At 43.1% G+C, this 68682-nt stretch overlaps 8 protein-coding genes across 8 annotated transcripts; 2 read left to right on the top strand and 6 right to left on the bottom strand.

Annotated features, from left to right (window-relative positions):
• The first annotated feature begins 7674 nt into the window (after positions 1-7674).
• foxd7 (forkhead box D7) lies at positions 7675-9247 on the top strand. Its single transcript, XM_084926727.1, has one exon. It carries the CDS (start codon positions 7983-7985, stop codon positions 8952-8954), a length of 972 nt encoding a protein of 323 aa, XP_084782853.1. The 5' UTR covers positions 7675-7982; the 3' UTR covers positions 8955-9247.
• A 19453-nt stretch (positions 9248-28700) lies between these two features.
• On the bottom strand, positions 28701-35527 carry LOC146389073 (GTPase IMAP family member 7). The gene is made up of 3 exons (XM_084926725.1): positions 35355-35527; positions 34827-34975; positions 28701-30867 (listed from the first exon to the last, which is right to left on the bottom strand). Exons 1-3 carry the CDS (start codon positions 35377-35379, stop codon positions 30010-30012), a joined length of 1032 nt encoding a protein of 343 aa, XP_084782851.1. The 5' UTR covers positions 35380-35527; the 3' UTR covers positions 28701-30009.
• Positions 35528-35894: 367 nt separating this feature from the next.
• Positions 35895-42862, bottom strand: hmgxb4a (HMG box domain containing 4a). The gene is made up of 13 exons (XM_084926724.1): positions 42767-42862; positions 42055-42141; positions 41740-41876; positions 41582-41657; positions 40885-41481; positions 40509-40712; positions 37728-37903; positions 37557-37638; positions 37388-37452; positions 37204-37300; positions 36952-37115; positions 36707-36829; positions 35895-36568 (listed from the first exon to the last, which is right to left on the bottom strand). The coding sequence occupies exons 2-13, from the start codon at positions 42089-42091 to the stop codon at positions 36524-36526; spliced, it is 1803 nt and encodes a 600-aa protein (XP_084782850.1). The 5' UTR covers positions 42092-42141; positions 42767-42862; the 3' UTR covers positions 35895-36523.
• A 119-nt stretch (positions 42863-42981) lies between these two features.
• On the bottom strand, positions 42982-47945 carry ankrd54 (ankyrin repeat domain 54). The gene is made up of 8 exons (XM_084926726.1): positions 47230-47945; positions 46682-46729; positions 45913-46011; positions 45683-45754; positions 45527-45574; positions 44238-44362; positions 44007-44114; positions 42982-43862 (listed from the first exon to the last, which is right to left on the bottom strand). The coding sequence occupies exons 1-8, from the start codon at positions 47615-47617 to the stop codon at positions 43788-43790; spliced, it is 963 nt and encodes a 320-aa protein (XP_084782852.1). The 5' UTR covers positions 47618-47945; the 3' UTR covers positions 42982-43787.
• Positions 47946-48138: 193 nt separating this feature from the next.
• On the bottom strand, positions 48139-54023 carry foxred2 (FAD-dependent oxidoreductase domain containing 2). The gene is made up of 10 exons (XM_084926722.1): positions 53832-54023; positions 52561-52778; positions 52157-52462; positions 51821-52072; positions 51436-51744; positions 51178-51344; positions 50835-51000; positions 49573-49799; positions 49313-49483; positions 48139-48949 (listed from the first exon to the last, which is right to left on the bottom strand). Exons 2-10 carry the CDS (start codon positions 52773-52775, stop codon positions 48717-48719), a joined length of 2046 nt encoding a protein of 681 aa, XP_084782848.1. The 5' UTR covers positions 52776-52778; positions 53832-54023; the 3' UTR covers positions 48139-48716.
• A 989-nt stretch (positions 54024-55012) lies between these two features.
• Positions 55013-57847, bottom strand: LOC146389069 (piggyBac transposable element-derived protein 4). The gene is made up of 2 exons (XM_084926721.1): positions 57532-57847; positions 55013-56817 (listed from the first exon to the last, which is right to left on the bottom strand). The coding sequence occupies exons 1-2, from the start codon at positions 57663-57665 to the stop codon at positions 55137-55139; spliced, it is 1815 nt and encodes a 604-aa protein (XP_084782847.1). The 5' UTR covers positions 57666-57847; the 3' UTR covers positions 55013-55136.
• A 1344-nt stretch (positions 57848-59191) lies between these two features.
• Positions 59192-61409, top strand: hmox1a (heme oxygenase 1a). The gene is made up of 6 exons (XM_084926720.1): positions 59192-59321; positions 59398-59447; positions 59561-59672; positions 59767-59982; positions 60071-60343; positions 60518-61409. Exons 2-6 carry the CDS (start codon positions 59398-59400, stop codon positions 60680-60682), a joined length of 816 nt encoding a protein of 271 aa, XP_084782846.1. The 5' UTR covers positions 59192-59321; the 3' UTR covers positions 60683-61409.
• Positions 61408-66304, bottom strand: mcm5 (minichromosome maintenance complex component 5). Its single transcript, XM_084926719.1, has 16 exons — positions 65961-66304; positions 65096-65222; positions 64879-65007; positions 64616-64788; positions 64378-64533; positions 64125-64294; positions 63865-64036; positions 63663-63774; positions 63429-63572; positions 63243-63308; positions 62984-63160; positions 62784-62896; positions 62556-62684; positions 62303-62445; positions 62015-62142; positions 61408-61764 (listed from the first exon to the last, which is right to left on the bottom strand). Exons 1-16 carry the CDS (start codon positions 66131-66133, stop codon positions 61663-61665), a joined length of 2214 nt encoding a protein of 737 aa, XP_084782845.1. The 5' UTR covers positions 66134-66304; the 3' UTR covers positions 61408-61662.
• Between the last annotated feature and the right edge of the window lie 2378 nt (positions 66305-68682).

Raw genomic sequence — 68682 nt, 5'->3', positions numbered from 1 at the left:
TCAGAAATCATTTGGTCTATTTTTGTCTGCAGCTGCCTGAAATGTAGGACTTGTTATGGTAAATCCAACCGTTGTCACACACTCCACACACTTGCACGTTTGCTTGTATGAAGCTTGTGAGGCCACTGCTATAAAATCAGAGCAAGGTGATCTTCCATTAGCCTTTTCTGCCAAATGCTGGTAAACTCAACAAAAGACTTGTGTCTTACATCATCCGTGCAATGTGTAGTGTTGTACTGCGCATCTAGATCGGCATTATTCAACAGACAGCTGAATGAAAACTAGAGCCAAATGTCGTTTGTCATCCCATGTCTCCTACGTGTTTCCAAAGCAAATGGTCCCGTTCCAACAAAAATAACATGCTCAACACATTAGGTTTGAAAAACCTGTGGGCAAAACTTGGAACAGAGGCCCTGTATCTCAATCCATCCACACCTGTGTTTTAGTGGCAGCGCTGTTGCTATCCAAGGATGTCATAAAGGTCACGGGCTTGAAAAGAGAGCCCAGCTGGGTTTGCTGATGTGACTCCGATGGAAGAATGTGTCTGTCAGCGTTGAACTTGTCCAGTGGAACTCACCCCTGGAATGTGTTTAGTGTCACGGCTGAAGGTTTTAGGTTTTGGCTTTGGTGCCTGTCTAAAACCACTCCTGCAACGTGTGTATCAGTCTCTGGACATGTAGCTGGAGAAGTTATGAAAATGTGATGGCTGATTTCAGAAATGGTTGATATGAAAAAGTATGCCGTTGTTTTAATCTTTAATGTTCTGTAGGAGTTCATGACAAGAACGCACAAGTGTTCACGGTTTCTCTGTCAGAGGGGTGTTGATGGATTACGAGGAGAGGAGTCTATGTTTGAGGCCCTCAGAGTAGCAGCCTGACTTCTAAATACACATCTGAGCCACCAGGGGTCATGACCCCAGGGTGTCAAGGGACCAGTTGCTGTGCAGGGCCTCTTCATGCACAATGGAGCAAGTGGGGGTGAGTGCATGTTCTTAAACCACTTGCTTCAGATGTCAGAGAATAATTTACACTCATGCTTTCATGTCACACCAAGAGCTCTGACATATGCTACATTTCCTTATTTAGAAAAGTGTTACTGTCGCACATATGTTATTTTAAAGGATAGAAAACCCCAAAATTAGTATGAAGTATATGGGGTTTTAGAGGTCTGATTGGAGAACACTTTTTAAGTTCCCTTTTCCTTTTCTGTTCACCGCAGCTGTTTGGAAAATCTTTGCCCTGTGAGTAAATGGAGAAAACTGGCTGTGCCGAGTTTCAGTGTAAGCAAACCAGCTCACGCTTGTGTTTTTCAAGGATTACCAAAACCAGGTGGTCTGCTCCCACCAACCTCTGAGATTTCTCACATCCCGTCTTCGGAAAACCTCATGAAAGAAAGTGTGCGGCTGCAGCTTGGCCGAGCGTGTTTATACGCTGGATTCTGAAGTATCATTGCCCAGGCTCTCTGCCATCTGCCCGCTTACATCACGCATCCCTCCAGCCAAGATGTTGTCTTTTTGTTTAATTTCTCAGGAAATTTTTATCCAAGCAAACTCTCTTCATACCACATTCATATTTTTTTTTCCAGTGAAATACATCCATGTCCCTTTCAGACAAATACAAACAAGTTGCCAAAGCAGTGCCAGTCCAAATGATGACAGTTAAAGATTAGCATCCCATCTGAGGCTGGCCTCAGATGGGAAGTGAAAGAGTTCAAGCAGAGCAGTAATGTGTTGTATATTTTTTGCATTGCTGCTGTAGGTCTTAAACTGTGCCAGAGTATCTCTCTCCATCATCCACTTGAGACTGTGAAGGCAGCCAAGCAGACAGGCGGGACAAACCCAGCAAAAGCTCTCCTGTGACTTCTCATTACAGTCTAATAGCTTGCTAGCTGCTCCAGCCAGCATCCTGACCTCTGACTATCACTCAACATGGTACCTGCTGAGCCTTAAAGCACTACATCTACATTCTTTCCATCCTTGGGCCTCTCCGCACAGCGGCTCAGGGGCGAACACTACACTTCAGACAAACCGCTACTGTCAGACTCAATAAAAAATAATGTAGGAAATGTCAACCCTGTCTTCCACAGGCATTTGGCCGGGCACAGCAGTTTTCTGAGTCAAAGAATACCAGAAGAACACTTAGTTCACTTAGTTTAGCAGAGCGCTGATGCATTCTGACACTCTCACCGAGGTGCAGCGTGTTACTCCGTCTTACATGGCACACGCTTCACTCGACAGCACGCTGAAAGAATTCCCACACCACTTGTGGCCCTAAATGTAAACAGAGAAATAAATGTAGAATTGAATGAAGGCCTTGTGGCAACCCAGTTTCAGACGCCTGGAACTTGATGTAAAACATTTCTGGTGTAACAGCGTCCTCTGTTGGAAATTTCAAGAAACTCCATCAATCTCTTTCTGGATAGTGTATTCAGTCAATCTGTAATCACACAGTAATCACTGTGAATGTTAATTGGAGTTATATGTGTCCATTCATTTAGTCACTTTTTTAACTGCTTGTCCATTTTAGAGTCTCGGAGCCTGGAGGTTATCCCAGCTGTCACAGAAACAGGATAGGTGAGACAGACAACTGTACACTCTCCCAAACTCACCTGTGGCTAATTTACACTCACCAGTTAAAATAACAAGCATGTCTTCTTAACTCTGAGAGGAAGCTGGAGTACATGCAACATGCAAACTCCACACAGAAAGGCTCTGTTTTTCCAAAATGGTCAGAAAAACTGATGTATATAGAGATCTGTGTGCATAGCTTCCAAACTGTAAAGTTACAGGAGCTGGATGCCATAAAAGCTCAGAAATTCAAAGGAGGTTTTATTGTTACTGAAGCCAGTAAATTGTTTTAATGAGGTGTTGAGCTCGCTACAAATCAGTTTGCTAATGGCAGCGGGTGTTTTTGGCTTTTCATTGTAGTGAGAGACTCTGTTTTAACTGTATGAATCTGACAACACTTTATAATAAGCTAAAAGCTGTAACTCCTCTGTAATTAAATGTATTTTATTTGATATTATAATTTATTATTATTTACATACAAATACTTAAAGATAGGTCCACCAGAATATGGGGTAACAAGTCAGGGTTTTACAGGAAACAAAGAAATTATATTTGCAAATATACTGTAGGTTAATTAAAGTAGTCTTTAAGTAATTTTAAGTACAAAAAGCAAAAACAAGCAATATCTCCCCATTTTAAATACGCTGTACTTTTAGGGGCGCAGCCCTTGTGGAGTGGCTTATCTTATCTAACTTCCATTGTCTATTTCACAGACACTGCTTACCTCTACACTTTTTTGACAGTTATGTTCAAACAGTTTATTGTGAAAGGGAAAAAAACTGTTAGACTTGGCTCCATCATGATAAGGTCACATAGGCCTGCAAATTTTTACATTATTTATTTATTTATTTTCGGAAGTCCTTATCACATTTATATTGATCAAATAAAAGGATAATTGAATAATAAAACATCCATCAAGCAAATCAAGACAATGTATATTAAATAAATCTGCAAAAAGAAAAGAAAAAACGTAAAGAGACAAAATTAATCCACTCCAATAATACATCCTGTGACCCAAAAAGTATATTTGTGATATAAAATAGGGAAATATTGCTTGTTTTTCTGGAAGAAATTACCATAAAATTGCACACTACCTAAAATTATTTATGCAGTACTTTACTTACACTATAATTATTCATTTGTTTTCTGTAAAAACGAATCAGTTACCTCTGTATTCTTTAAGTATTTGTAGCTAAATATAATTAATTTCAAATAAAATACACTGAAATTCCATTTAATTACAGAGGGATTACACTTTTACCTCCTGGCTGTATTATAAAATGTTACCACTAGTTCAGTTAAATTTGTTGATCGCTGTTCTGTCTCAGGGTGTTTTTAGGGAAACTGGGTTCAGAGTGAGAGTTAATGATGACTTAGACCTCTAAAGTAGAAAAAAGGTAAGCCTTTGAAGAGTCTGCTCATACAGCACAGAGACGGGCTGGGTTTGTATTTCATGATCTATTCATACAGTTATAGCTTTATTATATTGTATATATATTTTATAACGATCAAGCACACACCTAAGTGGCTCAAATGAAAAAAAAAAAGGTGTTTTGTTTGTTTTGCGTTTTGATTTTATTGGTGCTTCTGTGGTTAGCCCTGGTTCAATTTCAGGAGGAGACACAAACTCAACCTCAGTGGGGTCACAGACCCAGATAAATGGGGGGGTTGTGTCAACATAAAAGCCATGCCAAATCAAACATGCGGATCCATCTGCCGTGACAACCCCTCGGGCATTAAGGGGACAGTTGAAAGTACCTCTTATATTTATTTATCACCATAAAAGAGTGACATTATTGGTAGAATTCAGTAGTCTGTGTGAAAGGATGAAGGTAGGAGTGCAAGAGATGATCATCTTCCAACAGACACAGAAAACCCCCTGAGGAGCAGAGGGCAACAGGAGAGAACGAGCGAGAGTGAGAACAACAGGTGTGTGTTTATGAGGACACTCGTGCCCATCCATTTTCTTCCACTTATCCAACTCGAGGTCCCTGATGGGGGTCTGGAGCACATCCCAGCTATCACCAATCTATTGTGGCGCTAAAACAGAGACACTGACAATACAGTTCAATTCAATTCTAAGCAATTTTAATTATATAGCACCAAATCACAACCACTTTGCTAATGTTTTAGTAAGGACCCTCCAATATTACAAAGGAACCCCAATAATCAAACGACTTCCCTATGGGCAAGTACTAGGCGACAGCGGGAAGGAAGTATTTTTCATACTTTTAAAACACATTTTCACCAGATTATATCTTCATTAGATTGCTGCCTTTAGCTTTAAGCTATAGCTCCGTGTTTATGGAGGCAGGATCTCCGTGCACATTTAAATGATTGTGTGCCACCCCATTTTTGAGGTCTGCGGGGTCCCTCTTTCTGCTATGTTCCTGTAGGCTGTGTTCTCTAATTATGTCGATGACCTGTAGCTAAAGAGTTTACCCCTTTTGCACCACAAGATGTCAGCACTTAGTCAGAGCACCACTGTCTTGTAACTGATAGCTTGTGCCATTCATTGTAAACGGATCCAGTCTCTGAGCAGAGTGGCTGTAGGGACAAGAGCACGTTGAGATAACGAGATGCAGGGAACAGGTTGCATCACAGCCTGCCTGCTACAGAGCTGTTTGTCAGCCCGTAAATATTGTGTTAATGACCAGTTCAGCTCGTGAAATTTTCACATCTCGCCCTCCCCTAAACGGTGTGTGCGTGCGTATGTGTGTGTATCAGATGTGTGTTTGGCTCAGCACATCTGTTTTTTTCTCTTCTTCTTCTCTCTTTTTCTCTCTTCATCCAGTTATGATTCATGATACCTTAAATTACACGTTATATTATGTTCACTGCCCTGCCAAGATTTTAAGGGAATCAAGATGAGAGAAGGGGGCATTGTGAGAAAAAGAAAACAACCTCAGCTCTTTGAAGCAGTTTCAACCTCTTCCAATGAAAAACACCCTCGGAGGGTTTTTTTTTTGGGGGGGGGGGGTTATTGCTCCCTGAATCATGTGAAGTGCTCGAAGCTTTCACTGAGATAAGAAAACATTTTAACTGAAGGAGCCCGCAACAGTTTCATAACCCAGTTTCTGACCTGCGCGTATTTGCAGTGTTCAAGAAAGATCCAGTGAGATTCCCCCCCACCCCCACCCCCCCACGCCGGCACAGCTCCTGCCAAATGATGTTATTACACCGGCCCTTCGGAGTCTGTTCACTCTCCCACTTTCTCATCTGCGATACAGACAAATAAAATCTGTACAATGGGCGTTTTTGTTAGATAGCAGGGTTGTAATTTATTTTTTTAAAAAGGCCTTGTTGGTTCCCAGATTTTACGCGTTTTATCATAAAGAAAAGAAGAAAGGCTTCATAGAGGGGCCCCGGGTTTAATGTTGCATAGCTTTTTTGGTGACCCTTACAAAACAATTACCAGAAATAATAACATTAATTTATAATAAAGAAAGAAAAGAAAAGCGGAGGCCATATTTGTCAGTGTAACATCGGGACTCATTCATCGCCGCCTGAGTTCATCTGACAGCGTCTCCTCCACCGTCGGTCCCCCAAGAAGGGACTCCAGCGCGTGCAAGCTCGGGAACCGTGCCGCCCTGAGAGTGGCCTACCTTCAGCTTTTGTAGTGATTTGACGCTCCCGCTCTCGCCTTATTGAAACCACACATTGCGCTCGGGCCTGTTTCCAATGTGAAGACATGCGTGATGAATTTGGGAAATCATCTGCAGCTTTGCTGGTACCGTATAGCCCACCCAGTCCGGACCCGGTCTCTCTCTTTCTCCCCCCGCGCCTCCCCTCTGCCCCGGGGTATCAATACGATTAGAGGCAGGAAATGTGGGAATCCCCAACAAAGGGCTCCATCATTAAACACAAACAACCAGAGGCCTCCCAACAATACCGAGAGCGCCCTCCTCTCCACACTTCTCTTTTATGTCTGAGCAAGTGAAAATCTATTACTTTCATCCCAATATTACCAGTCTGCGTTCAGCTGCGCATTATTAAAGAGGATAATCTGGCGAGGTTATGACGGACTTATAGGTGTTCAAATGGAGAGCAGGCGGTGTAGAGTTTCGCCCAGCAGATTACGCAGATGCACATCAAATATTGTTTCTCCCTGCATTTCACACGTGGTCACATCTAGCAATATGTCCCTGAGAGAAACGAAAGAATTCAGAATAAAATTCAGAATTAAATAGATATACGTACATAAATAAATAGAATAAGATATGAGATATAAAGGGCGCATAGTCTCTTCTTATCGGTTTATTCAAGGAAGGCGCTCATGCAAGGCAACAAATTATTATTTTCACAGCTGCCCAAAAGCAGTCATTCCAGTGTTGTACGTCTGAAAACGTGTAATTGTGAGTCAAGTGTGCATAAAGTGCGGCTGCAGGAGACTTCGAGAGGGATTAGGGTTTAAGTCCTCGCCTCGCTTAGAGAAGTGTTTGGGGATTTTCCCTCTCACACTTTAAATTATAATCTGATATCCTCCCTCCAAGGCGTCAGCCGGCAGATTAGGAAATATAAATGTGTCATTTTGGTGTAAACTGACTTTCCATCACCACCGTGCTTTAGATTTGATCGCTTTTCGTGTTTTAATTGGAAAATAAAACGAAGAGTGGAAAAAATTACAAATAAAAAAATATTTTAAATTCTTTGGATTTTCAGACAAATCTCATTAGGTTCCATACAGAGTTTATTAAAGATTGCTTCTAGTGGCAAAGAACATACTCAAACTTTAATATTTTGCGATACAAAATTGTGATTTTAACTTATAGCCGTGAAAAGGTCATGCATCACAATTTTCTCCAATTAACGTCTTCTGGTGTATAAAAACCACTCTTACTTGTTGCATTTTTTTATATAGTTGCCAATGTTTTTACGCAATATTGTGAAATTAATTTTCCGTGGAAACTTTTTTATTCCGCTCCAAACGATCTTTCCTCTGATTTCCTCGATGGATCTCTGATGTGTCCGCGTGGACTTGGCACTGATGTGCTGATGATGAGAGTGCACTGGCTGGATGGCTGGTATAGGCCTCTTTGGTCTTTGCGCCTTTGCGCGGTTTTCATTGGTCAGGAACCTTTCCCTCGTGCCTCGACGTGACATCACAAGCACCCGACCAGCAGGAAAGCAGGAGAGTTTACAGATGGTGCTGGACATCTCCGAGGACGCACGCACTTTTACGCACAGCCAGTCCTGGCCGCTTTTTTGCGCTAAAAGTTGTGAAAATAAAAGCATATCAGCGTAGATGCTTTGCGGTTTGGAGAATCTGAAGTAGGAAATGGACTTCTCTCGGATCGTGTTTTTGTGAATGGAGATGGGCCGTGCGTAAAGATCTTTTCGTCGCCTTTGAAAGAAGAGCTCTCGCTCTCCCACCTGTTGCCAGGTGGTGTTGGCTTTAAAACCGCGGATATCTACTATGACATTAGGTTTGGAAATCATGGAGGATATTGTTATCGACGTGGTGGGGGAAGGACTCAAAGACAGCGCAGAGGAGCAGCTTTTACCTTTGGATGAGTCGCGAAGCGAGCACGAAGACGGCACGGAGACGTCCAGCAGCCAGAGTAAAGACAGGGAGACCTTCAGCCCTGCGCCGGCGTGTCTCCCTGCTCCTAAAACCAAAGGTCCCGCGTCGGTGAAGCCCCCATACTCATACATCGCTCTGATAACCATGGCCATCCTTCAGAGTCCAAAAAAGCGGCTCACCCTCAGCGAGATATGTGACTTTATCAGCCACCGCTTCGTTTATTACCGGGAGAAATTCCCCGCCTGGCAAAACTCTATCAGACACAATCTTTCGCTCAATGACTGTTTTGTAAAGATGCCAAGAGAGCCCGGGAACCCCGGGAAGGGCAACTACTGGACGCTGGATCCCAACTCCTCCGACATGTTTGAGAACGGGAGCTTCCTGCGGCGGAGGAAACGCTTCAAGCGGCAGCATTTTCGCTTCGACCAGCTCAAAGAGCAGCACCTGGAGCCCAGCGCGCTCCACGGCTTTCCACACAGCGCCTACGGGCTCGGCACGGCGGCCCTGCAGCTGCCAAGTCTGGAGATTTACCCCTACCTCCATCACCACGCGCCTTCGCAGTGCGGCCCCGCCGCCATCCCACCTGTGAGCAGTATTCTGCCGGCTCTCTCCAGCTTCTTCTCGCGCAGCGCCCTGTCAGCCAAAGCTTTCCTTCAGTCTCAGCCGGGCATCGACGCTTTCTCCCCGGCACAGTGCACAGCGTATTCCTCTCCTCTGACCTCCAGCGCCGCATACGTCTCCCCCGCGCTCTTCCACCCGGCGGCTTCTCCGCACTTCCTCAGTTTACACCAGGAGTACCAGAAACTACAGACTCAGCGTGGCATCGGCGACCTGGCCAAACACATCCACACCAACGACGAATAATCCCCCCCACTCCCCTCTCCTTAAAGCGGACTTTAATTTGTATTTTCTCAGGTAAACAGAGACATTTGGAGCAGATGCTTGCAGTGGAAATTGGATGGATCTGTTTTTGTTTTTTTACAAGAATGTTGCAGAAATGCTCGAAACTTTTCCTCGATCTCCCCAACTTCATGGCAAAAACAACAGACGCCCTTTAAAAAAAATCTGATCATGAATTATCATCTTTTGTTTAAATATTTAAATGACGAGTTTCCTTTACGTCTTTTTCTGTAAAGAAATAAAGCTGAGTATTTAAACCTTGCGTTAATTTGTATTTTGCACACATGCATGTCAGGAATCATGCTTTTTGAAATCATTTAAATGTGCGTGCACGGTTTTGTTTGCTAACAGCTGTTATACCTGTTTTTTTATTTTTATCTCTGGGTTTAAAGGGTTTTATATTCCTCGGTTTCATTTTTATCTAAATTCAAATTATTCATAGTAATGTTCAGAGGGGCAGAGAAAGTAAGCAGTCAAATTGACCTACATTAAATCAGTGCGCAGTCTTTTTTAGCCTTATGTCTTACGCTCTCATTTTAAACACGTGACTCTCTTCTGCTTTAAATAACTGATCAAATACAAGCGAAGGTAACACTCGTAATTTTGGGATTTTTTTTTCTAATTATGGGTCTCCAAGATCTTTTATTATTTATTTAATAATCTGATGTAATGTTTAAAAGGAACAGTGGCTTGTTAAATAAGAAATGTAATTATTTTTCAAAGTAATGGAGAAAAGCAACATGATGTTAAAATAAATAACAGGCGGGTCGAGGTCAAAGGCACTTTGGATGGCCTCGTTTTTAATGCGCTTTAATAGAGAAATAAGAAAGGTTCTAATCAGACACCGAGCTTTTAAAGTAAGACTAAATGCATAGCTTATATTTATATGTATAAATATGTATAAATAATATTTATACAAGCTATGTGTGTGTGTGTGTGTGTGTGTGTGTGTCGTTTTCATAGCCATAACGCTGAAAACATACATGCCAGTAATAATTGGCTTATTTTGCAGGACCACACACAGAAAATGTGTGCAACACATTTTCATGTCAGATATTCATAAAGGCTTTCTGCTCATTTACTGACCAGAGTTTCCACACAGGAGGTTTTCCCAAACATTCCTCAATTCAGTTTATGTTTTTTCCTTTTTATAATCATGGTTTTGTTGTCTTACTTAGAAACATTAAAGAAAAAAAACTTTTAAAAATCCGATTTGAGTATTAGACAGTTTTAAAGAAGTAACTTTATTTAAATTCTGTATTAAAAATAATAGAACTAAATAAATTCTGCCTGCGTTTTAAGCAATGCCCCTAAAAACAATCCTCCACCTCACAGGTTTCACAATAAGAAAATATATCAATCAGATATCACTCTTTTTTTAATGTTGTGTTTTTTTCCAATTATTTCTTTTCCATTCCCAATTTCTCTTCTGATCTTTAAATCTCAGGTAAACCCAGTCTGATTAAATCAATCTGAGGCTAAAACAAATATATCAGTCATTCTGCTTGAGCAGCCACGCTGTGATTCAATCTGCACGTACACAGAATAAATCTAAAAATATGTATTTCTGCTCATTTTCTGCTATTTCAAATTATCTGATTTATTTTCCCCTTTCCTTTTCATTTAAGTGCACGCGGCGCTGCCTCATAGTGAGAATGACAGTAGTAAAATAATTTGGGGGTTGCAGAGCATGGAAGTATTTATTTAATTCTATTCTGACTCTGCTTTAGATGGATTACCACGCTGAAGCTCTTGGACGGGGCTGATGGATCGCACCACACGCTTAGTCCTTTAGCAGGCTTTGGCACCCAGCGAGGGACTGAAACAAATAAAAAGATTGTTACCTGATGGCGAGCTGTTAAGCTGCCCACTCCTAAAGGAAGAGCACATGCTCGCGCTGCATGTCTTCCTCTTCCTCTGCACTCCATTCAGGAAATGTCTTACCATTTTGGGATGATCAGATTTAATTCAATCTGTACTGAGGTTTTGTTTTTTGCTTTTTCTTTCTGTCTTTTTTTCCTCTTATAACCAAATGTCTAATATTTCTGGTGCTAATCTTAAACAGTGTGGCAAGAGCTGTGGTTCAGCTAATCCGTCATAAGATTCCTATCATGCACCGGGGCCCTCTTTTGCTATTAGAACTTATCTGATTGGAAAGCTAAACGTGCAGCTGCACATATATACTTTTAGTCAGCATCTGTGCTTTGCTTCTAATAGTGCTGTGCTCTACTAGAGTGTGGTGACTCTTCAAAAGTGCTAACACAGGGGCTTTATTATGCACTTTTGTGTCGCACAGAAGGTACTGATGCAGCTTATAAACAGCCACACGCATGCTTAGTATGTTCACTGAACTCTATTGTTATATGACTACAAGGATAAGGGAACTAAAATGTAGTCTGAACCATAAGTAGCTCCAGCATAATAATTGAATGCTTACACTGTTCTTGTAAAGGGAGCGCTTCATTCATAAAAGGATCTTCTTCAGGCTCCAGGGTGGCTGTCCAAACCTTTTTACTCTTTTGTGAGAGTTTTATTTATTTACTGCCCGAATGTGTGCGCACACTCATTCTTTTCCTGTAGGTATGACTAAGGCACAGAAACGCTAATAATCCCATGAAATCATTTTCTCATAACAAGCTTGTTCTGCTGGTGGGGAGCCAAACAGAAAAGTGAAGCAGACAAACACTGTCACAGAGACTGATTGGCAGCCAGGAAGAAGGAGTCAGGGTCTTTTACTTTCTTTTTTCTTTTTTTTTTTTTGGAGGGAGAGCACCAGTGCACCTGATAAAATAAGCAATTCAGACACCCCGGGCTCATACTCATGTGCACACACATCGGTTTTCCATACTGAGGGAGGTAAAAGTTGCCAGTGCAGTGCTTAAAGTCTTTTTTACTCTCCTTTTTTCCCCTTTGTGCGTCATTAAGTGTGACATGTTTTATTAAGTCTTCACTCGTGCTTCGAGTAATACCTCTTTTTTTCAATCATTAACAGCAAGATTTTCCCACTTTCAGCCAGACCTTTCTCTCTCTCTTTTCTGTCTTTTTATAAGGTCACCTCAGAGTTAAATACAATCTGCAAAGTCATTCTGAGTTATGAAACAAGGGGATTGAGTTTCGCACCCTAAACGGGACCACAGAGAACTTAAATCAGTGTCATATTAAGATGATTCATCACATAAGTGGATGTGCAGCTATGTGACAGCGTGTCAGCGGTTGCGTGCCTTGTCGCACCAGCTGCGGAGGAGTTTCCGCTCAGTTCCACGCCAATGACCAGTCGGGAGCTATCTCGGCTCGTATCTGATGCAGAGCTCGCTTCTCTGGGAAAAGTGAGTCGATTTGGTCAGAACTCCATTCATGCTTGACAGCATGGCCGTACCCTGCTTTCGTTCTCCGCTCTCAAACGCCAAGCCAAACAGGCAAGATAAACTCATTGGTGGAGCACCCCGCCTCGCTGCCTTCGCTTCTTCTCCTTCCACACAGCGAAAGCGGGGTGAGCGGTGCATTCTGGGACAGCCCCTGCGAGTTCAGCCAGGACAGGAAAAACAATGCGACTGTGTTGTTTGAAATGCGTAATTTGAAATAAATTCCCCTTGAATATTTTTCTTGCCCTACACTGTGCTGTTTCTTCTAATAAGCGTCTTTATTAAGAGGCTGCCTACGAGTCATGGGTTAAGAAAGTGTCCGAATGTGGGCTGCAGTGGGTTAATTTCACTATGGATGAACACGTTGAACCGACGTTAGTGTTATATTTCATATTTCTGTCAGGTCGCCGGATCAAAACGTGCCCTTCATCTTGTGCGAGTTCTTTCCAAAGGTCGCTTGTTTTAGTGTAAATATGAGCTCAAATTGACCTAATTTGGGAAATGTTACCCCCGTAGCCATGTAAACTCTGCGTCGGGTAGATCCACTGTTGCAGATAAAGCGGTCAGTGATTTGTGTTATTTCACTGGGGTGTTTTTTGTTTTGTTTTTTTCTTTTGTGCAGATTCAGAGTGGGGTGAACAGAATGGCTACTAGGTGCTGTGGTTTTTCAGTTATCATTAGTAAATCTCACACCTTTCTGCTGAAGCGGATCACAGCTGAGGTTTTCTCTCCTCTCACTTTAATGGCTGACTTCCACGGGCCTTGCTCGCTCCTTGGCGTTTGCTTTTCCTGGCAGAGCCAATCCCCGCTGCCCTGCTTCAGGGAGTTATTCAATTATAAATCTTCCACCCTTCTTTTGCTGCCTTTTCTCTCTCTCTCTCTTTCACCGGTCTTTGTGTTACCCAGCCAAGCCCAGTAAAATGCACTGCTCCGCTGGTACACCCCTCTCCAGTCTCGTGCCCAAGAATTTATTATGCTCAGGGTGGTGAAGCGGAGTGCGGTGTGTTTTTGGAAAAGGGACCCCCCCTTGAGCCTCAGTGCCAACAGATGACAGTGACATATAGCAGGAAAGCCACCCAGAAGGAGAATGATCTCACACCTCAGCCACGCGCTCACAGGGAGTGGGAGAAAATAAAGAGTAAAAGATCTACAGCTGGGGGTGGGTGAGTCGAGGGGGGTGGCGGGACAATAAAAATCAGAATGAGAAGAGGAAAGGATGGAGAAACACAGAGGTAGAAAAACAAACAGCAAGTGAACGATCCCTTGAAGCACAGACTTATTCAAATACTTTAGGTTACTTGCTAAACTCGGACGCTGTAGTTTAATAACTTCCAAATAAACCAAAGTATGATAAACCTCTGAGATATTCTCTTCCTACCCTCAGACCTCGGCTTGTCTCCGTCAGCCAAAATCTGGAGGAAATGCACTGCCCCATTAGGCATCTTGAGAAAATCCACAGTTGCGTTCAGGATTATACAGTACATAGATCGTTCTTTTTCTTTTTTACCACATCTGTTCTCAAAAAAACCAAAAAAATCTGCAAAGCACTCGATCTGTGCTTCACTGGGTGGCACTCGGTCTTGGCCTTGCTCCCTCCTGTGCTGCTCTCAACCTTCCTGGTGCCCTTCTGTTCCCCAGCTGGCGGCCTCATGCCCTTGCCCTGCCCATGCAGCTTGGCATTACCCTCTCCAATGTTTTTTTTTTTGGTGTGTGTCTGAAGCAACACGTGCCGGCTTGGCATCAGCGTGTGAGGTATGCGCTGCAGGTAGAAGTCAGCTTACCACGAGAAACGCTCACCCTTTACAGGCCTCAGATCAGTGTGATGTCACCCACAACAGCCCCCGAACCACTTACTGCACTAAATGGGAGCCATTAGCCGTACAAACAAAGACTTAAAGACTCGGTGTCATTTAATCAAAAAAAGGGAGCAGGAAGCACAATTAACATCAGGGCTAAGGTGTGTCAGAGAGGGGTCAGGTTATAACCGTGCAGGCTCATGTTACAGTCGCGCAGTCAGAGTCCCGGTGGTCGGTGTAAACCTAATGAGAGTCAGTAACCCCAACCTGGCTGCAGCCCGCCCGCTCCGTTTGATCTCCATGGAAGACAAAGTGGTCTGCCTTCCACACCAGGCATCGCCATGAAGAGCAGGGTGCGCTAGCCAGTTAATAGTTGGAAACCTCTCTTTCTCCCTCTCCGTCTGCTCTTTTTCTCTATACCGCTCTCCCCCATTACATTTGGTTTTTCCTCCCTTCAATAACGTCTGCAGTGGCATATTACAACTTGGAAATGGATTTTAAAAGGGAGTAGAAAAGGGTGCCAGAATGGGAAAAACATGGATTGGCTCAAGGGAAGCAGATTAAGTGGGCATGCCAAACCTCACGCTTTGTAAGAAACAAGAAAAAGACCCCCTTTTTACATTAATGCCCTGAGTTGAGGACCAACCGCATAGTGGGGGGAAATCAAAAATCCCACCCTCTTCGAAAGGGAGAATGAAAATTCCAGGCGGTGAATTGTCACCTCATATGGATCCTTTCCCCTTCGGTGTCGCTGGAGTGAATAAGGCTGTAAGGTGCCGTAAGGTGTTGTGAGGCTGTCAGTGTCATTGCTGCAGGTCTCTGTGTGCTCAGGGAACTGTAAAGCCAATTCACAGGCCTGCAAACATCCTGTAACAGCAACATAAATCCACTAATTCAGGCCTTTGTGTTTGGTAATGGATGTTGTGCCGTACTATGTAGATGTGATATGATAGGATTGATTGCTCTGAAGATCACTGAGGCTGCTTTCTAGCACCGCCCTGCCACCCAAACTGTCGGCCGACGAGCCGCTCATCCCATGTTGCCTCTGTTGGTGGTCCCTGGTGTAAGCTATATTTTCCCCTCACTTCTCTCTCTCTCCCTCGCTTTTTTATAGCTAACACAAAATTGTTCCTAATTCGCTGCTGCTAGAGGGGGGTAATTTGCGGCTTTTGGCTGAGTGTCGCAAGCCCCAAATTTGAAAAAGCTGCTGAGTTGAAGGCGTTCTGTGAAACGCGGTAGGAGCAACAGTAGGGAGAGGAGACAGAGAGGGCCTAAATTCAATCAGCTAAAAAGGGAAAAACAGCAAAAACATGATAATCCTCAAAAGGCTGAAGGCTGCTATGCAATAATAACTGTAGGGTTATGTAAGCTGTAGCCACCAATAATTATGGCTCTTTTAATGAAATGACGACTTTAATGTCTCCTCTTTTATTCCAAGTTAATGCGATTTCCTTTTTGTCTGTAAAAATGCTCATATTTTTTTTTGTTGTACTATCTTGGCTAAAAAACTGTAGCTCGTACTTCACTTGTGTTTATTTTGTCTTGTCTCAAATTCCTTTCGATTAAAAACAGCTACAGCTGATTCTCTGCTGCAAAAATGCTATCGATGAAACCAGAAATGGTTGCTTCTTACTAATGGTAATTTAATGACGAGCCGTATTCTGGTTTAGCAGTTACCTCTGTATGATGGTCAGCAGGAACCAGTTCAGTTTGGAGCACCTCAAGGATCTGTGATCAAGCCACTTTTATTTTCTCAGTAACAACAATTTTCTTCATTGCAATCCAAGCTCTCTGCAGCTGTGGCTTGTCTTACCAAGATGTACTTAATTAACTCAAAATCATTTTTAATATTTGGCAGTCTTAGGTTATTAAACTCTGACGAGCTTCCTCCAAGTTGACCGAAGACAAGCCAAGATAAATTGTTTCCTGTTATAATTAAACATTTAGTTATTTGACTCAATAATTGTTTTTCTTTTATAAAATTTTGGCATGTTTGCTAGTATGTTTGTTAACATTTTTGTTCTTGGGTAAATGAAATGCACCATTCTCATTTGTCCAAGCTAAAGCTATCACCAGCAGCTAGCTAACTTAGCTTAAGGTAACGACTGAAAACAGTAAACTAAATTCCCAGTTTGTGTTTTAAATGTTTTTACATTCACTTAAGGAACACCATATGTAATATTTGGTGAGCTGACTTTTGCTACTATTGGATAAAGCAAATATATTTTTTCCCCCTGTTTAAAATTGCTTTGCTAAGCTAATGTTGACATCTATTGTTTGTAAAAGCAACAGGGACTGTGATGATTTATTTGATTTGATTTGATTCCATCAGCACAGTACCAACACTTTTGGAATCCAGTTATTGCAAAGCACTGACATTTGTAACCAGTAAAGTAATTAAGTGAATTAAGTGGCCGGCTTTATCAATATTTCATTTGGATCAATGGTACTTTTCAATATCAGAAGATGCTATAGTCGCATTTCTGCAAATAAGTAGCGTTAGCAGAGTAGCTTTGATAATTAAAAAAAAAAAAAATAGAAGTTGTGATTTGAAAAAAAAAATGTTTTGGTAAAGGTATTGATAAGCTAACAAAGATTTTGAGACAGCTAGCTAAAAATAATAACATAAAATAGCTTTTATCTCCAAGTAGTTCAGTTTTAAAGCTGAAAGCAGATAAATGAAGAAAAAGCTAAAAGTAGTAGATATGGCTGAAAAAGATGCAAGTATTAAAATAAACAGCTGGGGGAAAAATATCCAGATTTGTCTAAACTACTTAACAACTCTAAAAGAATAAATAAATAAAATATTTTTTTTTATTCTGACCTACTGTCTACATGACGCTGGAAGGTCATGCAAACAGGAAGTACGAGTTTGGTTGGCCGCTAGCTGCGTTGATCACAGTGTCTGGATCTCTCTTTACACCCAGTGCTCTACTTTCCCAGAGAGAAGGGGGCTGAGAGCTCCTCCGCGGCCTCGTCGACACAAGCGCCCTGAGAGGTGCTCATTCATTTTGATTAACAGGGCCTTCCTCGCTCTCATCCCGTCCTCGGTGGTTCGCGCTCTCCTTGGGGGAAAAAGCCCACATGGATGTTTTTCTTTTTTTATCCCACATGGTTTTTCACTTCCACAACAGCACGTCATTACCCGCGTGTTTAAACACTTAAGAACAGTTTAAAAAGGAGGGAGAGGAGGTGGCGGTAGAGGAGGAGGAGTGAAAAAACACTCACGAGCAATGAACAGTTCTACATTAACTCTGTATCACTCAAGGGAGCTGTAAAGGCTGCCCTGTAAGCGAAATGAAGTCAATAAATAAATGTGGCTGTTGTCAGATGTCTGGAACCGCTTGAGAGGGTTTCAGCAACAGGGCAGCCCACCATGTTGAAATGAAGGGTGATAAGTTTGGGCGGCCCCGCGGAATTAAACGCTACAACTTGCTGAGTGCCATTGACTAATGAGGGCGGGTTTGCCGCATGATAAATTCAAAAACAAGAGGAATGTTTGATCTGCAAGAAACCACAGTTTGTTGAAAGTCACAATGCCTGCTCAGCTCCGGGTGGGAAGAGAACACCATCACAAGACAGAGGAGGTTTATTATTTTATGCAGATCCCACATGAGCAGCCTCTGATAATGAAACTACTCCCCCAGAGGCCTGCTTTCACTACAGTCAATCAAAGCACATGTGACAACAAACAGAAGAAAGAGACAGGAACTGTCAGTGGACCGCTCCAGTTCATGACTTCATTGGATTCAAATATCTGTCAAAACGCCAACTTGCTGTGATGCGACTGCAACTTTTACTTGGCAGGCCGGCCGCGTAAAAGAAAATATAAAAGACGTGGAAAAGCAGTAGCAGCTGGACAAGTGTTTTGCCAAGTTAAAGCAATTGATCGGCGAGGGTCCAAGGAAGAACGGGGTGGGTGAGTGGGTGGGAGCACGGTTCAGAGGAAGCTGCAGGTGTGGGGAAGAGAAAACACAATCACATCTCAAGTCAAACAAATCCGTCTCCACTGATGGAGATGGATAGAGGGTCAGCATTCCGATCCTTGCTGGAGATCCCCAACCCCGTACCCCCGGGTCCTCGCTCTCACTGCTGCTGCTGCTGCTGCCGCCACTGGGCCAAACATCTGGACGGACGGGGAGAAAAGAAGTAACAAAGAGGAGTGGAGGGGAGAACGTTTTCCAGAGATGAGTGAACTGAGGTCAGGAGGAGAGGTGAAAGGTGTTAGAGGAACAGGCTTGTTTATCTTGGGTACTCCCCGTAGAGGAGGGAGCCCACAAAAGTGAGCTCGTGTCGGTGGGGGAAAGTTCACACCCTTCTTGTGGTTGCCTTTTATTTCTCTTCATCTTCATCTGGTTCGCTTTGTCTCTTTGGAGCATTTTTCTATCATCGTCTGGGCAGCTGAAGGTCAGAGGCTGCGGTAAATGGGGGTAACATTGTGTTTAATCCTTCACCCAACACTTCAGCCTCTTCTATCAGTCATCCTTCACAGTGCAGAAGCCTCAAACTGCCTGCTAAAAACTTTGCTCTCTTATGTTTTTTTTTTTCTTCGTGTATTCCCCAGGAGTCCTATAAAAGCCTGTGCAGCTCTTGTTTTCTCTGCAAGTCGAAGGATGAACTAAAGCTCATAAAGCGAAAACTCAGAGGGCACACTGAGGTCCTGGGCTCTGTAAAAGGCGGGGGCAGCAGCTCTGGTGCTGGTATAGTGGCAGTGGAGAGAAATGTAGAGTTATATAGACACACACACACTCCACACCTTGGGAGCATTTGATCCCCGTGAACACTGCACGGCCCGGAGAGGACACGCTCTGTAAATTTTCCTCGCTCCTGCGTGCTGTGTTCTCTGTAACAGCAGCCTGAGCTTGTAAAAATAAAAAATAAAAACCACACACATGACAGGTGCCAAAGTCAGGAACGTAAAAAAAAAGTGAATGATGAAATATTATCATGGTGCTTGCTTGTTATTTTTCTTTATTTTTTCTTGGTGTCATGTACTTTGAGATAAAGTGTGTGCCAAAGTGTTAGCGTGTGTATTCCACGTGTATGCAGTGCTGGGATTTGTTACTTGTGACAGTTCTGGATAGAAAAATATATTTTTTATTTAGTATTATTAGCAAGAAATGGTTAAAGTATCAACCTTATGATGAATTGTTATAAGTGATAGACACACTGTCCTATTGGATTATGAGTACTAATGCAGTATTTGTCATAATAATTGGTATGTTACTGTTTTATTTACTGCCGAGCTCATTTACCTATCCCGTTTTTCTTTCAGCTCTTTTATTAATTGTTCACATTTACACTAAAATCCAGTAATATTAGCTGTTTCAGTAGTTTATCTGTTACTTTTAGCCATTACCTTTTTATGTGCTAATGTCAGCTATTTAGCTATTGCTAATAGCTAACAGTTTTAACTTAGCTTAGCTGAACACTTTCAGCAGTTCCCCTGTTTACTTGTTGTCAGTCTCTTAAGTTTTATATTCTGAAGTTTTATTAATTTCATGCTTTTGCAATATATAACATTTTCTCTCATCCTCTCTTAATTTTTAGCTAGCTATTACTGTTTATCCATTAGGCTACTCTTAGCTAACAGTGTATTCCCTGTTGACTTGCTGACCTGTTTTCTTGTGTTCTGCTGATCATATAAATCAGCATTATGCATATGTTTTAAACTATATAGTCCAAAAAATATTTTTGTGGGACTGAAAGATTGTTCAGAATAAGTTTTACTAAGCCTCTCAATTACACGCTGTTGTGGACAACAAGTAGCCTAGCATAAAATCACATTTCCACTGTCCAAAGCCACCAAGCAAATATGTGAACAAATATATTAGCCAAAATGTGCCTGTATGCCTGAGATTTCTTCTTCTAAATGTGCTTAGTTACATTCTGCTGCAGCTTGCATGTGTGTGTTTTTACTGCTGATGGCACAGTGGAGGATTTATTTGAACAGATGTGAACTCTCAGTACCAGAGTGACCTCAGGTCCTACTTGGCTACACTGCAGCTGATCTCTCTGCCCTGGAATAATAACACTCAGTTTAACAGACTGACCTGTGGAGGAAAAAGCTCGCAAACACACTGTCTAATAAGTCGAGGAATAAGTCTACATTTCCTCTCACAAGTTAACTGAATCTCTCTGTAACCTTATCAGAGCGTGCCTTGCTGCAATGTGGAGTGCATATGTCAGGGCACGTCCTTGTCTTCTGTGAAATATCTCAGTTACAGTAACCAGACAGTACAGTAAAACCAGAAGTTATATTCCTTTCAAAGTCAGATATATGGCTCGGGATTTATACACTCATTGACTGAAAATGGAGGGTTTTATACCAAATGCACTGCACATTAACAGCGTTGAGCATGAGTTAGAGGAGTCCAGAGGTTGCCGACAAGAGCCATAAAGGAAGTGAATTTATGTCTCAGAGTGATACAGGCGGGAGGTCAGAGGCAGAGTTAAGTGTGTAGGGTCGACAAGGATGAAGAGACAGCAATGTTTGGATAGAGGACAGGGGAGAGTGATTCTAATTTATACCCCACTAATTGGAAACAGCAGAGTCCTGCACCTGAATCGCATTCTCGGCCCTGTAGCCAGCGCTAGACCTGGGGGACGTGGGAGGGCGATGAGGGCTTTGGGGGGGGTGGAGGGATGGACTGGAGGTTAGGGTCAGTGTCAAAGGCAGCATTGTTGTTTCTATCCCTGCAGCCAGGACAGAGGTTTTGTGGTGTGTGCGTGCATGTGTGCAGATTTGGAAACGCAAGATGCCCGTGTCTGAGCAGAATTAGTGTGTGTATGTTTGAAATGTTCTGGGGGTCATGTTGTTGTGACAGTCTTGAAAACACACCACACACACACACTAACGAGGCCGGAGCCAGAGTGAGGACCACCCTGGTGCAACAGAGCGAGAGGAAGGAGGGGGGAAAATCAGCTTAATGTGTCATGGTTTCAATCTGACACGATCTAACATATGACATGGCTGGACTTCAGCAGTCTTAGCTTCCTAGTTAAATAAATATGACAGCCTCCTGAGGTAATTGCCATGCTGTGACCAAGTTGAGTCATAGCATCCGTTAATTATGAGATGGGCCGTGTGATTACAATCCCTTTTTTTGTTAAATCCATGCTGCGAGTGAGTTTCTGATGTCTGTAATATTTCAGTGAGTGATGGTGTATTCAGATGTTGGCTGTGACTGGGGTCTGGCATTGTGCTTAAAAGTGAAGTAATCTCGGAATTTAGATTGAAAAAACACTGACGTTGCTCGATGGGCTTCGTATCGGCACGATCTGTTTGCACTGCTAAGCCACAAGTCAAATCCGGGCCCATGCCAGAGGTTCCCACCCAAGGGCACTGGCGCTGTCCCACAAGAAGGTAGTTAAGTGAGGTCCATGAACTGTATATGAAAGATGACGCCACCTGTGCGTTTGTGGACTCGAGATGAGCAGTTTGTCTGTCACTATCTTATTTTATTTCATTTTTTTTCAGGGGGTGGATCTGCCTGAGAAAAAGTAAAGAAACAATCCCTCATACTGAAGTGAGCTGTCAATCAAAAAGTAGCTAAAACTTAAAGAATCCTCTGTTTTATTATTTATTTCACTCTGAATGGAACCATAATTTATAAAATGAAATTCATCTCATAGTCACTGAAACTTGTAATTATTGCTTAAGACTACAAATTAATTTAGAAGGGCCGTAAATAAGGTGAAAAGTTGCTTAATTTTCTACACAATCTGCCACCAGAGGAGTCGCCCCCTACTGACCACTAGCAACAATGCAGGTTTAAGAGACTTCCACATTAGCTTCACTTTCATCTGTCTTTTCTACACATTCTGAGTATCTCAACTAATTTGGAAAAAATCCAAAGTATATAATAGATATTTATTAAAATATTTAGAGAGTCGATGCATTTGAAACATTTACTACATTTGAATTGCATGAAAATATGACTGAATTTGAATGAATTTGGCTTGTAGTGTAAAAACATTTTGAAAGCCCAAAAATAGCAGAAGAGCTCTACATAAATGCCAGTCTATTTAACAATATATATAACAGAGTGAAATGGGGCAAAATAAATTTGTTTAAATGAGCCCATTAGAGTAAGGTAGCTTGCGGTCGGAAAGGAGCACTCACTTTTTTGATGGAAAAAAAAGGGGGTAACACGGGCTCTGAACTAGAGATTTATGCCTGTTTTTCTAACACTGCTGTGTGTCTTTGTGCGTGCGTGCTTATGTGAAAGCAACTCATCAATTCAGTGCTAAGTGACGAGCTGTCAGCTTTCACACAAGGACAGACAAAGACCCCCTTAATACGAACGATGCACAGTGCAGATAAACACACATAAACCCCGAAAACCAAATTTCTTGAAAAAAAGGGGGAAGAAATGGCGGCTGGATTTAGACATATGGGGAACATATTGGTGGCGGAGATCTGATCACACGAGTTTCCTCTGAGGAGAAGAGAATACAACAGGATTTAGATGTGGTGGGGGCTGTTTTGTTTCCCTTTAAGTGTGTGTCAGTCGTCTGCCCTCCTTGAGGATGTGAGAGAAAACGTTTCTCTCTGCTTCATCGCTCCTCTTGATCGACAACTTGATAGCCTGCGCACATGACTGAGTGTGCGCAGGCCAGAAAGACACACGTGCACTCGTCCCACTGTAGTGGTTTGCAGAGAGACAGTTGTCCTATGATACTGCTTTTTTTTTTGTTCTTTCCACCTAGCATGTATTCTGTTCACTGAGCTCTGAGCGCACATCAAAGCCACCACAATCTGTCTGTTTCTCTCATGATTTGCCCCCCCACCACACCATGTCGATCTATGACTGAGCACAAACCATGCACAAACTAAAACACATTTGTATATGTGTATGTTACGGGAGGGACTCTGCATTTTCTTTGATCACTGTTCATCTGACATCGAATTCGTTCCTTTGTAGCGTTCAGAAACACGATCGATTTGTTATTTGACATTGAAATCCTTGATTTTAAAATAGCCGCTCGTATTCTTTCCCTTTGACAGATCATGTTACTTTTTTGTGTTGAAAAGACACAGAACCAAAGTTAGTGCGTGCAGGGTATCCCCAGTTTTTTCCTCGCTGTCTTATCATTTCCACATTGATTCCACTGCCCTCTCTGGGCTGAAGTAAAGCCACTGCAGCTGCACATCTTAATCTTACTTTTCCCTTCATCCTGCCTGTCATGTTTACTCCCTGTTTCTCTCCCTCCTCTCTTCTGCAGGATGCATGGTTTCAAAGGGACCACAGAACAAATCAGAGGCCCATCCCTGCGCACCAATGGCCTGTCTCTCATTTCAGATGGAGATTGAAGGGCACATCTGCTCCCGGGGCGCCCACCGCCCTGAGGGCCTCTGCATCTCCCCTGCGTGAGAGCTGGACCGCTACACGCACCAAAAAACCCGTCGACCCCCGCAATCTGCTGTCTGGTGAGCTCAGTCGCTGGAAAAGCCCTAAAAAGCCTCGCCTACATCCCTTGTTAGCTCAAGGCCGTGTGTGAGTGGAGTGTGTTTTGGGTTTGGCGTCACTTTGAAAAGATATGACAATAAACGGGCCCTTGAGCAGGAGTTATTATGTGTTTGGCTGAGAAGCGGGAGCTCGTGTTGCCTCGACGGAAGCTGGATCTTTCCCAGCGTTGTTTTGAGGTGCTTTGGGTTTGTTAGTCATAGCTTACTGCAAAGTGCCTCCTGAGACGCTCCTATTTAGAGATTGTTTTGTGCGCCTCGACTCTGAAGTGGTATCACGGGCCAGCTCCCCTGGCTTTTTCCTGGCGGAGGATGTGTCAGGCTTGTATGCATCTGCAAAAAAACCCAACAAAAAAACAACAAAAAAACCCAACCGAGGCCACAGAAGATCAAATCCAGGTTTGGACGGCGCATTGTATCAATGCGAGCTGTGGCTCCAATCTCCCAGAGTATCTGTCTCCAGCTCTGGTCTTTCTAGGCCTCCATTAAGCTCCTCTAGCTTTCATATGACACGCCGATACCCATCATAAGCTGCATGACAGCATATGGACCTGAGTGACATTTGATGTACGTGGCAGGAGCGAGTGCAGCTCCTCTTTGCGTCTCCCATTCATGTGGTGGAGGCAGGATTAAGACTTGATCCAATAGAGTAGAAGTGGAGGAGAACGAGCCGGGGTCAGATCTGCCTTGAATTAAGTCAGTGTTGCAGCAGGAATAATACAGTCACCTCCCCCAGAACCCAATAATACTACTGAAGGATAATGTGTGTGTGTGAGTGTGCTTGGCCTGTGCCGAGGCTGCGACCAAACCACAGGCTGGTGTCCTTTACAGAGAATAGGGGTCTCTGTTGACGGTTCAAACACAGCCCGCGGCCCCAGCTTCAAAAAGGCCCCCAATCATCGCACCCACTTACAGCCAACGGCGCATGTCACTTAATGTGGACCACACTATCCATCAATTATGGTGACGCTCAGGGGCCATCTAACACTCGCACCGCAGCTCCGCGTAGTGAGTTGTCTTCTTCTCTGACTGAAGCCCCCCTCCAACCCCTCCTGCAATCCTCAAAGCCCATCTGCTGCAGGAGGTGCAGCATGAGGCCGCTAACTCCTCAGAGCTGTCACACCAGCAGAGCTCAGGCTTTTCTGCTTCTTTCATCCCGCGATGTTTCGCTCCTTAAAGCTCATCCTCCTGCAAACGTGGCCTCCTGCAGTGCGCTTTAATAGCTCACTTCACCCCTTTTCTCATTCTGATTGTCATCCTTTTTGCACCATTCCCGTCATGCCATAGATTCCCTTTGAAGCGTCCCAACAGTAGGCTTATCCGCATGCCTGTAAGACACACGAGCCCGTGACCTTACCCTCCTACTAGCTGTTTATCTGTCCCTTGGCAAGCGAACTGAGTCAAACTGGAACTCATTTATCGTCATCCGATTCTGACATGTTGCCATGGGGTATTAGTTAAGCCCCAGTGCCTTTTTGGCATCCAAGTGTCAGAACGTATGTTAAGGTTGTACGAGTGAAAATAAATGACTCAAATGTGGCGACCATATTGGGAAGTTCTCTTTTAACAGACGGATGCCGGCAGGGCGTACAAACCTGAACCAGACTGCACATTCGAGTCTCAGCCCTTTTCCTCTTTCTCCCGTCTCCAGTCGCTGTCCACACAGGACATCTTCCTCTGTCACATCTGGAGGGGGGTGTGGGCGAAGAGGCTCGGGTCAGGCCGGAGGGGACGAGGGGTGGCTCTCGTTCCGGCCGATTCGCCGAGCTGTCCTCCCGCTCGAGTCAGCTGCTCGTACACGTGCAGAAGCTTCGGCGTGCATTCATGCGTGTGTGTGTGTGTCCATCAGAGCCCTAACCTCAGCAGCTGTGTGTGATTTTGTATTCATGTCATCTGGGGGGCTTCTTTCTTGTTGTAGGTTTTTTTCCCTTTCCTTCTTCTTCTTCTTCTTCTTCCTGTCTGTCCTGACACCTTGTTCTGTGCGCTGGAGGCCCTTTATGGTCAGATCATGGATGGGAGCTGCTTTGTGTCAGCTGCACTGCCTCTATTTCTGAGTTTCCACTTCATCTGGGAAATAGTGCACAGACGCTTTTCTATTTTCAGCAGTGTTTCAAATTTAGGAGAAAGGACATCCATGCTCTTTTTTTAATAGCTCATCTTTGTCTTCCATGTTATTTCTGCCATTTTAATTTCTTCTTTTTTGGTTTTCAAAGCAGTTCTTTTGGTATGAAGTGTTACTAATTGACATTCATGAAGGTTCTCTCATATTTAAGTGCACAGCCTTAATTCATGCATTTCAAAATTTCAAAAATTATCCCGTAGCTAATGGATATAAAATTTCAACTAGTTTAAAAAAATGTTTATAAGCCATATTTGAGATTTTCAGTAATGCCTATATTCATGTACTGCAGTTAGTAGAGCAGTCTGTAATGGCAGAGAGACATGGTACTCAGAGAGTTTAAAAAACTTTGAGAAATCCTTTTTAAACCTTGTTTTTGAGAGACAATGATCAACCACTTTAGGCACTTTTGATAGCTGAATGATCACATGAAATGTTTTAAGTCTGCTCTGACCGTTTAAATTTGAATTAATTTAGGTAATACTCCAAAATAGCTCCCCAAAAATGTGCCCACAGGCAGGGCCGGGTGGGAAGACTTTGATAATAGATTACATAGCTGATGAGTATAGTGTCAGACGGCTCACTGTAACTACCTACAAAATATTAAGTTTGTAAGAGTTAGTCAAAAGTAATAAATCACTGCTTATGGTTTAATGGTTTAAATACAAATGTGACTAAATGATTTTTAAAAAAGAAGCATTTGGAAAATATGTAAAATGTTAGAAGTCAGTCAAAAAACACATCTGGTGAATTTTAAAGCTAACATAAGAAAATAAAAAGTCTGGACCCACTGTTTAAAATTTTACATTTCATATTTAAACACTTTAAAATAAATTTCTAACACTGCAGTAATTACATTTCAAAATGTAGAAATAATTAAATGAAGCATCACATAACTTATTCTTCGTTTAATGATTATTTCCTATCATAGTCTGGACCCGCTGTCGAATACTCCCCGCTGGACACACACAGACACAGACGCACAGTCGGACGGGGCGAGCACTGCTTGGTAAACAATCGCAGCCACACATGCTCACGCTAGGAAGGAACATGAAAACAGCACTAATGGGAAAAAGATGAGAGGGCTCACAGCGAGCACACCCAGAGAGAAGGAGGAGAGCGAGCCGGCAGTCGGACACCGCTCGCTGCCTCAGCCCTGCATGCCAGCACACAAAAACAGCCCTCAGATAGAAAGATAGTTCCTGAGGTCACACTGTTTAAAAAAAAAAGTAAAAGTAAAAAGATTGGTGGGTTAAAAAGCACTCAGCTGATTTACAGCCTCTGTGAGCTCGTGTGATTATTTTATCCGAACGTTATGTTATTATAATTTTGCTGTACTACTTTATTTCTTTCCAGCTATTAGAGCTAAATTACCTACATTTTTGCATTTTTGTCAAATATATTTAGAATGTTTGATTTACCCACAAATTCTTCCAGTTACAATCTGGCAAACAGTCATATTTATTTGTAAATGAAAAAACTAAATAAAATTTTAACATGTTTAACCACTTGCCATAATGGTCGTGCGCTGTTCCTGTAAAAAAAGAAGAAGAAGAAGGACGGCCTTGTGCTGTGAGGGGAAAGAGTGTGTCATCTTGTTTATTTTCCTTTGGTTTGCTGTCTTTTTCCAGGCCATGGGGCGCGATGATAACAAAAAAATATTGCGGGCGTCTGTGTCTTCACAGCGGACTGCCCTCCCCCACCACCACCACCACCATTACCACCACCAGACTGAATCCGACGGGGGACCGCAGGGCCCTCGCAGCAACATTTTTGCCGTGAGGGAGAGGAGCAGAGAAGTTACCGCCTGTGAGTTAATGACGGCTCGCTGCTGATTCCCCTCACATGTTTTGCTTGTTTTTTGGGGGCTTTTTGCTTTTTTCATACAGGCACAAATCAGCTCCCCTCTCTGTCCCAGTGAGGTCTCATCCTCCAGAGTTAATACTGGCCGCCGTCACAAGCTATGGAACTGGTCTTGATTAGTGCTACTGAACTGAGATACTTATGTACGCCACATCCTTCTGGAAAAAAAAAAAAATAATAATAATAATTACACGCCCAAAAAATTCTCATTAATTTTTCTCCAGACTTCCAACTCCGTCTCCGCGTTCTCTGCCTTATCCGTGGTGTGTATCCACTAAGACTGAATAATATTTGGACAGGTGTTCTTTCATATACATTAACTTGAAGGAGTCTAGCGTGCAGTTTCATAAAGCAGGGGGGAAAAGAAGCATATCCTGGTGAGTGGGTTCTGAAGTTGGTGCTGTATGCTGTAGTCTGTACTGTATGTGTAATCCCTAACAATAAAAAACTGTTTAGCACTAATTTTTCTGTACTTTTAAAACCTTTTTTTCCTCCCCGTTTCAGACAAGAGGAGGCCACATCTGGAAGACAGATGTAGTCCCAGAGCTTGTTCTCTCCCTTTGACTCTTGCTCTCTCTCTCACTGCTTCTCACTCACTCTCTCTTTCTCCTGTCCTTCCCTCCCTCTCCTCTTTTTGGGAAACATGAGAACCGGGCTAATTCTCTCTCTCTCCCTTTTTCTCCCTGCCTTGCTCTCTCCCTCCCACCCTGGCCGGACCACCCACATTCGGAAACGCCTAGCTGCTCCTGAGGCAGAGCCGCCGGCAGCTTAGAGAGACCAAGAGGCAACAGCGAACAAGAGAGATGTAAGGACGGGCCATGACGGACGGTTTAAGCAAGAGTGTCAATTACTGCCGTGTCAAAGCCACAACCTGCCATTGTGTGCTGCTGAGAGAGTCTGCGAGACTCATCTGCTCCAGCGTGAACCCTGGGCTTTTGTTCCTCGCACCACAGCTATCTATATCCATTCATTTTAATCTGCAGTATGGTAGAAGCCATTGTAGAAAAGCATCTCAAGAGAACACATACATACTACAAGTAACCACAGCTTAATCATCTCTGTGAAGAACAATCACTTCAGATTAAAAAAATCACACTGGAGTGTACTTAAAACAGAAGCTTTTATTTGCTTGGTAGGCAGTAAATGATTATCTTTCAGTTCACCTCAGAAAACTTCAAACTTCTATATAAAGGTCAATGTCACCACCTTGTGGATTCTTCTCAGTATTGCCTCCTAACAAAAGTGTTTCAAGCCTTCACTGTGCCCTCTCTACAAAGCATAAAACAGGTTCAGGAGTTGTTACTTAATGATAAATAATTTCTTTAGAGATCAGTAATAGTCCACTCATAAGGACGAGCTACTTGCAAGGTTATGAATAATCGATTTGGCTGTTGTATGATATCCTTTTTATAGGAAAGTTAAAAGGATATTCAAAATTTTCACAGTAATGGGTTTAGATGCAGTTAGTTTGACGAGCTAGTGTAGTGCTAGCTCTGCACTCTATGTCAACTTCTTTAAGCTTGTTGATTTTTACGTTTTCGCTGACTTTTTTCATTGACAGAGGAAGGGAGGGAAAAGGGAGGGGAAAACACAAACAAACACAGTAAAGTCAGAAACTAGCTTGTGAACACAGCAGCTTAAAAGTTTGATATTTTCCTCAGAAGCTGATGGAGATCAAAAATAGAGCTAAAAGGAAAGGCAAGTTGGACAGAACCAGCCACCCCCCAAATAAATTTTATTATGTGTCTTTTCCCTGTGTCAAGAACCAACTATTTGCCAACGTGAAAAAAATAACACTGCTAGCAAGCTTGGTTAGAAAGCTGCATTCATCAGGACATCTCGGATGCTCTGTTAGGTCCCAGTCACAGAGGCCTCCACAACCAGCTGATAACTATCGGTTTTTAGGAAAAAATGTGCATTCCCTGATCAATTGGCAAGTGGTTGCAGAAGGTTGCGTGCTATCACTAGTTGAAATAAGGTGTGTCCAGTGCTCCACTAAAAACCTCTGATTACTTTGGTTACAGCAAACTGCTGCAGTCTCCCACAGTTTGCATGAAAGACAAGTTTTCGCTACCACTCAGCGGTTTGTTTACAGACGAGATGGCGTCTTCATGTACTTGAAGTACAGAAAGAGGCAAAGATCTGAGTCATGCCGACAATATTGAATACTAAGCTAGCAAAAAAGACAGCGGCAGTTACATGTGAGAACATACCAGCCAAAAGATTTTTCAAATCCAGCAAACCCTAAATTGTCCTTATTTACGGGTTAAAACTGATCTATAAAGCATTATTTGTAATCAGGGAAACATGCTATTTTGTGTTAGTGGGTAAGCCCACAGCCCAGCAATACAGTGGTTTGTGGAACACAGTAGAGTGACTTTAAGGTGCAACTTAAACATGAGATTGCTTCTCATTTAGTTTTCTCTGTTTTTCTTCGCCCCACTTCAGTAGCCACAGATCCCACAGTGGCCCCAACCATACCTCCATACGTCCCTCCCACGAACAGGCCGACCAGTGACCCCAGCAGCGACTCCCTTCTCACCAGAGAGGACAGCCACCTAATCCACCCTGTCAGCTTTTCCCACAAGCCCCCGAGGAAAGACGGAGCAGAGGAAGAAGGTGAAACATCAGAAGAGGGAAAAATGCTATCTACATCCACATTCAGGTCACCTATGCTCCTCTCTGCTTCTTCCCGGACCTCTTCCAATTCTTCCTCATTCTCCAGTTGGGAGTCTGTGGGAGACACCTGGTCATTCAGCTCCTTTCTTCTCCTCTGTCTCACTATCTCTGCCTGCCTCTCTCTCACCCTTTCCTCAGCCTCCTGGTACAGAGGGCAGCTAAAGTGTAAACCCCCACTCTTCATAACTGCCTGCTCGACTTTCTCCAGTAGCTCCTCCACCGCTGTTCTTCCATCTTGTTCTCCACTGCGGGCTTCCAGGGTGTGGTAGCGCTCTCCGCATCTCTCCACCAGCTCCATTAGGTCCTTTCGCCATGTGACGAGGTATTCTTCCAGCTGCTCGTCCTCATCCAGCACATCTGTGTGGGTGAAGAGTATGATGGTATTTCTGCTTACAGCAGAGGAACCAAAGAGCTTCTTCAGGACATCCAGTGCCTTGGCCTCTTCATCAGCCGGCTGGTTTGCTGGGACACAGAGCAGAAAGGCGTGTGGCCCAGGGCTGGATGAGGCGATGAAGGAGGAAATGTAATTTCTTCTTTCCTCTGAGTTGCAACCTGAACCGTACCAGGCTGGACTGGAGACTATCACCACCTGCAGAGATGTGACAGAAGCATAAAGAAAAAGCAATTACAATTGATTACAATGCACCTGTTTAAAAAATACATCTGTTATTTACAAAGATTTTTTTTTACTTTGGTATTCTTAAACTGAACTCACTACGTGAATGAAGTTCAGTCTATGTGTGCATGGCAATTCCAAACTTTCTTCACAAATTTCATGGATATTTACACTTTTATAAGGATTAAAGTCAGTAAATTCAGAGATTTACTGAACACATTTTTCATGTTGGAAACAAAAGCACTGAAAAAATATGAAAAGACTGAACTATATTGGACTGCACTGTTGAGATACCTTTGCATCTTTATTTATACGTGTGTTCAGGACTTACTCTTGTCTTAATAATACACTAACTCTATAGCAAGCCCTAATATTACAGCCTTACAGAATCCACTACATGTTAGCATCAGTGGTTCTGCTGATCCACTGAAAGTTACTACAACCTGCAGTTTGTTAGCTAGCTTTGACCTGTAAATCGTTCTTGGATGTCAGAATTTGAATTGCAGAAGCCAGTTTAACACAGATTTATGGCTCAATCTGTTACCATTGAAAGCTATGGAACCAAGGAACAAATCTCAGGGCTCAAACACAACTAATTCAAATTAGTACTTGAGGCTGGCTCCAAAAGCGAGTCGATCCTCTGCTGTTAAAATACTCGACTCAGAAATGAAAATAACACATTTACAACTAAAACAGTTTTGGTCTCAAACATTTATTTACATCCTTATAACAATTGTATGTTTGTATAATCCACCTATTTGAATTTTTTAAGGCTAGTCAGTTGAGTTCTTGTTTGTGGCCCTTTGGCCTGTTTTTAATAGCTTATCTGACAAATAACATAGCTTTCTGTGTGGCACAGCCCGTCCGAGAAGTGTGCACTCCAGTTTTGGTTAGTAAAATTTGAGTATTTTATTACAAGGCGTTAGCCAGTATCTCTGTTCATGCAGTTTACAGACGCAGGTTGGCAAGCAAGCTTGTTAGCATTAGCTTATGATACAGAAATTCACAATCTTGACCTAATACGGTCACTTCTGACTCGGAAAAAAAAAAAAAAAACATTGGTGGAAGCCAAACCCTAATGTTAAAAAATTAACATTAAAAAATGTGGGTCACACCCACAGTGGCTACATCCATCTTTTATTTACAGCCTGTGTATATAACATCTTAATCTCCCTCCCCTTCATCCTCCTGTCCTTGTCCATTGTCAGCAGTTCCTTCACACTAATAAATGTAGCTTGCCTTGTTTGCTTATATTAGAATTACACTAGGCAAGCATTTCACAGTAGTATCGTCCACCTAGCCTTCCTTGGAGGCTGTAAAACAAATTTAACTGCATTGACCACCCAGCAGATTCAGGTGTTTGTTTTTGCTTTGGTGTGAAGGCTAATGGTAGAATTACTGAGCCTATTAACCACATTTGTTTGTTTTTTATATATATAGTTGACCACATGAGAGCAACAGCTGCAAAGTGATGAATATATTTAGTATCAGTGTGCATTGAGATTTCACACCATAGAGTACATATAACAAGGCTATGGTTTTACAACTAATGCGTTAAAACAAACCCAGGTCTGTTGGCTCAGTTTCTTTTGGCTGGTGCGAGCGCTGTAAACCAAAGCCTTGAGCAGATACGCCCCGAGAGTTCCACAGTTGCTTTTTTTTTTTTTGCAAAATTTTGAAACCCAGTCATGCTTAATTTTGTGGGTTTTCTTAATCATTTAAATGTGCCTGGTTGGTTAAGCACACATTTCTTTTTTCCTGTGAGGTAAGAAACTCAAATGAATACTGCAAACTGGCTTTTAAATGCATTCGTGCTCATTGTTGCGTCTGAGTACATCAGCTTGCATTTCAGATGAGAGGATTCAGTGATGTCGACATGCAAGAAGGTGTTTACAGGAAATGCCACTGGACAAAATTCAGACCGCATCTACCATCTGCACGATTAAGCAGCAGCACGTTATCAAGAAGAGAGAGAGAGAGAATTTATTAGGAGTTACATTTTCTTTCACACAAAAATGTTTCTGTTATTAACCATTGTAACCACAGGTGTCGCCAAAACAACCAGAAAAGGATCCTTAATATTTATCATGTATATATGTTTTTAAACATATATGTTTATTTCAAAGGGACAATTTATATATATTAACACAAGCCCTTAAATCCTTCATGTAAATATGCCACACAGGCTAATTTTCATCTGCAGTCAATGGCAGGTTTATGGCAAACATTAAGAGAAACATGAATTTGATGGTCAGTTTGTCGTCTTCACCACTGTAGCTGACAGTTCTTCAGCAACCTGCTCCTTGATTTTAGCATGTAGCTGTAAACCAATCAGGCATAACATTTTAACCACTGTCAGGTGAAGTGAGTAACGCTGATTATCCCTTGATCGTGGCAGTTTTTAGTGGGTGGGATATATTAGGATGCAACTGAATATTTTGTCCTCAGAGTTGATGTGTTAGAACAAGGAAAGCGGGCAAATGTAAGGATTTGAGCAAGTTTGACCAAACTGTGATTGCTAAATGACTGGGTCAGAGCATCTCCAACACTGCAGCTCTTGTGGGGTGTTCCCAGTCTGAAGTGGTCCAAGCAAGGTACAGTGATGAACCAGTGACAGGCTCATGGATGCACCTGAGGAGCAAAGGCTGGCTGGCCTGTGTGGTCTGAGACAGAGAGACAAGCTACTGCAGCTCAAACTGCTGAAAAGGTTAATCCTGGTTCTGATAGAAAGGTGTTAGAACACACAGCATCACAGTTTGTTGTGTATGGGGCTGTATAGCTGCAGACCAGTCAGGGTGTCCATGCTGACTCCTGCCCACCACCAAAAGCTTCAACACATGAGCACCAGAACTGGACCATGGAGCAATGGAGGAAGATAGCCTGGTCTGATAAACCACATTTTCTTGTACATCACATGGATGGTTGGCTGCGTGCGCATCCCTTACCTAAGGAACATCTAGGTTCAGGATGCACTGTGGGAAGAAGGTGAGCTGGCAGAGGCAGTGTGACGCTTTGGCCAATGTTCTACACGCAAACCTTGGATCCTGCGAACCATGTGGTTACTTTGACAAACCTACTTAAGCATTGTTACAGAACATGAACACCCTTTCATGGAAACAGTATTAACTGATGGCTGTGGCCTCTTTCAGCCGGATAATGGACCCTGCCACCAACCAAAAATGGTTCAGGAATGGTTTCAGGAGCACAATGAGTTTGAGGTGCTGACTTGGCTTCAAAATCCCCAGATCTCAATCCAATTGAGCATCCGTGAGATGTGCTGGACAAAGAAGAACAATCAATAGAGCCCTCCCCCCTTCACATTTTGATGCTAGATACCTCAGCACGCCTTCAGGGGTCTAGTGGAGTCCGTGCCTCAATGGGTCAGGGCTCATTTTGGCAGCAAAAGGGGGACCAACACAATATTAAGCAGGTGGTAATAATGTTATGCCTGATTGTTGTATAATCATATTATGAACATACATCTGGCAGGTAGGTTGACTAAATGTAGGTAAATTATTACTTTATAGACTAAACTTAAAACTAAATCATATTTAAACTAAATTGTAATAATTTTGTCTGAAACAGGCCTCTTATGTAATGAGACACTGAGTCTCATTGGCTTTCCCCCTGACCACCATTATAAAAAAAAAAGTTAACCAAAAAAACCCCCCAAAAAAACAAAACAACAGAGGACCCAAAATTGAACCCTGGGGTACTCCGATATTAATGTTAACTGTTTGGGAAATTAACACATTAATAGATAATAAAGTTTTGGTTTTTTTATTGACATTTATACTCATATTTTAAGGTATTGTATTTTGTAAACATCTGGCTATAATTTTTCAAAAGCACAAAAGAGACATGCAGACTTCAGAAATAAGCAGGTGAACTTATAAAGGACCACACAGTCCATACTCGTCAGTTATTGTTACCTGTCTGCCCGCGACTTCCCCTCTGTGTTTACTGCACTCCTGGACAGCATCATCATCTGTGTCCTGCTGGTAGTCTTGCAGGCCGAGGATTTTGCATATTGCAGTCTTCTTCCCTGCCCCACTCCGGCCCAGTACCACCAGCCTCAGCTCTGCTCAACAAGAGAGAGAGAGAAAAAACGTTTTCATGACACGCTGCACTTATTTCATACACTGAAGTGTGCTCACTTTAAAGGGACCGAGTTTTTAAATTCACTTATAGCCCAAAATGACTGCCATGTATAAGCTGTCTGCTCTTTATCATGCGAGTTGTTTACAGAGATAAGGCCCACCCTGTTTGCCGGGTGTGCGTGTCGTAAGCTCGTCTGCTACATTGAGCTTTGAAGCGTTTCACCTCAGCTGGCTGCGCCCTTTGCAGCTAGCTGCTGCTTCCCGTAAACCGACCGTGGAGGAGCCGCGCCCCTAACTTTCCTCTTATTTCATGGTTTCTGTCCCCGAAACGCCACATGCGAGACAATTTATCAAACCTACCTGACTGTGTAGCAGATGCTGACATTTCTGTTCCTGCTCGCTGTCGTATGTAGCGTTGAATCAGGCGTAAAAACACACTTCCTAATTCCTGCGGGCTGACTCAGCCCTGCCTCTGACACTGAAGTTCACTCCGCCAGAGGTGAACACAGCTCCATCTGTTGTGGGAAGTGTTGATGGCACCATCCGCACATCAGGGCATGGATGTCGGCACCGAAGTTTACAATTGTTAACCCGGGGGGAATAATTTACTCAGTTTAACTGGATGACTTTATTTATCAAATGACCAGTTGGTTTTTGAACATAGACTTTTTACTCATAAGGTAAGACAGATAAGCCATTTATAACTGCACCAATCCATCTGCTGTTAATGCAAATATCTAACCAGCCAATACTCAGTGCATTTAGAAATGCAGACATGGTCAATATGACCTCCTGAAGTTCAAACTGAGCATCAGAATGGGAGAAGAAAAGTGATTAAAGTGACTTCGAACATGGTCTGGATGTTGGTACTCAGAATTCATTAAAAAAATATTAGCTGAATCTGGGAAGTGATCATTTTAATGTTGCCACATGGTTCAAGTTTAAGCCGGCGGTGAATTGTTGGAACATCTCTTCACGACAACAAAGTCACACCTAAAGGTGTATTCTATCAAGTTTTCACATGTTATATACACAGTAAAATATTACATGTATAAAATGAGTCATTTATACAGAATAAAAGAACAACTAAGCAGATGTGAAATATATTACATTATGTCAGTGATGAGCAGGGAACTTAAAGGTTTCTGTACACTTCTGTAAAAAAGAAAAAAGTTCAATATGTAGACATGTATTGAACTCTCACGCAATTAACGTGCCACTGAAGAGCTAAGCATACACAAACACACACACATCCAGTCCACTACATCCATCCATAAAACAGACAGTTGTACAGTAACAGTAAAACCAAGCCGACGTGCCTTGTAAGATTAACATGTTCAGTAAAATGTTCCATTTAAAAATACAGCAATTAGAAATCTAAGAGAAACAAGTTCTTAAAAAAATACACTTTAAAAACACATCGATGCAAAAAATATCCACATTTTTCAAATGCCAAGCCGAGGCTTAAATTAAAGTCCGAAGGATCTCCCTGGTCAAGTGTTTCCCCCAGATTTCCAGTCATCTTTTCCTCAAAGTCCAGGCATGATGTAGGCGATGTTGTCCAATGTATTTGACTGACAGAAGGAGACAAGAGCTTTGTTAGCAGGCTGCGATAAAAACCACATATTATACAGTGAACGGTTATCAAAAACAAGCAGAAACGTTTGACAGTAGAATCTGTGAAGAATTGAATGAAGCTGATGGTACGATACCAGGACGTTTCGAGGACATCCATTTAACTGTGGTATCTGTGCTGTGAGACAGGTCAGCGGGCCCAGCGCGCACAAGATAGAGTCCAGAAGAACAGACAAACTCCCGGATACAGCCACCATCCCCTAGTGCGAGAAAACATGGCTTACTGGTTTCATTGCACATTAACGAATTCAATTTAAAAATTTGCATTTATGCTTTCATTTTTAGATAAAAGCTTTTATAGGTGTGCGCATTTAAAACTCACCTCTGTTTCCTGGAGCCGATGTCCAATTAGGGACAGAGACTCTCCCAGCAGCTGCAGGTGAGCCGCTGCATCAATGGGATCGACATCTGGGACTCGAGCCGGGGACAGGGACATGGTGCCAGGCGCTCTGGTTGGAGACACCACTCCTGTCGATGTCCCTGCAACTTTACAGAGAAAACGGCACTTACAGACGGCAGCAAAGAGCCAACAGTGAGTGGACTAAAAAACCACCGCGCTCACAGTCAAATATACCTTTGCTTTTGGTCTCGCTGGATGTCTTGTGTTTGACCGTCGTGGCTTCAGCTTTGTTTTGTTTGTGCTGCAAATACTGAGCTTTCTGCCTCCAAACCTACAGAAAAACATACACATGAAGCACACCACCAGCACTTAAAGGCATGTAAGCCACACTGGATTATAGCAAAAGACAAAAACCTACCAGCTTGTCCTTTTCAGGCATCGCCTTCCAAACCTCTGCCAATTTTTTACTCAGTTCGCCAAACACTGCAGATTATATACAAACCCATTCAGTTTATATGTTTTTTTTCTTACCGTTAGATTTAAAGTGTTTCATCACAAATTATATTGTATTTCAAAGTTTTTCTCACCTAGTCCCGGCTGTTCTGCATTTATGTTGACCCTGTACTCCTTACAGAACACCTGATACGCTGTTGTGTTTTTCTTCTTGGGCTTGATGACAGAAAAACAACAACAACAATTGAGCACATCATTAACATTTACTTACAAAGAACGAGAAATGTATCTAAATACTATCTCACCTTATCTTTATCCTTCTCGTGCTTGTCTCGATCTTTGTCCTCCTTCTTCTTCTTCTCTGTCGTACCGTCGCTGCCTTGGTGGTGGTGTGGAGGGATAGGCGTGCCCATGGCATACATAGGGCCCACAGCACTGTGAGTGACCGTGGGATGGGAGTGACTGTGGCTCTTTGATGAGTCTGGTGACAGTCATACAAAGATAAATGGGCAGATGTAGCGTTAACTACACTGGCTTCAGAAAAGAAATGGGCCCTTTTGTGAAACATTATTATGGATGGAGTCAGTATTAATACTCATCAATTCAACTGCCCAATAACTGCATTAATTTGCCTTCTCCTCTAAGGAAACAATGACACAATCCTGTGTTGGTCTCTGATGACGGTTTAGTACCTGAAACAGCCTCAAACAAAGCACAACGCTTTGCAGAATATGCAAGAAAACGGTTCCTGCTAAAAGTGGAAACCACAAACACACGATCAAGTACAACCAGACTATGAAGGAGGAGATACTAGAAGTTGGTGTTGTGCAGTCTAAAAGCAAACAAATTAACTCCATATGACAGGAAGAGGAAATTACTGATTAGGTTAGACGGTGGGAACGCTGGGCTTTAAGCAGCTGGATAAAAAAAAAAAAGTTCAACCCAAGATCCAACATCCCAGGTGGAATTTTTTTTAAATCACTAACAATATTGTGCAGCTGCTGACTGCCACTAATGGCAGCAGCTAACTGGAAAAGGAGGATGGCAAATAACCTTTATTTACTTAAACTTATAAATTCTGCTGAATACAAGTAGCATTTTTCTGTATCATCAGAAATATTGTTATTGAGAATCTGGAGCCTATAGCACCCTCCTCCCAGTGGTTTTTAGCTCACACTTAGTTCAAAGTCCTTCAAAGTGACTAACTCAGAGAGGGCCCTCATGACTAACCCCACCCGTTAAACATGCCTCCAGGCCAGTATCACTACTAGAAAAAGAGGTGGTGGCTGCTGTTTAACCTACATCATTTTAAGCTATAAAGCTTCAGCAGTCACATAAATTCATTTCAGCTTAAGTGTGCTGTAAAATGTAGCAGCAGTGAATAGGAAAAGAATCACTGGCTTTCCCCCTGCCAACGTTACAGCTGTGTTTACAATACAAAGAGCTTTTAAAGACTTCAGCCTCTAAATGCCACCTCCTTCCTTGATATCATTTGCGAAAGCTCTCGGTGAGAACTAAAGGATAATGAAATGCTTCTGCTTCAAACCTAGCTAAATTCCACACTCGACGGTGTCCTCAAAAGCAGAGTTTCCTGGCAGAAACCTTCAAATGCCATTTCCCTTTGTCATCAAAAGCCACTGTGTTGACAGCATTAATCAGAAGACAAATCACATCATGTGACATTCAAACCGGTCAGGTCCCATTCATCAGTCTGCTCAGACTGTTTGTCATAATGTTGTTTGCCAACTTCACACACCAGTTTTTATCTTAATGTACTTGACATGACAACAATATACTCTTACCACAGTTGTTTATTCTTTTTTGTTGATCACATTTTTATGTTTATCTTTATTTTGAACACTATGCACAGTGTAGTTTGTTTTATCTTTATCATTGTTTATTCTATTACAGTTGCATTGTGTGGTTACTGCTGATCCTTGTTTCATGCTGAACTCTGCTTTCATGATTTTTAATGACTTCAGTTGTATTTTTAGTGATTTTGCAATCACTAACCTATGCCTCACTGACTTGAGGTGAACACTGAACCTGAACATAGGAAGCTGATTTTAAAAATGCTTAATGAAAACAGAGGATATCAGACACCTGAAACGTTTAGTTTGCTAGCCCTAGAAATGTGTCTGTCACCCAGAGAGGAACAGCTCAGGCTCCACTTGCCCTCCTCACGCTGTCAAGCACTGAAATACTTTCCAAGTTAACTCATTATCGCCCTGCAGCTGTTTGCTTTTTTTCCTGTCTTTTTATCCAACACAATGACAGTGGATTTGATTTTGACATCTGACAGTATGTTACTAATTTTTTAAACGGAGCATAAACTGAAGCTAACTGTATCTCAAGTAACTACAGACTTATACAGACATACACTGTTACCTTCACTTGAGGTGGAAACACGTTCATATTTAGCCAGTCCTCTTGGCCACTTTGCTTAAGCAAACAGGCTAAACTATTTTTAGAGAATGCTGAGTTTTCTGGAGTTGCCCTGATGTTTAATTTATTTTTAACTTAGTGTATTGCATTTAGCTGCGTTTTCTGAAAGACTGATTGCACCACATTAATACCATGACTCAGGGTAGTTATACCAAAGCACATGACTTTGGTATAACTACCCTGTAAAACACGAATTTAAGTATCACTGTATCAATGTTAGTGCATTTCCTAATGTTCCTAACATTAGAAAAGTGTATTAGTATAGTAAATCAGCACGTGTTATGTTGTTAACAGTTATGGTTACAGTTATGCTGACACTTTTAACAACTAACAAAAACCATGGGGAGAGTTGAAGCTGACTAAAGCTAAATTTTCCAAGTGAAACCGTGATGCAGCAGGTTTCCTCTTGTCAGCCATAAGGAAACCAATTATTAAATGTTGGCATGAAACCACAATAACTGCTGGCAGCTAGACATGAGTCTGGCTAGCTGGCTAACTAGTAAAGACGGTCCCAAAAAGTGTAAACTGTGTTTTTATGATCATGTATAAACAATAGAGACGCCTCTGTTTCCACAGTTTGATTCCAATACCAAAAATGCAGGACAAAGTGTTTCCAAAAAAATGCTTCTGAGTGAACTCACCGCTAAATCCTTTGCTGTGCTTCTTGTCCTTCCCACTTTTCTCCTTGTCTCTGTCTTTTTCTTTGTCCTTTTTCTTTTTGCTTTTCTTGCTCTTCTTCTTCTTTTTTGACAAGTGCGTATATGAATCGTCTATAACCAGTTCACCTGCCTCCAGTTCTGCCCCAGAAGAAGAGCTTTCATCTCCCATGCCACCTCCATAATGTCCTTCATACCAGAGTAGAATAACAAATATTAATTTAAGAAAAAATAAAAACTGAGGAAATGGATAGTGTGCTGTGTATACAGAACTTTGCAAAAGTCTTAAGTCAGACTTTTTTTTGTAAGTGATTAATCCAAATTTGAACATTTTTTGATCGAATGTACAGATTCATCCTACCTTCCACTTCCACCTCTTTCCCCACCACAGGCAGCGGATCTCTATTCTGCTGCAGCTTCTTTTTGGGCGACTTTGAAGGTAGTGCCCCCTCCCGATCCTTCTCTTTCTTCACCCCTCCTTTGGAGGAGTGCGGCGTACATGGGAAGCTCTCTCCCTCCTCTTTCTCTGGCGACATGATGAGCTTCATCTTCAACCCATCCGCTTCACGTAATGTCAAGGGCTCTTCTTTGGGGACGCCGCCGTGGAACAGAGAGGATTTGGAGGAAGAGGAGCTGGAGGAGTGCTTCTTGGAGGAAGATGATGACGAAGAGGTGGGACGGGAGTGAGAGAAAGAAGAATGGCTCCCCGTGCTTCCGCCGCCGCCGCTGCTCTCACGTTTGCGGTCCTTGGAAGAGTGCGAAGAGAAGGACGGGTAGGAGGGCTTCTTATGCAAGTGGGGGCTGGGATCTGAACCTGTGGCCAGGGGAGAGGTGATAGCCTGCAGGAGACCCATCGCCGTATCTGTGGGATGGGATGATGAGGGAGAAGAAAGGGGCGGGGAGCGGTCCGAAGACTTGTGCTTCTTCTTGTGGGGAGGAGGGCCTGAACCATCATGGTCTGTTGAGAGAATAAAAAGGAAGAAAAATACAAGCTCAATTACAAGAACACAACATGACAATATATCTTCCCAGTGTTAAATTAAAACACAACCACTCACCTCTGTAATGGTAGTCATCGCTATGCTTTTTCTTCTTTTTGTGTGATTCTCCTCCCAGCATGAAAAGTTCTGAATCCTGATTTGAAAAATATCAAAACCATAATAAATAGCTTCCATCATGAACACTGACGGTGAGCTACTGATGAGAAATAACTTACCTTTGGCCTTTTCTTGGAAGACTTCCGTACTTCAGCAGCAATCTCCTCCTCTTCCCTCAACAGATCTTTGTATGACCTCCTCTTCTCCCTCTGGCTTCGACCAGCCACGAGCCCCCTGTCTCCCTCCATTCCCACATCTAAAATGCACAAAATCCACGTCATATTTCTGGCTTCCACAAGAAAAAAAAAACCCTAATTATTCTGGTCACATGTGCATCTCATTCAGAAGAGCAGCGATTAGACTAAAATGCAGTTTTGTTACAGTTCGTTTGTGTTTCTGGGGGTACTAAAGGTAAATAAGTCACACTTCATTACCAATGGCTTCTCTACCCTTGATCTCCTCAAAAGCCATGGTCTCCCCTTTGCCAACACTTGATATGAGATGTCAGACAACACACCGACCTGTTAAGTAAAAACACCAAGAGCAAAAATCAAAACACTAGTCCAGACATTAAATAACATATCAACACCAGGGGGAAAGCGAGTCAGAGCAGTTGCAGTAAATGTTACAAGTGAAAATAATAGTCAGGTATAATTTCCTTGCAAACAGATTATGTCTTGCTTTAACTATTCCCGGTTAATCCTACACTCAGCCCTCGAAGCAGCTTGGATGTACCTAAAAGTGCTCAATGAGTAGCAGTTACTACAGGAAAAATGCTATTTGTGTTATACTGCATTTATAATATGGCCCCACTCCTATAAAAAGAGTTACAGAAAATTACAGCTACAAAATTTCCCGCCTACTTTCGTAAAGATACACAAACACACCCCCCTCTCTATCCACTTTCACCCTGTCGCTTCCCAACATTTAAAGGCTCCCAATCAGTCATGCCGAGCGTGCCTTGAGCTAGCCGGCGAACAGCGCTAAGGAAAGCCCGAGGCTTTTCCCACAAGCTAGGCCGCGGTCAGCTCAAGTGGACAAAAGAAACCCGCGGGCATGCGTTTAACTCCGCTCCTGTCTCCATCTCCTATGCAGTGCTAGAATGTGTAGTTTGCAAACACCGGGAGGTGAAGAAAATTTTACTACCTCCAAGAGATCTCCAATTTACGCGGGTCCCGTCGCCATCTTTAGTATCGGCGAGACAATACGCGTCGGTGTGGGGGGAGGGGCTTAGGTAACGTAGCCAATCGGCGTAAAAGTGGCCATATTAGCAAGCCTTTGATTAAATCTCTGTATCCACTGAAACAAATGACAACTACAAAGGCCCTCTCATATAAAGACACAGACAAAAATACTATACATATAGCCAAAGATAACAATTTATTGATTTACATCAGTTTCTAACAACCAAGTCAAGCTTACAGTACAGTTCACACAGACATGCAACACAAGAGGAAAAGGCAACGATACAAAGAGGCTGTCCATAAGAACCAAAAATCACAACAGTGATAAATGTTAAATCATTTTGTCTCAAATAATCTTTACTGGTAACCTGCAAGAAATTAGCATGAGCACACAAACAAAATTGCACGTTGACTCAAATGCTGTCACTCGCGCTGGAACACTTCCACTAGCTTCCTGTTCTCAGTGTGTTTTGTCCTGGTGAGGGGGGTTCTTATATGATTAGCATCTAATCATTTTAGCCAAGATAATAATGTTGTGTAGCACTGTTAGCACCCTGGCACTCTGGACAAACTGCGAAACTCTCACCGTTGTTTAAGTTCAATCACCAAAATGCACAATTTTTGGCATTCATTAATTTAAAAATAAAAAACGTCAGCATAACATCAAAACAACACTCATTTAAACACACACACACACACACACACACACACACACACACACATATGAAGCCACATGCAGTGGCTTTGTACCCCACCAGTGAGGTGCAGCCTACAGTTTGAGAACAACCAAATAATTATCAAAACAAACATATATAACAAAAAGTACAACTGTTCCAAAGGGCAATTTATCTTAACGCTCAGTTTAAGAGATGCCCACAGCGTGGTGGTTCAGCTCGTGCTGGCCAGGTCGAAGCTAGTAAAGCAGAAGCTTGTGCCCCCCCCAAAAAAAGGCGCTGAGTTTCACTTCTTCAGTGTTTTATCTTCTACCTGTCGCCCAAATTCTGTTTCTGTAGACTGAGTGATGTAAAACTGGCCAATAAGTCAGTCACTTCATCCACCTGTAAGAAAACCACAGAACTGTGTAAGAGCTGGTGAGAAAAAAAAACACAAATCTGAAATACATATTAAAGTTTTGTTGCATTGTCCAAATATTATGTGTCCATCTGAATAGGAGAATTGAAGACTGAGTGATGAGGTCTCACCTGCTCTTTGGTGCGCGTGTGCTCCAACTGTGTCGAAATGTGCTCCAGCCTCTCTTTAGCTTCACTCTGGCCCATTAAATTCAGGTATTCTCTCAGCATCTGAATAATCTGACAGGCAGATAAAAAAAACATAAAAATTCTCCATCAATGGGGAAGAGCGGCAGAGTCAGACTGCGTGTTTCCAAACTCAGTTTGCATCTACTATTCTAAGAAAGTAAAGCCTTTTTCTACCTGTGTGACTTCCCCTCTCAGTGTTTCTAAGCTGCGTGAATCTCCCTCCTGCAAAATGTTCAGCTTTGAGCGTGCTAGATGCAGTGGGGTCCTGCCAGCTCGATCAAGGGCATCCACGCGGGCTCCTTAAGAAAAACAATAACAAACAAACCTCTCAATTACCCATTACCTTCAATTGCCTTTAAATTCTAATTAAGTTATCATCACATTTCCTCATTTATTAACTCAGATTAAAGATGGCAGCCATGAAGAAATCAATTATCAAGCTAACGAGTTTCCTGTCCAACATATGAGCTACATGGTTTGTTTTTTTCTAGTGAGGCCCTTCTGGGAATATGGCACAATTTGGGGAAAAACAACAGACATCCACAGGGCATTTGAGTCAAGAGCCTCATTTGGTGTTGTAGATCAAAACCAGAGACTGTATATAAAAGATGGACAAAGTCACTGTGACATCACCAACTGTTTAGCGAAACCCTGTTACGAAGGTTTCTTGCAGTTCTGAAACCAGAACTGAAGAGTGAGGGGCAGTAAGGCCAAGAAACAAGAATACTGCAAGCTTAGAGGCTGATGGAGGCTCAGTCACACAATAAAGTGAGTGTACTGATCAAGGGAGGTGGGAGTATTATTTGATAGATTTCTATAAAACCAGATGTGTCGCCTCCTTGTGGCCTCCATTAAAATGAGTCAGAGGTTCTGGGCACTTCCATATTTGCATAGTTTTTCAGATCTGGATGCTGATCTGGATGCTATGTCCATCTTTTACATACTCAGTCCATGCTCAAAACCTGCCTCAAGCTGTCTTTTTTCAGGCTAATATTAGCTTGTGTACTTTATTAATTTATTAGCTAACACCATAAATTAGCCACCGCCAGAGTCAAGTATCATGTCTAATTTAAAGCTAGCTGGCTAACTACAACCCTACTAACACCACATTGTACTGCATGTTGTCTGGTGTATTACCATATCAGGACACTTTGTGGTGAATTATTAGCAACTGGTAGACAAATCTGTGATCGGCTGATGCATATGCACTTGCACTGGATTTTAATTATCTCCTGGACTTGAGCGTTAAGTTTTTGGACAAACTACACTGGTAAAAAACAAATGTCATTGTAACTGGAGTACTCCACCCCCATTTCCACTGTTCCAAGTGCTTAAAAAGAAACATGCATGAATTCTTACACATTTCCTTAGGGCGATACGCCTCCTTATAATATCTAAAGCAATATAGTTCTGGTAATTGTTTCACAAAGATGGAGAATTTAGCCGCTGTACAAAAGTCTTACCTCCCCTTAGCAGTGTGGTGATTACAGGCACATGGTTGGTACAGGCCGCTGTAGGAACATGGGGTGAAAAAAGTGAATTGTAAAAGAAATACATGATCCAATGCAGAAATCTGACTTCAGTTTTAGTTTAGAGTTTTCTGGGTCATGGTCTCTTACCCAGATGGAGGGGGGTATTCCCCAGACTGTCTCGCTGGTTGGGGTCAGCACCGTGGCTCAGCAGCAACTGCACTATAAACATAAAACAGACATTGGGAAAGAACAATGATCAACTGCTATTAAATTCAGATAAAGGTAAGGACATTTATGAGCATCAGTCAGAGTTATATGAAGCGCAGTAAACAAAATCTTCCACTGACAGCCAGAAACAAAAAAATCCTCCAACCTACCAATGCTCTCATTGCCATTGCAGGAAGAGAAATGAAGAGCTGTCCTTCCTTTGTCATCTGCTGCACAGGGGTCTATATCATCTTGCAGGAGCTTTCGGACTGAGGAAGAAAATGTGAATTTCAAAAAAAGGAAATAGGAAAACACAACTTGAAGTCATCTCTCCCAGACAGTGCTCGCAAGGTGTTTTACTGTATTCATCCATGCTTTTCTTTTGTTTAAGCAAGACCCCATGCAATTCTCTCCTTCTGGGTATAAATGAAAAGTCACTCACTCACCTCTAACTACTTAAAAATGCAGCAGCTAGGCTTTCTGATGTTTTAGCAAATGTCATCACATCACCTCAATCCTGACATTTCTCATTGTAGAGTTGATCTTTAGGCCTGATTTTAACTTGTGGGGTGAAACTTTGTGAAGGCTATGATGTAACCTACACTGAAGTGGTCAATGTCGCTGGTGGCATTTGTGCTGGTGCATTATCTGTTAATTACAATGTGGTCACGTCTCAGTGTTTTACTGGCTATTCCAAGAGTAAAAATTACTTTTAAAAGCCCAAGGCTCACAAAAAGCACATTTTTGTTAGTATTACTAATTATGTTGACAATTTGTCTTTCATGTATGTCTATGCCGTGTTTTCCATGTAATCTCTAATGTAACCCTGTTCTGTTTTTGGCTTTAATGTCAGCCTTTCTTTTTAAATTTAATATTCTGGCTTTTGCCTGTCTGTCAACCCTGTTTTAATCTGCTACATAAAAAAAACATTATTCATACCTGTGTCAATATCATTGCTGTTTGCTGCTTCCCTCAGTCTTTTGGCAGCTGTTAAAAGAAAACATTCAATGACAGGGACGTTAGTATTTCTTCCGGATTTCAAGGAAAGAAGCAAACTGCACTGCATTAGATGTGAGACCTTATACAGAGGAGCATTTTATCAATTAACAACACAGGAATAAGAACTTCAACACTGAGAATTCTGTTCTTATTCACTGTGACACATCTTCTCAGCATGCATTACTTACTGACATGCATTTTCACAGACACCATATCAGCCCTCAGTTTATGTGACATTAGCAGTATGAGTTAGTGCTGGTTAGTTAGTTCCAAAAGAATTTGCAAATTGATGATGATTCGTCTCATGACATAACCTTTATAGGTTAAAAGCATCGGTATCGGCAACACTCGACCTGTTATTCACTTGGTATCGGATCGATACCAACATTTGTAGTCTTGCACAGCACTACTTAGTTTGTGCAGCGACATTTTCAAACACATAACTACAACTCCGCACACACTATTTCTTTTACCATACCGTTGCTTACCATAAACATCTTTACCGATGGGACCCAGGTTCCGCACGGCTCTGTGGTGCCGCCTGGCCCTGCTCCCCGTTATCTTCCCCAGCTTGCTCGCCACATCACCCGCACCGAACTCTCCTCGCCCCGGCTCCCACAGCAAGTGCAGGTACCTCAGTTCGTTGTCGTCTCTCTGTCCGAGTCGACCCAGCACGACTTTGCCCTCCCCTGTCCCACTCATCCCAAACCCGACAGCACCGTTGCCCATGTCGTCCATCCCGTCCACGTTACCCCGCTGCTGCTGCTGCTGCTCCCTGTCCGCCGCTTCCTCTTCGGGTCCCTGCTCCACCATGTACTCCCCCTCCGAGCTGGACGGGTCGATATCCGAGGCAGGGATAGCGCTCCACCCGTCCATACTTTATCTTGGCATAGAGAAGCTATTTTTGCGCTGCACTCGTTGCATAAGGTACCTTACAACTCCTGCTGAAGCTAAAGGGAAATAAAGCCGCGAGTAGCATCGGGAGTCCGCCTCGTCTGAAGCATGTTTATCTTGCACCGACGCTTCGGGCCGTTACACAGCGTCAGAAAACACAGTTACTCTCCCGGTGGCGTCACTGCATCCTGGAAAAATGTAAAGTGTTTAAACTGCGGACGCCTTTTTCCTTCACACACCAAAATGTCCCCTATTGCACATTTTCCACTTCATCGGGTAAAAGCCACGCCCATCATACAGCCAACAACCTCGAAGTATGAATCACCAATCAGATTAAGAGATACTCACTCACTTCCGTCCAATGGCACGATCGCAATCGAGCAGCCAATCAAACTGTCCCAGTGCTGGGCCGACGATTGCGCTGGGCATGCGCACTGAGAAATGCACTAATGTTACACAAAAGGCAACAATTTAAATCAAAAAACAAACAAAAATAACTAGAGTTTCCTTTTTGGTGTTTGTTTAATCATTTACCATAATTTTTATGCATAAATATTTGTGATACCCACCCTCCACCTGTAGAGCTTTACATGATATATAGATCTGCATGATATGAAAATAACACACAACATCCTGTATACAAACACTTGTGAGGAATAATTACTTGGGAACTTTTATGGGACAGTGTACCTCTCCCTAAAGTGATGAGCAGTGGTTTCCAATCTGCAGGTCTTGACTTGTCACATGATATATCTAAAGCATCAGCAGTCAGCTTACAGAATAGGAAATATATCAACGTGATATAATAAAGGATAATTGTAGTTCTTTGTTTTATTTAATACTTTGAATACTAATAACATAAAGAAGGGAGAATTAGTCTTTGGTTGAAACAATCAAGCAGCAGAACTCTCTAAGAAAAACTGCTTTGTTTCAAGCCGGTAAACAGGTTAGGAAACACAGATCTGTAGGATGGCATTCTGTCCAAAAAAGATTTGGCCTCGTGGAGGTAATGACTGCAAGTGCTGGAGGTAGCAATTCTGAAAAATCTTACAGGTGCATGCCGCACGCTTAGGTAAAACAATCATAAGTCAAGTTTCAGTCCTGAAGATACGGATGCTCCAGCTGGTGCCAGATAATTTGGAAATGTCGAGTCAGCATCGGATGTGCCTACGTCTTGCTCGGTGTGCGTCAGTCCTGCGTCATGAACGCGCTGTCGCAGCTGGCTGTTGTGAGGGATCCCCTGCTGCTTCAGGTATCCCTGCTGGCAAAACAGTGGTGGCGTGCGGTGGGTGAGGGATAAGTGGAAGCAGGATTCTGAAAAACCGGAGGACAGAAGGGAATGAGTCAATCCGCCAGCTGCTGAAAGAAGTCATGTTATTTGTCTGATCATTTCTTAATTCCATTTACATTTAGAACAATGGATTACACAGGGAATACATTAAATTACAGTAGATGTCTTTCTGAAAGTGATTTTTACTATTATTACCTTCACTATTATCTTCTTCAATAACATTGCCAACACAGTGCAGAGCAGCTACCTAAACCTAAACTGAAAGCATGCTTTATTCACAGGTATACTTCTTTTCTTAGATGTGTTTCTCTGGAAAATGTAAAAACTGAAAAAGTAGGAACATACCATTCTTTTTTTGCCAGATAAGCTGTTAATGTGTGCATTACCTGCATAGAAGGCCCTGAGGTCATTCTGGAGACAGTGCTCCAGGAAGCGTCGCAGTGGCTGGATGTGAGATATTGGAGCGTCCCATTCTGTGAGGAAGTCCTCCACTATGTGATGAATGGCTTGGGGGCGCGGTAAAGGCCAACCGTTGGGACGTAGCTTCATTTCTTCCACTGGGGGGCAAAAAAAGATCACATTTTATTTTTTCCCTGTCAAGTATACAGCGAATCATTTTTTTGATGGCGGCACCATTCCTACTCACCAGAAGGTAGTGTTTTATAGTAGTATAAAACAGGGTGGAGAAAGTTGGATTTCCAAGCATTAGTCCACTCTGTTTCTGCCCTGCTGCGCCCCAGATAGTCTATTTTCTTCTTCCCATATTGCATGATTACAACTATTAGTCCATGCATGGAGACATCGTGGCCAGAAAGAGAGGAGAGCTGAGGCAGGGCCTGGAGTGGAAACTCTTCCAAGTATTCACAGTGAGACCTTAGAGTCAAGTAGAAAGGAGAATAAAATATATAATGAATATTAACAACTGCAGCTGTGTTTCTTGTGATGATGTCATAGTTTGGAGACTTTACTCTTCTGGCAAAGAAGGACAATAACTGCCTAATATTGAAGGAACTGGACATCAATTTAGTTTGTTCGAAGATCAGAGTGAAATTAATGTATTTGATTAAACAGGTATTCTTGGCAGATGTTCTGTGTTCTAGTAGCTGCAGCTCCAGCAGTGTAAAACAGGCTAAGCAGCAGATTAGAATCAAGGATAAAAGCATTTTCTCAACAATACAAGCACATTTCTTTGACAATGCAACTTAGGCATGTAGACATGATCACTTTGAGCTCCCACAATTCAAACTGAGCAACAGAATGTGGAAGAAATGTGATTTAAGTGATTTTGAACATCGCATTGTTGCTGGTGTCAGAGTGTTTGAGACCGAGTGTTTGAGAAAGTATTGATCTACTAGGATTTTCCCCACATTACCATCTCTAGGGTTTAAAGAAACTGTCCAGTGAGCAGCTGTTCTCTGGCTAAAAATGCCTTGTTGATGCCAGAAGTCAGAGGAGAATTATACTGCTTTAAGCCGATAGGATGACAACAGTAACTCAAATAACCACTTGTAACAACCAAGATATGTAGATGAGCATTTCTTAATGCACAGCATGTAAAACCTTGACGCAAATGGGCTACAGCAGCAGAAAAAAACGTTACCACTCCTGAACAGGAAACTGAGGAAAAGATTACACAAGCTTACCAGAATTTGCCAACAGAAAACTGGAACAGTGCTGCAATTTTTGGAAGGTAGAATCAGATCATGGATACCCATGTTTTAGACTGCATACTTATTACTTGTAAAAGTGGCCTTTGACTACATGGGAAGCCCCAAAAAGTTAGCTGCTCCCCCCAAAAGTCAGTATGAGTTCTGACACTGTCAGGACATGTAACCTAATAAGCATGAATGAGCAAGAGTGGAAAAAAGGAGAACAGCTGGAACAAGCAAGCATGCAATAAATACTTACCCTCGAAGAAGTATGACATCTCCAAGCACCTCAAACATCTGGTATGGCCCCGAGGCCTCGTCGACCCGCTTCAGAATCCACGACTGCAAATGTGTTGCCAACAGTTGTGTTGATGGCCACGGGTTCCTGTGGTAACGGTGTTCAAGTAAACGATGTACAGCTCGTGCTGTGTTAGACAAAACGCAGTTTATGTTAAAATCATCCTCATCACAGGTCGAACTGGCACAAAATTCACTTTTCTGTTATACCAACTACATTTGCAATAGATCATCTGATGCCACGATGCCTTTAACAAACGGTGACGGGAATTTCAAAATGTCACAAAACAACAGAAGTCTGTCACCTGTGTAACGGAATCCATGCACAAAGCCGCCAGCAGATGAGCGATAGTCTCTGGAGTGAGATGCAGTTCCCAGCACGAACAAACCCGGGGTGTTCTTCCCTTCGTACCAGGGCGTCAACGCAGGCAACCTCCCTTTGGCATTTTCACTGTTCGGTGGGCAGCCGGAGCTGAGGAGAATTTTTTAATACGATATGAGCAGGCTTATCTTACATATTGTGCTTAGATAGCATAAGAAAAGCACGTAACATCAGCCTTCACCTGTCAAATATGCTGAAGTTGAACCGGAATCCAAGGCATCGGATGACTCGATCATAGGGTTTTCGCATGGGGAAGTTGTCGATGTGATGCCCCGGCAGTTCTTCCTGTGTCGCATCAAAACTGTTCCTACTGTGCATGTACTTATTTAACGTGAGATACAGCTGTTTCCTTTTCTCTTTCTTCTTTCCACCCAGTCTCCTCTTGCCTTCCTTCTTTTGTTGAGCGATAACGATCTTCTCCAGACGTGCCTCCGCCAGCCCATCGAGGGACTTCAGCTGATACGTATCTATCAGCTCATTATTCACAGCTCTGGATAAGCAGGGGAGCAGGTTTAAGAAATAAAATGGGACAGTAATGATGGTTTTGAAACCATCCTTTATTTTACCTGAGATCTCCCACGTAATGCGTTTGCCACGCAAGGCGAACGGGGCTGGAACTGAGCATGTGCACCCGACTCGCTCTTCCTAAGATGCTCTGGGCTGTTTCAAAAGCAGAGTTTCCCTTTCCCAGAATGAGCACGGCCTGGTCTTTGTAGTCCTCAGGGTTAGTGGAGATGGACTCATAGCCCTCAACCAGGTCTGCACCGACAAAGTCCACCGTGTGAGGAACCCACAGGCCCGTGGCTACCAGGAGGACGCTGACGGAGAGAGGACAAGAGTGCAACAGAGCAATCCAAACCAATGCAAATTTCTCCTCCGAGGATCAGCAAGAGACAAAATACCTGCACGTGTAGTCTGACGCATGTTGGTCAGTCAGGATGTAGTGTCTTCCCGTTGCAGACTGCACTGCCCTGATCCTCCCGACATCGACACCATACTGTACCCTCAACCCTAGCTCCCCCACAAACAAGGACAGGTACTGAGGGAAGGCGTCAGCGGGCGGGTAAAACTCATCGCTGACCCTCTTGAAGAGGAGGTCAGGTTTATCGCTCAGCAGCGAGTTCCAGTCGTGGCGCAGGTTGAACTCTCGGTTCCCCCTTCCCGTGTAGATCTTATTGATGCTGATGAGCTTCCTGTGCCTGGGATACCTTGCCATGCACAAAACAAAGCAGAGAAGACGTCCCTCACAGTTTATACGGGAGGATAACGCGTGTGTTATGTTGAAAGCTCGCCCAAAGTTCCTTACTTGTTGAAGAAGCTGCCGGGTCCCGAGTTCCTCTCCAAGATGACATAGTTTCTCCTGGCCTTGGAGAGGAAATATCCCATCTGCAGTCCTGCGGGGCCGGCTCCAAGCACGCAGTAGTCGTACCGGCGGGTGACATTGTGGTGGCGGTTATCAAAAGAGCTTAAAACATAGCCAATCAGGATGAAAAGGATGACAGAAGGAAGGCTCGGATCCATAACCTGATGAGGCAATGATGGAAGTAAAAAAAAATATATATATTAACACAATGAATATATAGGTAATAACAATGAAACATTCGACTTTTATAAACCCTTTTGAGATTATTTGCAACATGATTTGTTATCCTGTGTTATCCTGCTGGAAGCAGCCGTCAGAAGATGGGTCATAAAGGAATGGACACGGAGCAACATCAGTCAGGTAGGGTATGACATTTAAGTAATGCTCAGCAGCTACTAAGGGGCCCAAAGACAATATCCATCACACCACAAAACCGTTAGCACTAGGCAGGAGGGATCATGTTGTTTATGTCCAATTCTCACCGCGCCTTCTGAATGCTGAAGCATAAACTGAGACCCATCAGTGCAGGCAACACTTTTCCAGTTTTCTTTAGCCAACTGTGGTGTATCATCAGTTCCAATACAAAGCTGTTTACAGGTTCTTGTGCAGTGCAGTCCCACTTGATGTAATCCATGTGTATAAGGGCACGGCACTACATCTGAACCTAAAAATCGTACAAATTTTATCCAAACCAGTTTTCTACACTGTATTTTTTATCATCGAACATTTTGATTTATCATCTTCCTCTTGCGTCCTCCCTATGTGCCACCTCCCCACACAAAACCAACCTATTTCAATAAATGAACAATTTTCAATAGTACCTGGATTGTTATAAACAGAACAAGTCTGGATTTTATGATAAAACGTATTTGTCATGTAAAAATATCGAACAAGTTTGGTCAAGTTAACTGTGTCCGAGCCCAGCCTGCGTAGGTATTTGGGAGAACGGGCTCCATGCAGGAGCTCCACATGAAGCCACAGAAACGTATTCGGTATAAAACCTAAAGGGAACCCAAGGCGATAATTAGTAGGGCTGAAGCGAGTAGAACCGTGCTAAGAGACACAGGTGTAGGGTCCGCAGGGGATCCCGGGCTCTCCGTGAACTCTCCAGCCGATGTTATATCACTCCGTCGAGGATGCAGCCACTGCCTTCGCCCGCTCAACCAGATGTGAGAACAGCTAACGTCGTCAAACACGGAGACCTCACACCTCACCTTTCAAATGGCTCGATCCTTCACGCGCAGCATCTGGAGTTCACCGCGTGTCGATCCGGTTACAGCTGCTACATGTTTACTGTCCTGCATCTTACACAGATTTCTCTGTGCGAGAGAGAGCAGCAGTCCTCCACAAATCCACTGGCACAGCCCAGTTCGCCCCCGGATGACAAACACCAATCGAGGGTAGCGTGCATCAGGGGGCGTTTTTACAACCGGAGCAGGCGAGAAAGGAAGGAAAGACGCGCTCTTATAATGGGGAATTACTCAACAGTTACATAAATACAGTTTGGAATAACAAAATGTGTCTGATATAACTTTATCTAAAAAAAATAAATAAATAAAACGTGCTTAGACAATTACCTATAAGTCATAATCTGGAGTAAGTAAAAGTACAAACATTTTAGCATCATAATACACTTCCGTACAGTAAAAGTACTCATGATGCAGTGCGCCCCCTATTTGGAATAATACACGCTATATTATTGCATCATTATTATTCTTTAATGAATAAAACACTTTAATTATACAGCTACACACTGCTGGGTAGCTTTATCTGTAACTGCTTTTCCAGCAGTGTGGGCCAGGGCCCCCTGGTGGACAGCGAACGTACTGCAGGCTTAAGTGATAACAAATTCAGTTTGAAAACGCTAACAAGTATGTACAGTTACATTTTTATATACATATATTTATCTATATAAACACTGTATTAAAATCGGTAGCGGGGGCAGGTTAGTTTGTGATATTACTCATTACTCTGACCTAAATTTACTGCTCTGAGGTTGAAGTTGTGTCCCAGTGGCAGGTGGGTCACACATAACCGTAACAATGTCCACGTGACTGAGCAGCACTGGCATTTTATAGCCAACAAGACGTATTGAAAAAAAAAACTGGTAATTTAGGGCAGCTGTGGCATAAGCCTTACATTGGGTGGTCTTATAAATTTAAGCACTGCTTATCTGTTGATTTATATATTTTAAACTTTCAAAATAACATGTATAGTTTTTAGATAATTGATATGATTGTATATTTAAAAACAAGTTAATATAGAAATACTTAAAAATTTCAGCTATGTGTAATCAATATTACTGTATATAAACATTTTGGGAAACTATGTGTGCTGCCGTGCATAAAGACCAACAAACAAGCATGTACTGAAAGTGAGAAAACTTTATTTCAGAACACAAAATTAAAGAACGTGAGTTGTTTTTTAAGGGTAAAAAAGCAATCCAAGAAACAGAGAAATAACTGTTTACACTGATTTCACACAAGTCCTTCCTTCCTGCTTTTTTTTTAATCTTGACATTATTCATGCCACGCCTCGAAGCAGTTCCTGTCTGCAATAAGACACAGGGCCACATCGCACTCCCTACACTTCCAGGGGGTAGACTGATATTCCTTCTTTATCAGCCTGCACTGCACGCAGGTCCTTCGTCCGTACGAGGCCCTCTTGCTTGCATCGGGTTGGTTGGAGATCGGCACGGGGAGGTGGCCACTCGGGCCTTTGGTAGGGGGGACGGCGACTGTTACGCCACACAGCTGGGCAGTCAGCTCCTCCAGGAAGGCCCTGTGAGTCATGGGTTCCTCGTGTTTCTCTCTGCAGAGCTCCTTGTGAAGCAGGAAGCTGTTGGTGGCTGCAATCTCCAGGAAGTGTAAGAACAGTACACGGTACCAGCGTGATGTTTTGTGGTGTACAGAGTAGGATTGTGTCAACTGTTCTAACATATCAGCACCTCCCATGTACTTGTTATATTCCATGACAGGTGTCGGACATGGAATGAATCCGACGGTCGACTTGCCATCCTCGCTTTTCACTCTCCTCTCCACGGTGTGTCCAGAGAATGCCTGGTGGACTGTAGAGCAGATGCTGACCTCACAGAAGTCCTTCCACTTCACATAAACCACAGGAGGTTCGCGGATCCACCTCAGGGTGCCTTTGGGATCCTTTTTTGTCAGAGCATTTGAATGTGTGGTTGGGCAGCCTCTCCTGTTGTCTCTGTATGTTCCACACGCTCCAACATTGAGGCTCAGCAGGTCTTTAAAGAGTTTTGGACTGGTGTAGAAACTGTCCAGAAACAGGTTATAACCACTGCCCAGGTGTGCAGACTTTATCAGGGTCATAACAGAGTCGTATGCAAGCCCAGTGCCTGACTCAAACCGTGACTTTCCAGTGTACACAGCAAAGTCCAAGATGTAACCGTTGCTGCTGTCAGACAGAACAAAGAGTTTGAAACCCAACTTGTTTGGTTTTGCTGCCCCTTTCTGAATCATTCCAGCGTGGTTCTTCCTCACTATTGTCCTCTCATCAATCAGAAGCTTCTGCCTAGGGTGGTAAAACGTATTGCAGGCGTGTTTGATGGTGTCCATTAGGGGGTTCAATCGAAACAGATGGTCGTATTGCGGCGTTCCCTTCTGCCTGTCATTCTCAACATCTTCCTCGGGATCACTCATGTGGATGTTCCAAGATATCACCCGATACCTGTCCTGTGACATGACGTCAGCCGGAAACAGCACACTGAATATCGTGTTCTTTTTCCAGTAGTCACAGATGTTATCCAGTTTCACCAGTGAAAAGAAGAAAGTGAGTCCGACATAATTTAGGAACTCTGGGACGTCGAGGTCAGTCCATGAATACTTTTTGCCTTTTCCAATGTTTTTGGCTGCTTGTTTGTTTGTGTTCTCACAAAGAGTTGAAATGGCTTCATTGCTGAGAAACAGCTTGAAAAGGTCCAGCGGCATGTGTTTGTTGTTTGAATTCAATTGATGTCCGGGTGGTCGGGCTGGGACGAACCTGTTAGGCGGCGGACAAATGTCTGGATCGTTCTCTGTTTTCCAGGATTTGGCTGTTGAATGTGGAGATCTTTTTCTTTTATGGCCTCTCGTTACACTGAGTGAAGAACCGTCTTCTTCACAATAAGCAGAGTGGTTGGCATCTTCTTCACCAGAGGTGCAAGGCTCTGTGTGCCCATCCTGTTGATCATCATAACTGAAAGAAACAGAATAAGTATTATGGTGTGGTTCAAATCTTTCGCAGTATAAACTATAAAGAATGGTTGAAATTGCCTGATGCTGTTACTCCAACCCACCCAGACTTAAACCTGTAGTGTAGGTTTGCTTATATCCTGTGCCTGGAAGGCCCCATCCCCCACAAGAATGTGTTATAGTGGGGGATGAAGACTATGGCTAAAACCCTAACCCCCACCGTCCCACCCACCCACAGACACACACACACAGTGTGACCAGATAAAGTCCAAAGGTGCAAGTAAAGAACATAGCACTCATTTCATCAGTTCATTTCACTGACCCAAACCCCTAAAATACACCTACACAATTAAACACATGTTGATCTACTGCCATCAACTGTGTTATAACCACTTAAAAACTTCATTTTATTATTTATTCCTGCCACACGTCACGTGTCATACCATACTTACATATTATGCCATTTCTACTCCTCATTTATGTATTCATGAGTTTTCTCCAAGTGCAAAAATCTGTCCTGTGCATTATCATGCAATCACAGCTCTCTCTGAATACATTAACGTACTTTTAAAAAAATATTTTTAAATATTTTATATGGCTGGCTTACGATCTGCAGGTTTTTATACCTGACTACTATGGCGCATGCAGTCTTGCTCTAAACACCATCAAACTCTGCCCGTACTAAAGCTGCATTACCTTGTAAATACAGTATACTTACTCTTCCGCTGGATCGAGCCCCTCGTCGTAAGCTAGTTCGTCCTCCGTGAGGAAACTTTCTGCGCCAGACTCTCCTTCGTCCTCGCTTTCAAGCAGTTCAGGAGCAGTTTCGTCGTCGGAAGCCATCGTAGCCATCCAGGATTTTTTTTTAAAAGACACAACTCCTCGCGTGAAGAGAGTCTTTGGCGTCACGAAAGTGAAGTAGTTATTGTTTCCTCTTCGTTTTTTCTCTTTTTTTCTTCTGCGCAGTTATTGGCGGTAAATTTTCAATTGGCAGGGACTGCTTTGTTCTGACATCACTTCCGGTAAAGTTCCCTAAAAAAATGGTACAGCTGTTTTGTTCTCGGCTAAAACAGCTTTTAGTCAGCAGTTCACTACTTTATATGTCTGTGTGTAATACCTCCAAATGGAAAGTTCTCTCCTTAAATTATTAAAACTAATTTATCTTTCTGAAATAACTTAATTTACTTTAAAATGTATTTTTAATTATTTCTAGGCAACGTTTTGCCAAATTTTGTTCATTATCATTTAGTGGTCATATAGAGCTATACAGTACTGCTAGCTTTTGATTGGGTAGCGGACGTCATGGATAAGAAGATAAGAAGATACTCATATGTGCGAAAGTTTGCTTGTTGTTGCCGCTGTCTTTGCTTTCAGCCTTTAATTTTAATGTTTTAGAGCTACCAAATATCCACAGAGCTTAGTTTCCTGTTTAAATACAACCTCATCTGTATATATTGATGAAAAATCGAAGCAAATATTTAAAATTTATATTTCTCACGTCATAAGATATATTGCCACTCATTTTTTGCTTGTAACAAAGTGTCTACAGATACAATTTCAAAGCTGTCTGTGTCATGTAGATGCAAAAATGGTTCACAGTTTAAGCTAGATGCTCAAATCTTTAAGGTATCAGTGTTAAGTTGCTTACTTAAAAAAAGAAAAGAAAATCCTCTGAATATAGTCAGGTAACAGGACTGGACTGAAAATAAGTGAAAAAGCAGACAATGTGTAAAGAAGAACAACTTTTAAAGACCTGCAGAAAGCCTGGAGAACTACTGAAATAATACTAAGAAAGTCTGTCTCCTTGGAAGTAAAGTGGTTTTGCACAGTAGTGTATAAACTTGATTGTGCTTTTCAGTGTTGTAGCTATACAAGAGTTACTACACACTTTTTACCTGAACAAATTACAAAAATGCACTTCTAAACTATTAGAAGTTATACAGCCAGCAGATTTTTTCGGGGGGCCCTTATATTGCGAGGCAAACTTGGAGCCAATAAGCTCCTCGTCTTTTTGGGGCTTCTTGGTGTCGCCCAGCTTCTTGTGACATTAAGTTCAAGACCTCTTGTTCTGTCCCCTGCTCACTGTTAATAGATGTTTTTTTTAAATGGAAAAAAACAAAAAAACAACAACAACAAAAAACACTAACAATTGACAGATAGTAGCTACGGGTTTTGAGAATACATTACATGCTACTTTGTTTCTCCATAAGGACTCTGTAGCCACATGTAGCCAAAGCCAGCTCAAACATGATTCAAGAAAATAAGCTTTAATGCCTCGTCATGTTTTCTGATATTGCTGCTGTGTCCACATCTCCCCTGTCATGTGAAGCATGACTCAGCAATCACACTTCCCATTTGACTCAGCAGCTGGAGCTTCGCAGCTGTATAAAAGAGGAGGGAGGGAGCTGAGAGGCCATGCACTGAGGAACAACCGTTCAGAGGAACTGACCGGACACACTGACAGCCGCCAGCTCTAAGGATCGAAGACTCAACTACACTTTACTGAATGTGAGTGAAATGCACTATATATGTATACTCTTACATTTTGTGTACCTATACTAAACCAATGAAACCATTTTAACAGATGGACACGATGAAGAGTGCGAGGAAGAATGAGACAGGAGAAGTCGGCAGGTATGGGAGTTCACTTTACTGGAATCACTGGAAATTTGCAGCTTTTGCACTTAAAGACATTTTAGGACATGTTGAATGATTGCTCCTTTTCTGTGTTTCTCTTCTGGCCTCAGCGATTTATCAGAGCAGATTAAAGCAGCTACTAAGGACAACCACGTGAGGGCTGAAAACACACAGCTGATGCTGAGTTACCAGAAGGGAGAGATCACTCTGGTTCAGTATAAGGTGAAGTATGCACAGTGGCTGGATACACAAACCACTTTCTGTTCCTTTTCTTTTTTTTCTTATAAGTGGATGTCTATCTTTATGTGTCTTTTAGGTCCTGCTGTGCTCCCTCTATGAGATCTACAGGGCTCTGGAAGATGAGATGGACAGGAATGCTTCCCATCCAGCCGTTGCACCAATTTACTTCCCTCAGGAGCTTTCCCGTGTGGAATCACTGGAAAACGACCTGGAGCATTTTTTTGGCTCAGAGTGGAGGAAGAGAGTGATCGTCCCTGCAGCCACACAGAGATACGGCCAGAGACTGCGACAGGTGAGCACCGCGTTCTGACGTGATTCATGATTCATAACTCAGAGCGCACAAGAACCAGCACAACACTTCCCCCTTCTTACATTCTCAGATCGGCAGAGAGAACCCAGAGCTTCTAGTGGCCCACGCCTACACTCGCTACCTCGGTGATCTCTCAGGGGGACAAGTGCTGGGAAAGATTACCCAGAAATCTCTTGGTCTGAGCAGCAACGAGGGGCTTTCCTTCTTCTACTTCCCCGGCGTGAGCAGCCCCAACCGTTTCAAGCAGCTATATAGGAGCCGGATGAACAGCATCGAGCTGACGGAGAAGGAGAAGGCCGCGGTGCTGGAGGAGGCCGTGCAGGCCTTTGAGCTGAACATACAGGTGAGAGACCTCAGGACTAATTTTTCTGTGCAAGCCCTGACCAAAAATGACACCAAGAATTGCTCCACAGTTCTCAGTGAACTCAGCTGAAAGAGGAACTGAAGCTAATGCATGTAGAGCCAAAATGCTGCCAACACACTAATCCCTTTTTTTTAACCCCTTGTTTCCTCGTAGGTTTTTGATGACTTGCAGAAAATGTTGAGTGTTGCAACAGAAACTGCAGACCAGCACAAAGACAGATCCCCAGCGGCCGTCCTCCCGTCGTCACCCATCGTACAGTTCACCGTGGGACTGTGTGTTGCGCTGGCCACTATTGGAGTGGGAATGTATGCTTTGTAGGCTCTACCTGCACTTATACTGGTTGTGAATCATAGATTGTACATAAGACATGGCTTTAGCTTCTGGGTTTGAAAAATGAAGGCAAACAGGAGAAGACGTATGAATGATTTTAAAAGGAAGTCTTCAAGGTTCATGGTCTCAATCTCCAGTTTAAGGCATACAGATAAAGATGAAAAGAGCTATTGTTACATCACCTATTTGTTCCTCTTGGAATTCTCTTAATTTAGAAAAATGACTCAATTTTCTTCTGAATATGACCTCAAACCAGTGATCAGGACCACAGAAAAGTCCGGAAAGTGTTTAGCGAAGTCATGAAAGGTTGTGTGTCGCCCCCTGGTGGTGACCGGAGAGATTGCAGTTTTAAAAGGTGCTTCCACCTTGGCTTCACATTCCAAACCCAGAAGCTACAACCATATTTTGCACCGTCGATGGTTCTTGCAGAATATAAATTACATTTTGTGATGTTGCAAGGCTTGAGGCGTCACTAACCAGTGAGTGGGATTACAAAGGCTCCATCCATCTTTTATATACAGTGTGTGACATGCACATTTTGCACTTTACTCAGTTTGGCTCTGAAAGAGAAATCGTGACTGAAATTTGGACAATCTGTCAACTCCAAGCCAAAGCAGTGATTTTACTTGTCATTTGTATATATTCATCAAATTATGTCTCTGTTTATGATCTGTTTAATAAAAAACAAACACAAAAAAAGAAATACTCTCAATATTTTAATGTGAATTTCAATACTTTATTGTTATTTATTTTTTAAACACGGTATGCAGACATTAAGTAACATCTTTAGCTTGATACAAAGCACTAGGACCATCTTAGCAGTGACTCTTCATCCACCCTGTTGGCATGCATCCTGCTGTACAGAGCTACAGCTGAGATGAGACACTAATCTGGCAAACATAACACCACAAATGAATCAAAACTATTTACATCAACAACAATATGGTTATCTCATAGAGCACTTTTCTCTACTTGACTCTGTAGAGCACTTTTCTCTGCATGCGGTGCTGAAGCTCCCCCCTCCTTAACATCAAGTGGAGGACTTTGTAGATGGCGTGCTCTGGATATTTCTGCAGGAAGGACAGAAAGAGGTCACTCACAGGACCCAGACCAAAACTGATTCTTTTATCAGGCATGTAAAAATGTTTCTCAGGTCTGTTTTTACATGACTGACAAAAGAGAACTGAACACGCTTATAAATATAAATATATAAATAAAATTAAATTGAATTGAATTGAATTGAACACTATTCCTGTAATCATCTCAATGGAACACAAAACAAGCTGGGCAAATGTTGTGTCCCCAGGTTGATATTCTCACCTGTTTGGTGAAGTCCTGTATGATGCTGTGCTCTGACACTTGCGAGCCGATGGCGAAGCGTCTCTTCAGCTGCTTCTCGATGCGAGAAATCATTTCCTGGTCCTCCTGAGAAGTGAAGCCTTCCGCTCCTGGACACAAAATGTGGTTGGCATGCTTAGCTGAGGCTTAACACTTGGCTTCCAGCAAATTAAAAACAAAAACAAAAGATTCTTTAATGGAATAGCTAATATGGTTCAGTTTAATGAGGTAGATCTATCCACTAGACCCAAAAACATGACCAACGCCCACCTGAAAGGCTGCCAGACAGTGCAGCGTCCAGCGTGGAAACCTGGAAGAGCCTCAGGGCTTCATCCACCTCCTCTTCTCCAGCCACCGCCTGCAGCTTCATCTTAGCCAGCGACTCTGCGATGCGCACGACGGCCTCCAGCTGCCTGAAAACCCGAAACATCAGACAGACGATGAAGCGAGAAGATCCAAGTACTAAAGATGGGGTAAAAAGACGCATTTACACGATCATTTATTAAAACAAATAAAAATCTACCTGACTGTGATGGGGATGGAGGCTCTTTTGTCGCTCTCCCTCTCATGCTCTCGTGCTCCGCTCCTCATCACCACGTATCTGTTTTTTAGCTTCTCAGCAGCTGCAGCAGACAGCCGAGGACCACACTTACTGTAAATGGGCAAATTATTATTATTATTATTTATTTTTTAAACTAAGTACATGACAGTGTGTGTGATCAAACTAATATATGAACTCCACGACACTTACGTTCTTGCATAAGCGATGTATTTCTTAAATGTGGCCAGCGGGATCTCGCCCTCGACACCCTCGGTCTGCGTCTGCGCACTGAGGTGGACGTTCATCACGTGGCGAGCCAGCGTCTGTAAACAGACACGTTCATATAGTTACACTCTGTAACAGCTCCAACCACACGAGGGTTTAATGCCGCAGGCCTTCGGCCTCCTTACCATGTCTCTCTGCTGGTCGTGCTGGTCCTTGATGATGAAGATCATATCGAAGCGGGACAGGATGGTGGGCATGAAGTCGATGTTGTCTTCGCCCTTTGTGTCGTCCCAGCGGCCGTACACGGAGTTGGCCGCCGCCAGCACAGAGCAGCGAGAGTTCAGGGTGGTGGTGATGCCAGCCTGGGAGGAGAGTCCACTTGTTAGCTTGCCTTCAACACAGCGACCACATTTTACTTTCCTTAAATACACAAAGAGGCGATACCTTAGCGATGGAGATGGTCTGCTGCTCCATGGCCTCGTGGATCGCCACTCTGTCATCCTCTCTCATCTGGACAACAAACACAGTGTTATCTTTAATAATGAGGCCGGAGATCAACTGATGGTTTATTTTGTGCCAAGTCTAAATTCTTGTTTGCAACTGGAGCAACTTGTGCTGCTTCGTTTTTACCTTGTCAAACTCGTCGATGCACACGACCCCGCCGTCGGCCAGCACCATGGCTCCCCCCTCCATGATGAATCCTCGGGTGCTGGGGTCCCTGAGCACGGAGGCAGTCAGACCGGCCGCGCTGCTGCCCTTACCGGAGGTGTAGACCTACAGGGGACAGAGTCGAGGTTCAGGATCAGTGTGAGGGGTTTACACTGGATTTGTCGTAGTGACGACAATCCATTCAGGATTACTTACCCCGATGGGCGAGCATCTCTCAACAAACTTCAGCAGCTGAGACTTGGCTGTGCCGGGATCGCCCAGCATCAGCAGGTTGATGTCACCTCTACGAGTGAGACCATCAGGCAGCCTGCAGAGGACAGGAAACGAAAGCACTGCTGGGTAAGTCAGGGACTTTTACAATAAAGGTGGGTGTCTATGTAGTGCGCTTAAAGCTCACCTCTTTCTTGAACCTCCAAACAGTAGACAGGTAATGGCCTTTTTCACATCATCGCTGCCATAGATGGATGGCGCTATAGACTGTGACAGAGAGTTGTAGACGTTAGGAGAAGCAGCCAGTGCCCTCAGTTCCTCCTCTTCCTGTGGGGAGACGGATCCAGTGGCACCACGGCCTAAAAGAGGAAAAAATATCCACACTTAAAGCCAGCTCTGCTTGCCTGAAGCGCATCACACCCGCGTCTTAATGCAAAACCTCTTCACCTGCGCCTTCTGTGTCCACCTGGATACCGACCACTCGCAGATAGGACGCACGAATACCCACGCCAACCCCTCTCTCTTTGCCTTTGGCTTTTGGTGCAGCCATCTTTTTGATGGAGTAAATACCCATGATGGTCACCCTGTTTCCTGGGACCACGCGGTCACACAGATACCTGAGAGACAGGTGGGAAAAAGCATGAGTGTAAAAGCAGCACAGCAGCAGAAAAAGCTCAGTGTCAGTCACACACGTGCTTACCTGTCACAGTAGAGCTGCAGGTGACGGGGCATCTCTCCATGCGGTACAGCATCTGGGGACTCCTGCAGGCGAAGTGTCTGGAAGTCGACGCAAACGCAGCGGTCTGGGATGATGAAGTAAGGGTCCACAGGGCACTTTACCCTGCCAGCACTCTCACTGAGAAAAGAGGGAGCCTCGTTAAAGGTGATTCTGGGTGAGGAACTCGAGCGGAGGGACGTTACACCATCATAATACTCACGAGTTGCACTTGCGCGGCAGGGCATAACCCTGCAGCCCTGGAGGCAGGGGGATGTTGGGGATGACGGCGCGGCAGCCGCGACACTGCAGACACACCTTGGTGGCCTTGGCTTTGACCGCCGTGGCAGAGATGATGATGCCGTGCACCTTCACCAGACGAGACACCTGCTCAGACTGCAGTGGACAGAAAAAAAAAACAAGAAAAAGTGTGATCAACCTGTCAGTAACTCCTACAGTATGACACACAAAGAGGCCTGAGAGTACCTTGAGGCTGCGGATTGATGCGTGATGAGCGTCGCTCTTCAACGTGACCTGGATGTCCTGCACAGCCTCTTCCCCGACAGGCCGGGGACGGGTCACCTCATCGGCCACCTCCTTCGCGGCTTCCTCCAGCTGTAAATTAAAAGCAGACCTTCAGACAAAGGCGTTGGACAGATGGATCGCCCGCCAGGACGGAGTTTGTGCGGTGTGACATGCTCACCAGAGGCAGGTTCTCAGTCGGCAGCTTGTAAAGACAGTCTGACAGATCCTCATCGAAGCTGGCGAGGTCCTCCATCTCCACCTCCAGCCAGTACTCCCCCAAGGTGTAGTGTCGCTTCAGCTCATCTCTAGTTGAATTTTTAAGCAAAGGATTTAGGTACAAGTGAAAATAATGCAAATTCATAGGCTGGATGAGCCCAAAATTGGCACATTTAGAGCTTTAATGGCAAATGATTCAGATGCTTCACAAAAGGATCACAAATATAACTACTGTTGGTCTCTACATGTTATGAAGCTCAAGACGTGCTAGAGCAGGGATGTCAAACTCATCAGCCACATACAGCCTACTTTAATCTTAAGTGGGCCAGAGCAGTTTCCCTTTTCCCCTTTTTTTTTTTTTTTATCATTGATCCACTGTAAAACAAAACCAGATAGTAGACAGAAAAGTTCAATTTAGTCATTTAACTGTTTAGCTATTACTTTGGTATAGAATGAATGACCATGGGGGAGGTCTTTATTCACAAGAAAAGCTGTAAAACTGATAGTTAAAAGTCCAACATTTACACATTCCTTCACATTTTCCAAAGCCTGGGCTACACTGGAGTCTTCGTTGGGGTCGATTTTGGCCCTGGGGCCTTATGTTTGACACCTCTGTGCTAGAGTCTACATTTTCCACAAATTCAGCAGCCCCTGTATTTAGGCCTCCTGCCAGACTAATGAGCACTTTTAAAAAAATAATCTCAACAGTAACTTTGTAACAAAGACAGTTCTTATTAGCTATATTACCCATATTGAGATCAGATCCTGAACACTCAGGGTGCGGCTGTATAACAAACAACAGCACGGTGCGATCGCTGTTACCGTACCTGTATTTATAGGTGAAGCCGGTGCGGTCGGTCCCCACTCTGAATTGTCGCAAGAACTCACGGAACCGCTTCTTGATCTGGATCCGCTTCTGTCCACCTTCGTCCCCGCCGGGGCCCTCTCCACCTCCGAAGCTGTCACTGTAGTACACTCCTGGGTCGTCAAAGCCAGACATGCTGAATGAACCAGGTCGCAAAAGACACGAAGAAAGCGGAGTGTAAGGAAGCAAACCCAGACAAAAACGACTAACTAAGCAGGATGTAAGGTGCCGCACACAAAGCCTCCTCGCAGCGTCTCTTTCGCGGGAAAAACTGAACTCCTTCCCTTCACTTTCCCGCGAGCCGCCTCTGCGTGGCGTCATCTCCGGCACTCTGATTGGCTGATAGGAAAGGCCGTGCATAGCTATTGGTCGGCGTGGCTCCTCGGAGGTGGGTTGTCAGAGTAAAGGTGGAGCTTGTGAGCACTGATGGCGCGAAAAAGACAGCAGGAGGAGGGTAGAGGGAAGCGTGGGGAGAGAGAGCAACAAAGAAGGAAGCAGACGGCCTGCAGACAGATTGAAAAGAGGCATGTGTTTATGCTGAGGGAATAGTAACACCTCTGAATACTTTGTCATTCTTTGCGAAATCCACTTTTAAAGATGCAACTCTTTGTCATTTGAAATTTACACAATATGTCTCTTACTTAATTGAAAGGAAGAGTATTGATCGGCTTGATTGGTATGCAGTGAAGCTTAAACACACGGATGAAAAAAAGAAAAACTAAGACAAAGCCTCTTACGGGGTTGATCCACCACATTCTTTGTAAAGCACCTTAAATAGACTTGAGTCTAGATTCAAGGGTCTGTGGATGTCTACTGGAGCGATGAACCCTGTTCCTCCGAATAGGGGCGATTCTAGGATCTGAGCTTTGGGGCTGCTGAGGACCCAGAGAGCTGCCCAGCCAGCCAAGATACACTTTACTTGTCGATTAAAATCGATTCTGGCTTGGATAGCGTGATATCGATTCATTAAAATCCTGAATCGATTTTGCCCGAAACGCCAGAATCTCAGGTTAAACCTCACAAAATTTCAACAACCACCAAACAGCTAAAACAGTAAATGAGAGCAGGTACACAGAGTCTGCACAAAGACGTAAACACAAAGCGCGGACCCGCCGACACATCAGAATCAGTGAGATGTCGCCTTTCTCACCCGACGGCACGGACACGGTCGGGGCTGAAAGCCGACAGCTCGCTGATTTCGATGTTTCGGCGGGTCCGCACTTTGTGTTTGCGCCCTTTTTGCGCTGATTCTAAAGCTGTTAGTTTTATCTCTCTCCAAACAATACTGATCGAACCAGCAGCAAAAGAAGATCCCAACTACGCTTCACAAAAACATCGTCATGAATTCCCTCTGACTTTTGCTGTTTTGCTTCCACCACACTTCATGCACAGCTCTCTCTCTCTCTCTCTCTCTCTGTACTTCAAGAACAGTTTCCCGTCTAAAAATCTTTTTTATCCATTATTCGCTTGCTTGTTACGCACACGTCTACCGTTGTTTACAGCGCTGTCGGCCGCTGTTTTTTTCCTTTTACTTACTTCCGAAAAGAAAGCCTCATTTCTGCTGTCCAATAGGCTTCTGAACAAATGTAAACTTTTTAAAATTATGCAAAACGCTTAGCCGTGTCTCTAATAAAACCGCTGTAACTTCAGAGGTAATGTTCATATGTTGATTAATGGTTTTCTTTCGTTTTTGATGTACTGCAGAATATTTTTTATAAAATCCCAGGCCAGGAAAATCACCTTCATGTTTTTCTGTGTTTTATCTTCAGCTACTTTGACACAGAGGCATCTGCTGTGATGCTTAACCCTCTGGGGTCCAGGGTATAATTGGCCGTTTTTGACTATTTTACCTCTATATTTCACCTTTAAAATATGTTTTTCTTGCCTTGTTTGGTATCATTATTTTCAGCACAACCTCAAATATCTGAAATTTGAGTTATTTTTTCATTTTGGTATACTATATTAGCACAGTTGATCTAAATTCAGACAAAAAAAATCAAAATCTGAGTAGAAAAAAGTTATATTTTTTACTGTAAAACCCACAAACATGTTTAACGAATCATTTTCATAACTTGAAATGCAAATAGAAATTGTACATTTCTAAAAATTATGCACAAGTTTTGCAAACAACAAAGTTATATGGTACTATTTACCTAAAAATGCAGCCAAGGCCTCAGGCGTTTTTATATAACCATTTAAATCTATTTACAGAACAATCAGGTGTGCTGCATCAAATAAGAAGGCACACAAATTATTTGTGCCAGTCCAAAAAATGTAGTTTGTGTTCAGTATAAGACAGAGGAGAACACCAAAGGCCTAAACCCTGCAGGTCTGACAACAGGAGGTGCATCAGTCCAGTTTTCCATGTGGGAACAGAGTTTACACTGGAATCTGCCTTTGACGGCTTTTTTAGAGCCAATATGAATTCAGTAGTATAACTGACACACAATACAAAACAATAACTACACAACAAACTAACTATGGCCTCCAAACACGCTAAACGTCACTAATGTCTCACATATGAAAACTCGCTCTCCCTCTCTCTCCTTTGCTCGCCCGCTTTCTGTCGCGGGTGTCACTCCTAAAAACTTCCCCTTCTCCCTAAACAACCAAATGTCACATGTTGCCTTATCATTTTTTTGATTGGCTGACATGGTAAAATCTAACACCAATAGGGAAGGGGT

Source organism: Perissodus microlepis, chromosome 4, assembly GCF_051167445.1.
Source record: "Perissodus microlepis isolate ML-2025 ecotype Zambia chromosome 4, ASM5116744v1, whole genome shotgun sequence".
NCBI lineage: Eukaryota > Metazoa > Chordata > Actinopteri > Cichliformes > Cichlidae > Perissodus > Perissodus microlepis.
This window is presented reverse-complemented; position numbering and strand designations above follow the sequence as displayed.

Excerpts from the sequence above, each read along its gene's own strand:
- LOC146389073 (XM_084926725.1), bottom strand. The coding sequence starts at position 35,379 with ATGTCAGCATCTGCTACACAGTCAG. Across the intron at positions 34,976-35,354 it reads AGCATCTGCTACACAGTCAG|AGCTGAGGCTGGTGGTACTG; the intron begins GTAGGTTTGATA and ends CTTGTTGAGCAG. Across the intron at positions 30,868-34,826 it reads GGGAAGTCGCGGGCAGACAG|GTGGTGATAGTCTCCAGTCC; the intron begins GTAACAATAACT and ends ACATCTCTGCAG.
- hmgxb4a (XM_084926724.1), bottom strand. The coding sequence starts at position 42,091 with ATGGCTTTTGAGGAGATCAAGGGTAGAGAAGCCATTG. Across the intron at positions 37,904-40,508 it reads GCACAGCAAAGGATTTAGCG|ACTCATCAAAGAGCCACAGT; the intron begins GTGAGTTCACTC and ends GACTGTCACCAG. Across the intron at positions 37,639-37,727 it reads ACGAGAAGGATAAAGATAAG|CCCAAGAAGAAAAACACAAC; the intron begins GTGAGATAGTAT and ends TCTGTCATCAAG.
- mcm5 (XM_084926719.1), bottom strand. The coding sequence starts at position 66,133 with ATGTCTGGCTTTGACGACCCAGGAGTGTACTACAGTGACAGCTTCGGA. Across the intron at positions 63,573-63,662 it reads AGAGATGCTCGCCCATCGGG|GTCTACACCTCCGGTAAGGG; the intron begins GTAAGTAATCCT and ends TGTCCCCTGTAG. Across the intron at positions 62,897-62,983 it reads ACGACCAGCAGAGAGACATG|ACGCTGGCTCGCCACGTGAT; the intron begins GTAAGGAGGCCG and ends GTCTGTTTACAG.
- foxd7 (XM_084926727.1), top strand. The coding sequence starts at position 7,983 with ATGACATTAGGTTTGGAAATCATGGAGGATATTGTTATCGACGTGGTG.
- ankrd54 (XM_084926726.1), bottom strand. The coding sequence starts at position 47,617 with ATGGACGGGTGGAGCGCTATCCCTGCCTCGGATATCGACCCGTCCAGC. Across the intron at positions 46,012-46,681 it reads CAGCAATGATATTGACACAG|TCCGAAAGCTCCTGCAAGAT; the intron begins GTATGAATAATG and ends TTTCTTCCTCAG. Across the intron at positions 45,755-45,912 it reads CAATGGCAATGAGAGCATTG|TGCAGTTGCTGCTGAGCCAC; the intron begins GTAGGTTGGAGG and ends TTATGTTTATAG.
- LOC146389069 (XM_084926721.1), bottom strand. The coding sequence starts at position 57,665 with ATGGCTACGATGGCTTCCGACGACGAAACTGCTCCTGAACTGCTTGAA. Across the intron at positions 56,818-57,531 it reads GGGCTCGATCCAGCGGAAGA|TTATGATGATCAACAGGATG; the intron begins GTAAGTATACTG and ends TGTTTCTTTCAG.
- hmox1a (XM_084926720.1), top strand. The coding sequence starts at position 59,398 with ATGGACACGATGAAGAGTGCGAGGAAGAATGAGACAGGAGAAGTCGGC. Across the intron at positions 59,673-59,766 it reads TCACTCTGGTTCAGTATAAG|GTCCTGCTGTGCTCCCTCTA; the intron begins GTGAAGTATGCA and ends TGTGTCTTTTAG. Across the intron at positions 60,344-60,517 it reads CCTTTGAGCTGAACATACAG|GTTTTTGATGACTTGCAGAA; the intron begins GTGAGAGACCTC and ends GTTTCCTCGTAG.
- foxred2 (XM_084926722.1), bottom strand. The coding sequence starts at position 52,775 with ATGGATCCGAGCCTTCCTTCTGTCATCCTTTTCATCCTGATTGGCTAT. Across the intron at positions 51,001-51,177 it reads GCATGGATTCCGTTACACAG|CACGAGCTGTACATCGTTTA; the intron begins GTGACAGACTTC and ends TGTCTAACACAG. Across the intron at positions 48,950-49,312 it reads CCTCAGGGCCTTCTATGCAG|AATCCTGCTTCCACTTATCC; the intron begins GTAATGCACACA and ends CCGGTTTTTCAG.